Source organism: Esox lucius, chromosome 20 (genome assembly GCF_011004845.1).
Source record: "Esox lucius isolate fEsoLuc1 chromosome 20, fEsoLuc1.pri, whole genome shotgun sequence".
NCBI lineage: Eukaryota > Metazoa > Chordata > Actinopteri > Esociformes > Esocidae > Esox > Esox lucius.
In genome coordinates this window covers 39,809,577-39,881,665 of record NC_047588.1, presented here as the reverse complement: position 1 = coordinate 39,881,665, position 72,089 = coordinate 39,809,577, and the positions used below count along the sequence as shown (strand labels likewise).

The 72,089-nt window shown below is 41.5% G+C and overlaps 4 protein-coding genes across 4 annotated transcripts; all 4 read left to right on the top strand.

Moving 5' to 3' along the window:
- The first annotated feature begins 19,614 nt into the window (after positions 1-19,614).
- LOC117593494 (trace amine-associated receptor 1-like) lies at positions 19,615-20,481 on the top strand. The gene is made up of 2 exons (XM_034288888.1): positions 19,615-19,961; positions 20,349-20,481. The coding sequence occupies exons 1-2, from the start codon at positions 19,615-19,617 to the stop codon at positions 20,479-20,481; spliced, it is 480 nt and encodes a 159-aa protein (XP_034144779.1).
- Positions 20,482-25,585: 5,104 nt separating this feature from the next.
- On the top strand, positions 25,586-26,545 carry LOC109614766 (trace amine-associated receptor 13c-like). Its single transcript, XM_020040865.2, has one exon. The coding sequence runs from the start codon at positions 25,586-25,588 to the stop codon at positions 26,543-26,545; it is 960 nt and encodes a 319-aa protein (XP_019896424.2).
- Positions 26,546-43,799: 17,254 nt separating this feature from the next.
- LOC114829711 (trace amine-associated receptor 13c-like) lies at positions 43,800-44,759 on the top strand. Its single transcript, XM_029115521.2, has 2 exons — positions 43,800-44,241; positions 44,659-44,759. Exons 1-2 carry the CDS (start codon positions 43,800-43,802, stop codon positions 44,757-44,759), a joined length of 543 nt encoding a protein of 180 aa, XP_028971354.2.
- A 17,047-nt stretch (positions 44,760-61,806) lies between these two features.
- On the top strand, positions 61,807-63,929 carry LOC117593493 (trace amine-associated receptor 8c-like). Its single transcript, XM_034288887.1, has 3 exons — positions 61,807-61,825; positions 63,088-63,241; positions 63,791-63,929. The coding sequence occupies exons 1-3, from the start codon at positions 61,807-61,809 to the stop codon at positions 63,927-63,929; spliced, it is 312 nt and encodes a 103-aa protein (XP_034144778.1).
- The last annotated feature ends 8,160 nt before the right edge of the window (positions 63,930-72,089 follow it).

Below are 72,089 nucleotides of genomic sequence, written 5' to 3'. Positions count from 1 at the left end.
TTTGCAATAGCCAGCTACTAATCAGAGATCTAGTGTGGCAGTACACAGTGGCACTCCCAGAAATGTTTTACCCTCTTATGTATACATTATTTAGGTTTCTTACCTGTAACTAATTGTTCATGACACACATAAGCTAGTGACAAAGTTCAAAAATATGTTCATGTGGGCCTCTCTGATTGGCTTTTGCACCAATCAAAGCTCCACTACGAAAACCAAAGAAAGACAAATGTCAGTAAAAGGTTATTTGATGAGTAAATGATTTAAAAGGATAGTGAAATATAAAAAAAGTGTTTCATCATTTCTTTTGCCAACTATAAGCCAACAAAATAAATTCAACAATAATTGATTTTACTCTTCCATTTATCATTTATATTTTTCAACACCTCACTTTTACTATTTTCACAGGCCTAAAAGAGTTTTCAATTTTCCTCATGAGACATTTCCCATTTTCCTCATGTAAGTTATCCCATTTTCCTTATGTCATATTATAATTAGAAGGGTATCTAAAACCATGCATGGGATTGATTGTATCTAACCGTCAATCCTGAATACAGACTAGAGCAATCAAAACACGTTTTTATCAAGTCATATTCCAGTATCCAGCATTTGTACATTGTACATTAGTCAGACGTGTCTTAGGAAGAACCTACTAGAAAGTTTGCTACGTGTTTTAAAGTTAGGTACGTGTGTTCTAGTTGACACATAGCCTACAAAGCACCGGTTTATTTGATTAACTATTTGACATTTCACTTAAAAGCTATGCTCCTTAACGCTAGCAAAATTGGATGCATTTATTGTATAGCTAGCACATCGAAGTGGAACATTAAAGAATGATAGCGCAGGATAAAGTTTACCTGAACATTTCAGAGTGACACCGCGAAAACGTTGTTTATTTCCCATGCATGGGTTTTTAAACGGTGGTTATAAACGTTCATTTGAGTTGAATCTACAACTACTAGTCTGCTTTATGTAACAAGTTGCAGAGCAGCAGAAGACATTTGTAGAAGTCTAAGTTAGACTTTAGTCAAGACTCAGAACATACACGTAACTTTGAAATTGGAACACATTTATGTCCTTTGTTGGACATCTCCATATTTCTTATTCTCCCTCATGTAATTCTTAATTCTTGTATTAAAGACGCCCCCTGTTGTAGAACACCATTGCACTACACCCCCCCCCCCCTTTTTTTTACTAGTTAATCTATTTATTTTACCTTTAACCAAGCTGACACTAATTTTAAGTAAACATAATTTTCTGTTTTCTTTGTACATTTAACATTTTTACCCTTTCTCAACTTTTAATCTGTTGTTTTACATTATTTTCTTTCCATTACAATTATGTTTTAATTTCTCTAACTAAAAGACAGGCTAGAAAACCTGGTCCTTATGAGTCTGCTTAGGGGATTATTCTGCCCCATTTCTTGAAAGAAGCACTTTCAGCATATCCATAACATATTTACCATTCCATTCTATTTGGAGGTCTAGAAATCCTACAAAACCTGGTTACAGTCTCTCTGGCATTTTTCTTGGTTTCACCAGCGTTTGTCTGGGTCAGTACAGGGAGTAAAGTCAGCTGTGCTTCATCTCAAAGTCCCAAGGTCTGTCTGTACATTGTAGAATATTTGTGTTGATGAAGTTCCTTGAAGAGATCCTTTGGTTTGGGCTTTTCTGATCCATAATCTTTGTCCTGGTTCCAAGTGTGACAGATCTTTTGCCCTGTGTCTTGCATCAAACGTTTTCCTTTGTTTCTCAGTCATACAGTATTCTGGCCTCCAGACACTCTCTGTCCCTTTAATAAAAATTAGAATCTTTCTGCTTTCATCTTTTCGACGTAGTGGAAATCTGGCATGTGGCGTGGTAATGTCCTGTCATGTCTCCTGATAATGGTCCATCCTGGGGCACTGACATCACCTACAACCTTCCTCCTGTTTCCAGTGTGGCCTACTATTTTAACCTTGGATTGGCAAAAACATACTATTTTCTGTCTATTAAAATGCACAAGATTTGAGAACATGTTAAATGTCTGTCTGTAAGGCTGGGTGAATGCTTGACCAGACGTAACTGTCAGATACTATGTCCATCCAATCATTTCTTAGTTTGTGTCCTCCATTATGTGGGTTTGTGTGGAGCAAAACTCTAACAGGGGATTGGCTGTCAGAAAGATTCTAAGGGGGGATTGGAGTTAGGGATAAAAGCAGAATCAGAGCTCAGAGTATCTCAGAAGGCTGACCTGACAGGGTCACACACAGGACCTAGCAGGAGGAGGACCTCAGCATTTTACCCTTTATTACAAATGGAGGAACACGAAGATGCTCAATACTGTTTTCAAGACAGAAACTCTTCTTGCAAAATGGATTCACTGTCAACACCTATGTACATGTCACTGTACATCTTCTTCTCAATGATTTCAGTGGTTACAATATTTTTGAACCTACTGGTCATCATCTCCATCTCTCACTTCAAGCATCTCCACACTCCAACCAACCTGCTCATCCTCTCTCTGGCTGTGTCAGATCACCTGGTGGGACTCATTGTGATACCATCAATGACTGTAGCAATAATGGAATCATGCTGGGTTCCTGGGGAATATTTCTGTGTGTTGCTTCTCTATACCTTTTTGGTATGTACATCTTTATCTCTAGGTAATCTGATCTTGATATCCTTTGACCGTTATGTTGCGGTTTGTGATCCCTTACTGTATCACTCAAAAATAACAATACCAAGAATTAAGTTGTTCATATTTATTATCTGGTGTTGTTCTATCATATATAATGCTGTTTTTCTAAATCTCACTGTAAATGTTCACGTACCTAGTAGATGTTTTGAAGAATGCTATTTTTCCGAAGGATTTTTCTCAGGTATCATCGTGGACCTCTTCATTTCACTGGTTATCCCGTGTTCTATTATTTTAACACTTTATTTGAAAATATTTGTGGTGGCCAGATCACAGGCCAGAAAGGTATTTTCTAAAGGCCCTACCACTGTGTCTGGTGTTAAAAATGAACAGGCAATTAAGTCTGAGAGAAAAGCATCAAAAACTCTAGCTATTGTTGTTTTCAACTATCTAATGTGTTATATTCCAATTTATTTTTACCAATGTATTCATGTTGCAAGTGGAAATTCAACATCAGCTTTTGTATGTTTTTTGATACTTATTAATTCCTTAATTAATCCAATAATTTATGCTTTCTTTTATCCATGGTTCAAAGTGACAGCTAAACGTATTTTAACTCTGAATCTAAAGCGTTTGTAGATACTTTGTTTTTGTTTGTAAAATATTCAGGTATATTTTGAATGTAATTATGCTATATTGTATTCTTGTTGTTGTTGCTTCTTTCATAAAAGAACATTTTGATGTTGCGTAAAACTTCTTTATTATATTCACTGGTCAATGTCAATCTTGAAATACTAAATGCCAATCGGTTGATACAAAATCTTTTGTCTCAGTTGGATATTTCAATTTCGCTTGAATAGTTACAATATCAAAGTTTGTGAGGATAAAGTTGTATGTAGAAAAAGAAGACACTACATTTTTTTCTATAAACACTAATTCAGGTTTCAATTAATGACATATTCTTTGATTAAAAGTAATTATAATGAAGGGATTGTTTTGTTAACACTACTGCAAAAAATAATTGTTTCCTAGTTAATCGACATACATCACATTCATGAAAAGACTAATACATAGTGTTTATAGTATAGTTTACGTATGTCCCATTGTTTAGATTATTTAAATACTAAGACAGGTGGATGCACATCAATAGCACCTTTGCAGAGAATCTGCGGCGTAATGGCCCTCCTGAAGTGTTATGTGATATGTGATCTTCAGTGAATTTAATCAGAAGGTAATAGAGCATTATCATGTTTTATTTTAAAAGAAAACTAGAAAAAGGAAATTCCTGTATAAACTTTGGCCAAAATTGTTATAAGTGTAGCATATCAGAGCGACATCGTTAGCGCGAATAAGAGACAATACCAAAGCTAAAACTTTCATTAACAATGTGGTGGCTACTAAAAATATCTCTTTCATCACATTTCTAATTATAAAAAATAATAAAAAGGTAAGTCAACAAAACATTTGACTTTTAAACAAAACACTAACTCATTCATCCCCGGGAGAACAAGGTGAATGGTTACTAGGTACGTGGTTGTTATAAGTCGTGCATTCACCAGATGGGCATCTGATATAAATTCCTGACCAGTACAGTCAAGGGCCCTGAAGGCAGATCATCAGCCACCTGCTTGGCTGTCATGCAAACCAGGTGCTGTTTGCTATTGGCATGGCTGGTCAGGGACTGTTTGCAAAAGTTGTCAGTGCCTTTATAAAAAGACCCACAAACAGATGCCCAAGCCACCTCAGCTGACCCCTCTCGATGTGGAGGAGCAGCGGCTCTACTCTGAGCTCCTCCCGGGTGACCGAGCTTCTCACCCTATCTCTAAGGGATCGCCCAGCCACCCTGCGGAGAAAGCTCATTTTGGCCGCCTGTATCCGGGATCTTGTCCTTTCGGTCATGACCCAAAGCTCATGACCATAGGTGAGAGTAGGAACGTAGATTGACCGGTAAATTGAGAGCTTCGCCTTGCGGCACAGCTCTTTCTTCACCACGACAGACCGATACATCGACCGCATTACTGCAGAAGCTGCACCGATCCGTCTGTCAATCTCCCATTCCATCCTTCCCTCACTCGTGAACAAGACCCATAGATACTTAAACTCCACCAACCTGAAGTGGGCAAGCCACCCTTTTCCGACTGAGGACCATGGCCTCGGATTTGGAGGTACTGATTTTCATCCCCACCGCTTCACACTCGGCTGCAAACTGTCCAAGTGCATGCTGAAGGTCCTGGCTTGAAGGGGCCAACACGACAACATCATCCGCAAAGAACAGAGACAAAATCGTGTGGTCCCCAAACCTGACACCCTCTGTCCATAAAAATTACGAACAGAACCGGCGACAAAGGGCAGCCCTGCCGGAGTCCAACATGCACAGGGAACAAGTCTGACTTACTGCCGGCAATGCGGACCAAGCTCCTGCTTCGTTCCTACAGGGACCTGACAGCCCTTAGCAATGGACCCAGGACCCCATATTCCCGAAGCACCCTCCACAGGATGCCATGAGGGACACAGTCGAATGCCTTCTCCAAATCCACAAAACACATGTGGATTGGTTGGGCAAACTCCCATGAACCCTCCATCACCCTGTAGAGGGTATAGAGCTGGTCCAGTGTTCCACGGCCTGGACGAAAACCACGCTGTTCCTCCTGAATCCGAGGTTCTACTATCGGCCGTATTCTCCTCTCCAGAACCCTGGCATAGACTTTCCCGGGTAGGCTGAGAAGTGTGATCCCCCTATCGTTGGAACACACCCTCCTGTCCCCCTTTCTTAAAAAGAGGGACCACCACCCCGGTCTGCCATCCCAGAGGCACTGTCCCCGACTGCTACGCGATGTTGCACAGGCGTGTCAACCAAGACAGCCCCACAACATCCAGAGACTTGAGGTACTCAGGGCGGATCTCATCCACCCCCGGTGCCTTGCCACCGAGGAGTTTCTTGACCACCTCTTTGACTTCAGCCCGGGTGATGGACGAGTCCACCTCTGAGCCCTCATCCTCTGCTTCCTCAATAGAAGACGTGACGGCGGGATTGAGGAGATCCTCAAAGTACTCCTTCCGACGACATCCCCAGTTGAGGTCAACAGCTGCCCACCTCTAAGGGCACTTTTTCCCTCTCCTGAGGCGCCGGATGGTTTGCCAGAATCTCTTCGAGGCCAGCCGATAGTCCTTCTCCATGGCCTCATCGAACTCCTCCCAGCCCCGAGTTTTTGCCTCCACAACCACCCGGGCTGCAGTCCGCTTGGCCTGTCGGTACCCGTCAGCTACCTCAGGAGTCCCACAAGCCAACCAGGCCTGATAAGACTCCTTCTTCAGCTTGACGGCATCCCTTACTTCCGGTGTCCACCACTGGGTTCGGGGATTGCCGCCTCGACAGGCACCGGAGACCTTACGGCCACAGCTCAGAGCGGCCGCTTCGACAATAGCGGTGCAGAACATGGTCCACTCGGACTCAATATCTCCAGCCTCCCTCGGGATCCAGTCGAAGCTCTGCCGGAGGTGGGAGTTAAAGATCTCTCTGACAGGAGACTCGGCCAGACGTTCCCAGCAGACACTTACAGTACGCTTGGGCCTTCCGAGTCTGTCCAGCTTCCTCCCCCGCCATCGGATCCAACTCACCACCAGGTGGTGATCAGTTGACAGCTCCGCCCCTCTCTTCACCCGAGTGTCCAAGACATACGGCCGCAGGTCAGATGAAACAACAACAAAGTCGGTCATCGACCTGCGGCCTAGGGTGTCCTGGTGCCACGTGCACTGATGGACCGTTCCTCCCAATCACGCCCCTCCAGGTGTCACTGTCGTTGCCCACGTGGGCGTTGAAGTCCCCCAGTAGAACGATAGAGTCCCCAGTCGGAGCACTTTCCAGCACCCCTCCCAGAGACTCCAAGAAGGTTGGGTACTCTGCAGTGCCGTTCGGCCCGTAGGCACAAACAACAGTCAGAACCTCTCAACCTCACGCACAATCTCAGGCTCCTTCCCCGCCAGCGAGGTGACGTTCCACGTCCCTAGAGCTAATTTCCGTGTCCAGGGATCGGGTTGTCTAGGCTCCCGCCTTCGACTGCCGCCCGATCCTCTCCGCACCGGCCCCTTATGGTCCCTCCTGTGGGTGGTGAGCCCACGGGAAGGCGGCCCCATGTCGCTCGTTCGGGCTGAGCCCGGCCGGGCCCCATGGGGAAAGGCCCGGCCACCAGGCGCTTGCGAACGAGCCCCAACCCCGGGCCTGGCTCCTGGGTGGGGCCCCGGCTGCGCCATACCGGGCGACGTCACAGAACACAAAATGTTTTTCATCATTAAGGGGGTTTTGATCCGCTCTTAGTCTGACCCGTCGCCTAGGACCTGTTTGCCTTGGGAGACCCTACCAGGGGCATATAGCCCCAGACAACATAGCTCCTAGGGTCACTCGGGTACTCAAACCCCTCCACCACGTTAATGTGGCAGTTCAAGGAGGGGATTTCTGAACTCTTTCTATGTTTAAACATTAATATTTTGTTGTTGAAAAATTAATATGAATTTATATTCTTTGCATTATTTGAGGTCTGAAAACAATACATATTTTCTGGACAATTTTGACCAGTGTAATGAATGGTGGTGTTGCGGGAGCAAGGAACCAGGTGCAGGCAGGAGTAGTCTGTGTTGAATCTTTAATTAAAAGAACACCGAGCATAACAAAAACACAATGAAAAAAAAGGGCTGAGGGACCGGGCCGGTGGAGGGCGTTCTCAACCTGGTGTGAAGTGTGCATGTATGCATTCAAGGCATTGTCAGTTTTTATTTTTTATTTTAAATAATTATTCTGAGAAATTCTCCATTTCTTTTTTCATTTAACTATTGTTGGCTAGAATATATTATAAAAGTTGAAAATAGTCAGACATTATTTTGTGTCAAGTACTAGAACAAAGGTTGATAAACAATTAATGGCAGCGTGCAGACTTTGATTAGATTTTTAATTAGATTCAACTTTATTGTCATTACAGTACAAAGTGCAAATACAGTACAACGAAATGCAGTTTGCATCTAATCAGAAGAGCAAATAGAGGAGGGCAGGAAAATGTATTAAGCATGTGTATATTACCAGTGGAATGTATAGATGTGTCTGTCTGTCGTGGCACCATGCCCTAGGGAAAACACTTCCCTCGAGGGGATAAAGCAGAGGCAGCACTGCAGTCGTACTGGCCTCATGAACTTTCTACTTTCAAATTTTTTACATACTGGAAGACTGGCATGTGGCGTTGGTATATAGCCATCATGGCTCCTATTATAATCCAAAACTGGGACACTGACATCACCTACCAACATCCTATTTCCCATGTAGAACAGCCTTGGATTATTTGAAACATAATCTTTATTGTCTTAAATAAAATGCTCAGAATTTAAGAAATTGTAAAATGTCTGTCAGTACAGCTGGGTGGATACATGACCAGCCATTAGTGTCAGATTATGTACTATCCAATAATTTCTTCGTTTTTGTCATCCCTTGTTTGTGTGTGTGTGTGTGTGTCTGTGGAAATAGGGGGATTGGCTATCAGTCAGGGATAAAAAGAGAAACAGAGCTCAGAGTTTGTCAGAAGGCTGACCTGACAGGGTCACACACAGGACCAAGCAGGAGGACCTCAGCATTTTACCCTTTATTACAAATGGAGGAACCTAAAGATGCTCAATACTGTTTTCAAGACAGAAACTCTTCTTGCAGAAAGACTTCAATGTCAACATTTATTTACATAACACTGTACACCTTCTTCTCATTGATCTCAGTAGTTACAGTGTTTTTGAACCTACTGGTGATCATCTCCATCTCTCACTTCAAGCAGCTCCAGACTCCAACCAACCTGCTCATCCTCTCTCTGGCTGTGTCGGATCTCCTGGTGGGACTCATTGTGATACCAGCAAGTACTGTAGCAATACTGGAATCATGCTGGGTTCTTGGGGAATATTTCTGTGCGTTGCTTCTCTACGCCATTTTCTTATGTGCTTCTTCATCCCTTGGCAACTTGATCTTATTATCTTTCGACCGTTATGTTGCTGTGTGTGATCCACTATTTTACCACTTGAAAATAACAACTAGAAGAACTATGTGTTGTATTTCCATTACCTGGTGTTGTTGTATCATATATGATGCTACTCTCATAAATATATATGTAGATGCACAGGTACCCAGTATATGTTTTGAAGAATGCTATTTACTTGACGGACATTTCTGGGTTAATATAATGGACATTGTAATAACATTCGTTATCCCATGCTCTATTATTTTAACACTATATTTGAAAATATTTATGGTGGCCAGATCACAGGCCAGACAGGTATATTCAAAAAAGGCTGCCACTGTGTCTGGTGTTAAAACTATACAAGCAAGCAAGTCTGAGAGAAAAGCAACAAAAACACTTGGTATTGTTGTTTTCAATTATCTCGTTTTTTGGAATCCATTTTTTTTATCATCTTTTTTATTTTCATCAAATAACAATTTAGCATCATATTTTGTCACCTTTCTTCCTCTTGTTAATTCCTTGATTAATCCCATAATTTATGCTTTCTTTTATCCATGGTTCAAAGTGGCAACAAAACAAATATTAACTCTGCAGTTAAGGCATTTGTAGTTAATTTGCATTCTTATAAAGCCCTATATGCGTTATGTACCTTAACTCACCAGAGTGTAGAACTGAGAATAATGACTTCAAGTTGTTTTGTTGTCCAACAAATGGATTGTAGGCAGAAGTTGTTGATCTACATAAAAATCTTTAGCTCAATTTTGACCTTTGAGGATTACTCGAAAGTTAATGTACTCTGCCTTTGCATTGTCTGCAAAATAAAAAGGGGTCATGCCAAGGCAGAAGTTCCATTTGATCGCTCACTTGGTTGCTAATCACTTTATGAAATAAGTATATGATTATAATGATAACATCTACATAAAATCTAGTGATCATGGCACAATTAGGCCTATACATAATATAAACATAAAGTAATAGAGAATTCATTAATGTCTGTTTGAAGGTCACAAAGGTGCATTTCCAACTCACAAATCATTAGGACTTATTTTATAACCCATATATTGAGTGCAATGTTTACTAAAGCAATGAATAGTAAAGTATACAAGACTCTGGATTGAATTGGATGAATGCCAGAGTAGGATACTCAAAAACAACCCATGTTATGGACTTCAGCAAGTAATGCTCAAAACCCATGTTGTGGGTTTAACTTCTCAGGTTTTGTTTGCAATGGATTTATATCAGGTTACAAGAAAAGGTAGGCAATCTATTTAATTGTGACTGCTGAGCTCATCAGGCCCGGTGCCAAGACTAAAGTGACTGAAGGGGCAGTTTAAAATAGTGAGGGGGATAATTTGTTTTTATATCAAAACATTAGGTTATCATCCTGCTATGCAACAACAACACAAAACTACTATTTCTAAATCAAGTGATAAAAGAAACTCATTGATATCCATGATCACGCTCACATATAAGTGATTCCTTGCCAGTTGCCCCTCATTGACAATTGTGGAGACCTCAGCACCTGTGGCGGTACGAGCACAGTATTCCTTCCAGAGAGCACCGCATTTTAAATGTTCCTTGTTGGAGGCATCTCTTGCAAAACCTTTTGGTGCTTTCCGTCGGCAGATTTCCATTTAGAAAAGCCAGTGCTTTCCATCCGACATAGAAAGCAAAAGGCAGCATCACTACCTATTGAATATTCCAGCCTCTCCCATCCAGTAAACCAGCTTTTGCAAAATGCTCCAAAAGGAGCATTTTGGGGGTGGTTCTGATATCCTTCATCCTTATTCGGCTAAGTAATGGGATGACGAAACTTGAACTAGCAAACTAGCATGCAAGCTAGCTTAAGTGTTAAAAGTTTAAACCTTTTTTTTTTATATATTGTACAGCGTACCGTGAGGTTCAACTGTAATAAATGAATCTCTTGACAGCGCACAACAAACAGCTCTGTCCATGGATCTCAATCTGAAATAACAGCGCTGTGTTTCAGAACCATGTTTGAATAGTTTTTGCACAGTGGCAAAAGTTAACAATCCGATAACATGCTTAAAATATTTTATGTGAGAAGATATCTTGTCCAAGATATCGTGTTCAACGTTCAAAGGTTTATTTGTCATTTGCAATAAGTTACGACAATGAAATGCTTGATTTTCCTTCTTCCCGACAGTGCAGTTAAAAGTTGAAAAGTAACAGTAATTATAATAATAAAAAAAGGATAAGACGATAACCCAATCAATCAATAATAATAACTATACATCTAAACAACTGTAGTGCAATTTTTAAAGTGACAGGTGTGTCTGATATAAAGTGACAGGTTTCCCAAGTTGAGCAGCCTTACAGCCTGTGGAAAGCAGCTGTCCCGTAGCCTGTTTGTATTGGACTGATATGTGTGGACAAGATATTTGTCCAATATGTCCAATTTGTCCAATTTTCAACCCCAATTGAAGTTACGGTCTATTGCCTTTGCACGGCAGTATATTTACATTAAAAAAAAACACAGGTATAATATTGTCACAGTATGTACAGTGCTGTTCCTGTAATCTCAGTTACCTGTTGTCATAATAGGATGGACAAATTCTAAATGTACATGTCTATGTTGTTAAATATCATCTTATTTTGTTTTTGTAACGAGGACGCGTGTGGAGGACGCGCGCCATCCCCCCCGACGTGGTATTCGGCGCGCGTCGTCGCCGGTCTTCTAGCCACGCCGCTCCTCCTCCCACGGCACTGTCATGTCTTGTTATTGCACACACCTGGTGTCCATTTCCTCATTAGGTTGCCTATATTAGTTCCTGTGTTTCTGGGTGTCTTTGTGTGGTATTGTTCTAAGTCTTTCTATTGTGGAGAGAGGCACGTTCGTTTGAGCGTTTTGATCGCTGTGTGATAGCGTGCCTTTGTGTTTGATTTAATTAAGAATACAGTTTCGTTATCGCCTCCCTGCGTTTGGCTCCAAGTTCTTTCTACACACTCCACTGACAGAATACCACACCAGAATGGAGTCAGCGGGGAGTGACCTACTCCACCAACATGGCAACATGATTGCGTCCCTGGGGGAGGCCATGACCGAGATGGTCCAGGCTATGCGGCGGTTGGAGGCGAGGCTGCCACCAGAGCAGCAACCACCCATACTCAACCCGGCCGAAGTGCCCCTGCCATCGTCTCCACCGTCGCAGAGGAGGACCATTCAACTGAGCCTTCCTCAGGGATTCAGCGGAGACGCAGCCCAGTGCTCTGGGTTTTTGCTCCAGTTGGAGCTATATTTCGCCTCCCTCAGCCCTCACCCGGGGGATAGGGAGAAGGTCTCGACTCTTGTCTCCTGCCTGAGGGGCAAGGCGTTGGACTGGGCCAACTCCATTTGGTCCACCAACGGGCCGGAGTTGGCCCACTACGGGGCGTTCGTCGGCCTCTTCCGGGCCGTGTTCGATCACCCGCCCGACGGCAAGGAGGTCGGCAAGCGTCTCGTGCACCTGAGGCAGGGGACAAGGAGCGTACAGGCCTTCACCCTGGAGTTCAGGACCCTGGCGGCGGGGTCGGGCTGGAACGACAGGGCACTTATTGATCATTTCCGGTGCCACTTACGGTCTGACGTCCGTAGGGAGCTGGCATGCCGGGACGCCATGTTGACATTCGACCAGCTCGTCGACATGGTGATCCGGCTGGACAATCTGCTAGCCACCCGCGGACGCACCGGGAATGATCAGCCCCCTCCGGTACACCCCGTCGCCGGACCTGAACCCATGGAAGTGGGAGGCGCCGCACGAAGGGAGACAGTGCGGCCTAGGGAGTGTTCCTTTTGTGGGAGGAAGGGACATTCTGCCTCCTACTGTTTCCAGCGAGAGAGGGTCGAGTGGAGGAAGCCTGACACCCCTACACTGAGTCAGGTGAGTAGACCACACACACTGTCAGGGCTCTCTGCGAAGCACATGACACTTTTGGTGGCCTTCCGCTGGTGCCATTGTCTCAACCTAGGTCCATTACGGGCTTAGACAGCAAACCACTAGGCACTGGTCTCGTTGAGCACGTCACGGTCCCTATCACGATGACCGTACAGCACGCCCATACCGAACAGATTGAGTTTCATGTTATTCACTCTCCTGCTTTCCCTGTGGTGCTGGGTCTTCCATGGTTGTCGGGACACAACCCAACTATTTCCTGGTCGCAGAGAGTGTTGACAGGGTGGTCTCAGGGGTGTCAGGAGAGGTGTCTAGGTGTTTCCGTTGGTGCGACCTCAGTGGAAAGTCCAGACAATGTCTCTGCAGTGCACATTCCCCCGGAATATGCTGATTTAGCACTGGTCTTTTCGAAGACCATGGCTAGTCGTTTGTCGGTCTGGGGATTGTGCTATAAACCTAAAGGGAGATGCTGTGCCGCCTTATTGTCATGTGTATCCCCTGTCGCAGGCAGAAACCGCAGCGATGGAGACCTATGTGGCCGAATCCCTGCGGCAGGGGCAGATCCGCCGTTCCACCTCGCCTGCCTCCTCAAGTTTCTTTTTTGTGAGGAAGAAGGATGGGGGTTTGCGTCCGTGCATTGACTACAGGGCGTTAAAAAAACTGACGATCTGGTACTCATATCCTATCCCCCTGATTTCCCAATATATTGAGTCAATGCATGGGGCGCGCTTCCTCACGAAACTGGACCTCCGGAGTGCGTACAATTTGGTGAGAATCCGAGAGGGAGACGAGTGGAAAACGGCCTTCAGCACCACCACGGGTCAATACGAATACCTGGTGATGCCATATGGGTTGATGAATGCCCCGGCAGTGTTTCAGTCCTTTGTGAACGATGTGTTTAGGGACATGCTGGGGCGCGGAGTTGTGGTTTACATTGACGACATCCTCGTGTATTCCACTACGCGTGCTGAGCATGTGTCTCTCGTTCGCAGGGTGCTGAAGCGGCTGTTGGAGCATGGCCTGTACGCTAAAGCAGAGAAGTGCGCGTTCTTCCAGCGAGCCGTCTCCTTCCTCGGGTTTCGGATTTCCGCCGGTGGGGTGGAAATGGAGGTCGATCGCGTGTCAGCCGTGCATAATTGGCCCGTTCCCACCATGGTTAAGGCTGTGCAGCGATTTATTGGGTTTGCCAATTTCTACCGTAGGTTTATACCGGGCTTCGGCAAGGTGGCAGCTCCTATTACTTCCTTGTTGAAGGGTGGGCCGAGCCGGATCACCTGGACGACCGAGGCAGACGTCGCATTTCGCACCCTTAAGAGAATGTTCACCGCTGCCCCGGTTCTGGCTCACCCTGATCCGTCACTGCCATTCATAGTGGAGGTGGATGCCTCGGAGGTGGGGATAGGTGCTGTATTGTCCCAACTGTCGGGTACCCCTCCTAAGCGTCGCCCCTGCGCTTTTTACTCGCGAAAGCTCAGTGAGGCAGAGCGCAACTATGGCGTCGTGACAGGGAACTGTTGGCTGTGTTTAATGCCTTGACTGTTTGGAGACATTGGCTCGAGGGAGCGAGACATCCGTTTGTAGTCTGGACCGACCACCGTAACCTGGAGTACATCCGGGCGGCGAGGAGACTGAACCCTCGCCAGGGGGTTGTTTTTTTCCCGGTTCGATTTCACGCTTTCATACGTTCCGGGTACGAAAAACGCCAAGGCAGACGCGCTGTCACGGTTGTGCGACGCGGTTGAAAGGCGGGTAGATGAAACACCGATTCTGCCCGCCTCGTGCATTGTGGCGCCGGTTGCGTGGGACGTGGACGCGGACATTCAGCGAGCGTTGCGCAGCGATCCTGGGCCACCTCAGTGTCCTGCGGATCGTCAGTACGTCCCGCTGGATGTTCGTGACCGTCTCATCTACTGGGCCCACACGTCCCCTTCCACGGGTCACCCGGGCATAGACCGTACTGTGCGCTGCCTTACCGATAAGTACTCGTGGCCTGGTATGGCTAAGGATGTGAGGGCGTACGTGTCCTCCTGTTCGGTGTACGCTCAGTGTAAGGCACCAAGACACCTTCCGGCGGGTAAGTTACATCCTTTGCCCGTTCCACAATGACCATGGTCTCACTTGTCCATTGATTTTCTGACCGATCTCCCCCCCTCACTAGGCAATACCACGGTCCTGGTTGTTGTGGATCGGTTTTCAAAGTCCTGCCGGTTCCTTCCCCTCCCTGGTCTCCCGACGGCTCTGCAGACCGCAGAGGCTCTATTCACCCATGTCTTCCGGCACTACGGGGTGCCGGAGGACATTGTATCAGACCGGGGCCCTCAGTTCACGTCTCGGGTCTGGAAGGCCTTTATGGGCCGGTTGGGGGTCTCGGTCAGTCTCACCTCCGGGTTCCACCCCGAAGCTAATGGGCAGGTGGAGCGTGTGAACCAAGACCTGGGGAGGTTCCTGCGGTCCTATTGCCAGGACCGGCCGGGGGAGTGGTCGGAGTTCCTGCCCTGGGCAGAGTATGCTCAGAATTCACTCCGCCACTCCTCCACGTCCTTGACTCCCTTTCTGTGTGTCCTGGGGTACCAGCCGGTCTTGGTACCCTGGCAGAGCCAGCCCGAGACTGGGGTTCCGGCGGTGGACGACTGGTTCCGGCGCGCCGAGGACTCCTGGTCTGTAGCACATCGACACAGTCCACTGCTAACCGCCGGCGTAACGACACCCCGGTCTACGCTGTGGGCGACCGGGTCTGGCTCTCGACCCGGAACCTCCCTCTCCGCCTGCCCTGCCGGAAGCTGGGCCCGCGGTTTGTAGGGCCGTTCAAAGTCCTGGGGAGAGTGAACGAGGTAACCTATAAATTGCAACTTCCACCTGATTACAGGATTAATGCCTCGTTCCATGTGTCTCTCCTCAGGCCGGTGGTGGCTGGTCCCCTCCAGCAGTCTGAGGTGCGGGAGGTCCCTCCGCCCCCTCTGGACATCGAGGAGGGCCCGTTCCATCCTCGACTCGAGGCGCCGGGGGAGGGGCCTGCAGTACCTGGTGGAGTGGGAGGGGTACGGCCCGGAGGAGCGTTGCTGGGTGCCGGCGGTGGACATTCTTGATCCTGAGCTCCTCACCGACTTCCATCGTCGGCGCCCTGATCGTCCTGCGCGGCTTCCTCTGGGTCGGCCTCGGGGCCGGCGGGGGCCCGCTGCGGGAGCCGCGCGTCAAGGGGGGGGTACTGTAACGAGGTCTACCGTCGTCGCCGGTCTTCTAGCCACGCCGCTCCTCCTCCCACGGCACTGTCATGTCTTGTTATTGCACACACCTGGTGTCCATTCCCTCATTAGGTTGCCTATATTAGTTCCTGTGTTTCTGGGTGTCTTTGTGTGGTATTGTTCTATGTCTTTCTATTGTGGAGAGAGGCACGTTCGTTTGAGCGTTTTGATCGGCGTGTGATAGCGTGCCTTTGTGTTTGATTTAATTAAGAATACAGTTTCGTTATCGCCTCCCTGCGTTTGGCTCCAAGTTCTTTCTACACACTCCACAACACAGTGGCTGATGTACATTTGTTTCAGTAATTATGCTTTTTAAAGAACCAGTCACTCAAATGTCTTTCATGAAAAAAAAAATACATCTGCAGTTGTCTTTAAGTGCTTGTAGAGATACCAGCTCAAATCCAAATATCAAGCAAAAACAACACAACTGATAAATAAAATAAAAGTGAAGCCAGACTCTGAGGGGTGTCCCCTCCTCTTCTGGCTTATATTGGGTGGAGATTATAAGAACACAATGCCTTTTAAGGCCACATCAATATGTGTTTATTTCTACCAATCAGAGAGCTGGAAAAAATACCTGATGTTAAAAGATATAATTTGATTGGTCAAAAGACCAAATATTGGAAACATTTCTGAATTGGGCTGCCTTTGAAAATGCTGTGAATGCCTTTAACGTATAGCTACAGGAAAGGTTCGTTTGGAGGAACTTGTGTGGCCTGCACAGAGCCCGGACCTCAACCTTTGAACACCTTTGGGATGAATTGGAACAGTGATTGTGAGCCAGGCTTTCTCGTCCAACATCAGTGCCTGACCTCACAAGTGCTTGCTTGGCTGAATAGGCCGAAATTCACAGAGACTCCAGAATCTTGTGGAATGCCTTCCCAGAAGAGTGGCTGATGCTATAACTGCAAAGAGCGGGCCAACTCCATATTAATGACCATGGTTTTGGAATGGGATGTCCATCAAGCTCATATGTGTGTGATGGTTGGGTGTCCGCATACTTTTGATCATATGGTGTATATGTAAGTTTACAAATAAAAAAAGTCAATAATCAGTTGTACTGAACCTTAAACGTACGCAATTACTATCTCTCATGTTAAGGATGACGAGAAACAGACGTATGATGAGTGATATAATTATTTATGTTCAGTTTACTTCATGATCAGTTCTGGGCCGTTTGGGCTAACAATTTATTTATAGATACCATTTAGAGGACAGGTCATTATGTACTTCCTTATCTGTCACACTCTCCTAAAAGGTTTTATATACGTCAACCATATACCTCAGAACGAAGGGAATTCAACAAGATTGCATTACACTCTGTAACACTGTCTTCTGCCTGAGCTCAGAAAAAAATAATCATTGAATTCAGAAACACGCCTTAATTCTTTAAAGTAGAAATATTCATGACAAACATCATCTTTTGATTAAAAATGATGCACTGTGGCTGAATTTCTATTTTTTGCCGGACCGCGTAAGCAGAGCCGGCCAAGAAGAGTGAATTTCTCTTACTGAGTGAATGCTATTTAACAAGGGGTAGACAGTCACTCAAAGTGGTTAGAGAAGCGGACTGGTGAACTATAGGTCCTGAGTATGTATATCCTCGCAGGCGAAGCAAAGTATGTGTTATGCTGGCTTAACATACAGTAGTATTGCTCAATTCTTATGATTATTCCTAGGAAGTAAGCAGATTCTAGTAATCCTATTACTGGCTAATAAGCTGTTAAAACGGCCAATGGCAAAAGCAATACAGTTAATAGACGCTACGGTGGAGGTAAACTTAATAAGAAACGTTAGTCAGTTTAACACAATCCTCAATGGAGTCTAGCGATTGCTGAAACGTGTAATGCCGTGGCGTAGTGGTTAAAGAGGTGCCGGACTGTTACAGGTGTCCCATCCTCTTCTGGCATGTGCTGGGTGGAGATTATAAGAGCATGTGTCCGTTAATGGCCACATCAGTATAATGGGTTTTGTTTTTATCAGTCAGAGAGCTGGACAAAATAACTGATTTTAAAAGATATAACGTGTTTGGTCAAAAGGACAGAATTGGGCTGCCTGTGAAAATGCAGTGAATGACTTTAACGTTAAACTACATGAAAGCAGATTGTCAACCAAACCAGCCTTAAACTCCAGAATGTTTGTCGTATGGAGCCAGCTACATCCAGTGCCTCTCAATCTTTACGTTATAACTGTCACATTTAAAAAAAATAGGTCCATCCTGACCTAATACCTGTCACCTTTTAAAAATGTCCATCCTGAATTTTCACCGGTCAATTCTTAAAAATGTCCATACTGACATTATATCTGTCACCTTTTAAAAATCTCAATTCTAACTTTTTACCTGTCACATTATAAATATTTATATTCTCACTTTCTGCTACAGACATCATATTTGATAAGATAAAATGTATATATGTAACCTTCCAATTGAAATAAATACTGAAACAGTTGTACATCAAATTTACAAAAATGCATACTATGAGATAACATAGCAAAATGCAAAATACAATATTATGCAAAAACTGGAAATATAAAATTATGTTTGGTAATAAATGCTTTATAGGGCATTTATAGTTTGCATTTCATGTATTAATCAACACTGTTGTGTGTTTATAATATTAATAGTCGCCTTGACAGGTCATGTGCTCTCATATTCATTACCCAGCAAATGTCAGAAGAGATCTGACCACCTCTCAGAGTCTGGCGCCTCTATAGTCTTTCATAGGCATCAACTGATGTTTTTACTACCTCATTGGGGTTTCTGGGTCTCTATAAGCACTTTGTGACATTTGCTAATGTAAGAAGTAAAACACATTTGATTGATTAAGAACAATGTGTATTTATTTGCATCAAGCTCTAGGTTTGCCACAAGCCTAGCATTGCACAACATCCTAAAAACTCCATCTCTACTGTGAAGCATTGTGGTGGCAACACCATGCTTTGGGGATGGTTGCCTGAATCAGGGACTGGACAATTTCTGTCTGCAGAAGACCTGGGACTTGGGAAAAATGTATCTCATGGTGGGACAATGACCCAAAAACATACAGCCAAAACCATACTGGAGTGACCAAAAGGGAAATAACAATGAATATCTACAATACATCTAAGGTCAATAAATCGCTTGCAGTAATATTTGGACTGTCTCTCTGTGCACTCTCTCAGTCTGGGAGAGAAGGGGCAAGCTTCCTCATGAAAGTGTTTTCAAACTTACATTGTCAAATAACAGAACATTTGAAGTTGGAATTGGGTCCTACTTAAGGAAAGCTACCATGTAGCGTGGCATCATGATGTGAATATCGCTCCAACATCCTCCAACACCATCAACCTATTTCTCATTAAAAAAATTATTATGACCTGAACAGTCATTAATATTCTCCATGTAAAATAGACTTGGATGAAAACAGCTGCCTTACTATTGTTCCCATTAAAATAGTCAGGATTTGAGAAATTCTATTCATCTGTCAGTGTATCATAAGGCTGAATCAGAGGCTAGCAGGATCCAATCAAATCATCCAGTCATGTCATGTATTACATCAAGTCTTTTGCAAAGGATTTGTTCACTGGTGTTCTCCCGTGTCCTTGTGGTGTGTATGTTTTGGTGTGTGTGTGTGTGTGTGTATGTGTGTGTTGACACTAGCTATGTGCATTCAGAAAGACTCTGAGAATGTGAATGTGTTTTTTTCAGTCAGGAATAAAACAGCAGCAGAGCTCAGAGTTTGTCAGAAGGTTGACCTGACAGGGTCACACACAGGACCAAGCAGGAGGACCTCTGCATTTTACCTTTTATTACAAATGGAGGAACATGAAGATGTTCAATACTGTATTCAAGATGGAAACTCTTCTTGCAGAAAGACTTCGATATCATTATATATGTATACAACAATGTACATTTTATTTTCATTAATTTCAATTGTGACAGTATTTTTGAACCTAATTGTGATCATCTCCATCTCTCACTTCAAGCAGCTCCAGACTCCAACCAACCTGCTCATCCTCTCTCTGGCTGTGTCAGATCTCCTGGTGGGACTCATTGTGATACCAGCAAATACTGTAGCTATAATAGAATCTTGCTGGGTACTTGGTGAATATTTCTGTGCATTGCTTATGTATACCACTTCTTTAAGTGAAAGTTCCTCTCTCGGTAATTTGATCTTATTATCAATTGACCGTTATGTTGCTGTGTGTGATCCACTGTTGTACCACTTGAAAATAACAACTAGAAGAACTATGTGTTGTATTTCCATCACCTGGTGTTGTTGTATCATATATGATGCTACTCTCATAAATTTATATGTAGATGTACAGGTACCAAGTAGATGTTTTGAAGAATGCTATTTACTTGATGGACATTTCTGGGTTAATATAATGGACATTGTAGTAACATTCGTTGTCCCGTGCTCTATTATATTAACACTATATTTGAAAATATTTCTGGTGGCCAGATCACAAGCCAGACAGGTATATTCCAAAAAGGTTGCCACTGTGTCTGGTGTTAAAACTATACAAGCAAACAAGTCTCAGAGAAAAGCAACAAAAACACTTGGTATTGTTGTTTTCAATTATCTACTCTTTTGGAATCCATTTTTTTTAACTTTTTTATTTTCATCAAATAACAGTTTAGCATCATATTTTGTCACATTTCTTCCACTTGTTAATTCCTTTATTAATCCCATAATTTATGCTTTCTTTTATCCATGGTTCAAAGTGGCAACAAAACAAATATTAACTCTGCAGTTAAGGCATTTGTAGTTAATTTACATTCCTATACAGCCCTATATGCGTTATGTACCTTAACTCGCCAGTGTAGAACTGAGAAAAAAGACTTCAAGTTGCTTTGTTGTTATTTCATAACCCATTTATTGAGTGCAATGTTTACTAACGCAATGAGAAGTTAAGAATACAAGACTCATGTTTTGGATTTAATTGAATGAATGCCAGAGTAGGATACTCAAAAATGACCCATGTTATGGACTTCAGCGAGTAATGCTCAAAACCCATGTTGTGGATTTAACTTCTCAGGTGTTGTTGGCAATGGATTTAAATCAGGTTACAAGAAAAGGTAGGCAATCTATGTAATTGTGTTTTGACTGCTGAGCTCATCAGGCCCGGTGCCAAGACTAAAGTGTCTGAAGGGGCAGTTTAAAATAGTGAGGGGGATAATCTTTTTATTTCAAAACATTAGGTTATCATCCTGCTATGTAACAACAACACAAAACTACTATTTCTAAATCAAATCATGAATGGAACTTATTGACATCCACAATCACGCTCACATATAAGTGATTCCTTGCCAGTTGCCCCTCATTGACAGTTGTGGAGACCTGAGGGCCTGTGGAACTATGAGTACAGTATTCCTTCCAGAGAGCACTGCATTTCAAATGTTCCTTGCTGGATGCATGTCTTGCAAAACCTTTGGTGCTTTCCGTCGGCAGATTTCCAGTTAGAGAAGCCGGTGACGCTGCCTTTTGCTTTCTACTGAATATTCCAGCCACTCCCTTCCATTAAACCAGCTTTGATATAAAGTGACAGGTGTGCATGGGCTATGGATACAAGGGAGGAGGGTTTCCCAAGTTGAGCAGCCTTACAGCCTGTGGAAAGCAGATGTCCCGTAGCCTGTTTGTATTGGACTGATATGTGTGGACAAGATAGTTTGTCCAATATATTATGTTCCAAAAATTACTAAGTTATCGGCTTTTGACTTTGCACGGCAGAACATTTTCATTCAAAACAAACAAAGGTATAATATGTACATTGCTGTAATTGCTTCTTTCATGTAACAATGCTCTGACATTTCATATCTCAGTTAACTGTTGTCATCATAGGATGAACAAATTCTAAATGTACATGAGTGTCTATGTTGTAAAATATCACCATCTTTTGTTTGAAATGGAAACACAGTGGCTGATTTTAATTTTTTTCAGAAATTATGCTTTTTAAAGAATCAGTCAGTAAAATGTATTTCATGAAAAAAATAATACATCTGCAGTTGTCTTTAAGTGCTTGTAGAGATACCAGCTTGAATCCAAAAATCAAGCAAAGGGAACACACCTGATAAATAAAATAAAAGTGGAGCCAGACTCTGAGGGGTGTCCCGTCCTCTTCTGGCTTGTGTTGGGTGGAGATTAAAAGAACACAATACATTTTAAGGCCACATCAATATAATGTGTTTATTTTCCCCAATCAGAAAGCTGGAGAAAATTCCTGATGTTGAAAGATATAATGTGATTTGTCAAAAGACCAAATATTAGAAACATATCTGATTTGGGGTGCCTTTGAAAATGCTGTGGATGCCATTTTACGTCTAGCTACAGGAAAGGTTTGTTTGGAGGAACTCGTGTGGCCTGCACACAGCCCGGACATCAACATTTGAACACCTTTGGGATGAATTGGAACGGCAATTGCGAGCCAAGGCCTTCTAGCCCAACATCAGTGCCTGACCTCACAAATGCTTGTTTGGCTGAAAAGGCCGAAATTCACAGAGACTCCAGAATCTTGTGGAAAGCCTTTCCAGAAGAGTGGCTGATGCTATAACTGCAAAGAGCGGGCCAACTCCATATTAATGACCATGGTTTTGGAATGGGATGTCCATCAAGCTCATATGGGTGTGATGGTTGGGTGTCCGCATACTTTTGATCATATAGTGTATATGTAAGCTTACAAATAAAAAAAGTCTATAATCAGTTGTACTTAACCTAACTTTAAACATATGCAATTACTATCTCTCATGTTAAGGAAGACGAGAAACAGACGTATGATACAATTGTAATATAATTATGTATGTTCAGTTTACTTCATGATCAGTCCCGGCCGTTTGGGCTAACAATTCATTTATAGATACCATTTAGAGTATCTATAATATAGACTGTCCTAAAAGAGTCTATATACGTCAAACATATACCTCAGAACGAAGGGAATTCAACAAGGTTGCATTACACAGTGTAACACTGTCTTCTGCCTGAGCTCAGAAAAAATAATCATTGAATTCAGAAACACACCTTAATTCTTTGAAGTAGAAATATTCATGACTAACGTCATCTTTTGATAGAAATTGCACTGGGGCTAAATTTCTGTTTTTGAGCCGGCCAAGAAGAGTGAATGTCTCTTACTGAGTGAGTGAATGAGTGACTGACTACCCCTTGTTAAATAGCGAAGTGGTTAGAGAAGCAGACTTGTGAACTATTGGTCCTGAGTATGTATATCCTCGCAGGCGAAGTAAAGTATGCGTTATGCTGGCTTAACATACAGTAGTACCGTTATAGTAAGATGAAACTGTTTACGGTTATATTGCGACTGTTTCTGGCATGGAAAAGTTAATCTTCAGTCTCGCTAGCAGTTGCTCAATTCTTTTGATTATTCCTAGGAAGTTAGTTGATACTAGTAATCCTATTACTGGCTAACAAGCTGTTAAAATGGCCAATGGCAAAAGCAATACAGTTCATAGACGCTATGATGGAGGTAAACTTAAGCTTTTCACGCGTGAGTTTCAAAAATGCCTTAACGGCCCCCCAGCATGAGTTCAGCTCTCACTCAGAGTTCCAGAATTTGATTGTGACGTCACAATACATTTAATCTGCAGCTTCCCAAAAACACCACGCTGCATCCTAGTTATGCATCAATTTTTTTATTTCAATTATATTAGCAAGCCTAATATAGTTACTCACCTTTCTTTATCTTTGGTTGATAAAAAGCATAGCAGTGCCCTCAACGGGTAACGTAACTTCTAGAAACGTTTTACACAATGATTTTGACCAGTTGTCAGCTCTTTCAGGAAATGGTTAGATGCTCTATAGTAGTCGCTAATATCATTCGTTTTTGTGTATTATGTTTATTGTAGAAAATATAACGGCTAGTGTTGGCTGCCTGTTGGTTCATAATTAACCCTTTTTTAATGCTTGCTACCTGGTTAATATCATAGTGTGGTCTTGAAACAATTACAGTCAGGAAATAAAGTTATAAACGCTGTTTGAGCTAAATGTGAGCAAATAACAGCGCGGTCTGACCAGCCATTGTTACGTCACTCGTGCCTAGGCGTTCTAACGGTGCGTTCCACAAGCTATAATGGCCACATCAGTATAATGGGTTTGGTTTTTATCAGTCAGAGAGCTGGAAAAAAGTACTGATTTTAAAAGATATAGCGTGATAGGTCAAAAGGACGTATTGAAAAACGTCAGAACTGTGAAAATGCAGCGAATGCCTTTAACTCCAGAATGTTTTTGTCGTATGGAGCCAGCTACATCCAGTGCCTCTCAATCTTTACGTTATAACTGTCACATTTTAAAAATCTCCATCCTGACCTAATACCTGTAACGTTTTAAAAATATCTATCCTGACTTTACACCTGTCAAGTCTTAAAAATCTCCATCTTGACTTTATATCTGTCACTTAAAAAAATCTCTGTTCTAACTTTATACCTGTCACATTATGAATATCTACATTTTCACTTTCTGCTACAAACATAATATTTGATAAGATAAAGTGTATATATGTAACCTTCCAAATAAAATTAATACTTAAACAGTTGTAGATCAAATTTGTAAAACTGCATACTAAAAGACAAAAAAACAAAATGCTATATTATTCAAAAACTGGAAATATAAAATTATGTTTGGTAATAAATGCTTTATAGGGCATTTAGAGTTTGCATTTCATGTATTAATCAACACTGTTGTGTGTTTATAATATTAATAGTCGCCTTGACAGGTCATGTGCTCTCATATTCATTACACAGCAAATGTCAGAAGAGATCTGACCACCTCTCAGAGTCTGGCCCCTCTATAGTCTTTCATAGGCATCAACTGATGTTTTTACTACCTCATTGGGGTTTCTGTGTCTCTATAAGCACTTTGTGACATTTGCTAATGTAAGAAGTAAAACACATTTGATTGATTTAGAACAATATATATTTCTTTGCATCAAGCTCTAGTTTTGCCACAAGCCTAGCACTGCACAACATCCTAAAAACACCATCCCAACCGTGAAACATGGTGGTGGCAACACCATGCTTTGGGGATGGTTGCCTGAATCAGGGCCTGGAAAATTTCTGTCTGCAGAAGACCTGGGACTTGGGAAAAATGTGTCTCATGGTGGGAAAATGACCCAAAAACATACAGCCAAAGCAATATTGGAGTGACCAAAAGGGAAATAACAATGAATATCTACAATATATCTAAGGTCAATAAATCGCTTGCAGTAATTTTTGTCTCTCTGTGCACTCTCTCAGTCTGGGAGAGAAGGGGCAAGCTTCCCCACGAAAGTGTTTTCAAACTTACATTGTCAAATAACAGAAAATTGGAAGTTGGAATTGTATCCTACTTAAAGAAAGCTACCATGTATCGTGACATAATGATATGAATATTGGTCCAACATCATCCAACACCATCATCCTATTTCCCATTAAAATGTTTATCATGACCTGAACAGTCATTAATATTCTCCATGTAAAATAGACTTGGATGAAAACAGCTGCCTTACTATTGTTCCCATTAAAATAGTCTGGATTTGAGAAATTCTATTCATCTGTCAGTGTATCATAAAGGTGAATCACAGACTGGGAGGATCCAATAAAATCATCCAGTCATGTCATGTATTACATCATGTTTTTTACTAATGATTTGTTTATCTGACTCTCTGTTCACTAGTGTGCATGTCCTTGTGGTGTGTATGTTTTGGTGTGTGTGTGTGTGTGTGTAGAAGTTGATCCTAGCTGTGTGCATTCAGAAAGACTGTGAATGTGTTTTCAGTCATTCAGGGATAAATAAAGAGGCAGAGCTCGGAGTTTGTAAGAAAGGCTGACCTGACAGGGTCACACACAGGACCAAGCAGGAGAACCTCAGCATTTTACCCATTATTACAAATGGAGGAACATGAAGATGACCAATACTGTTTTCAAGACAGAAACTCTTCTTGCAGAAAGACTTCAATGTCAACATTTATTTACATAACACTGTACACCTTCTTCTCATTAATCTCAGTTGTGACAGTATTTTTAAACCTACTGGTGATCATCTCCATCTCTCACTTCAAGCAGCTCCACACTCCAACCAACCTGCTCATCCTCTCTCTAGCTGTGTCAGATCTGCTGGTGGGACTCATTGTGATACCAGCAATGACTGTAGCAATATTGGAACCATGCTGGGTTCTTGGGGAATATTTCTGTGTGTTGTTTCTCTTTGCCAGTTTTTCATGTACATCTTTATCCCTTGGTAATTTAATTTTGATATCTATTGACCGTTATGTTGCTGTGTGTGATCCCTTAATGTACCACTCAAAAATAACAACTTCAAGAATTAGGTGTTGTATAGCCCTTACCTGGTGTTGTTGTATCATATATAATGTTGTTCTTATGAAAGTGCTTGTTAATGTACAGGTACCCAGTAGATGTTTTGAAGAATGTTATTTTTCTGAAGGATTTATCTCAGGCATCATTATGGACCTTGTTATTTCATTGGTTGCCCCATGTTCCATTATCATAACACTATATTTGAAAATATTTGTGGTGGCCAGATCACATGCCAGAAAGTTATATTCAAACGAGGCTGCCAGTGGTGTTAAAACAGTACAGGCAAATAAGTCGGAGAGAAAAGCAACAAAAACTCTAGTCATTATTGTTTTCAACTATCTAATTTGCTGGATTCCCATGTATTTTTTACAGTTAATTTATGATGCAAGTAATGACTCTTCCTCAGCTTTCATATGTTTTCCGCTACTTTTCAATTCTCTTGTAAATCCAATAATCTATGCTCTCTTTTATCCGTGGTTCAAGGTGACAGCTAAACGTATTTTAACTTTGAAGTTGAGGCTTTATACTCCCTAACTTAGAGTAACATAGGCTTGCCATTTATATTTTAATTAGTCGTTGTGGGAATTGCTTCTATTGTGCAACAATACCCTTCCTGTACATTATTTACATCAGTTACCTGTCATCATAATTACATGTGATGTTGTTCTAAGAACATACGTTGATCCAAAATGATTTGGCTGGATTTCTTTTGATTGACTTGGAGAAGGAATTATTAGGCATCCATTGTTTTATATAAAATAAATATTAATCTTAGAGTTGCACATTTGAAATACTACAATCTTTGGTTCTACCATGTAATTTACTTACGCATAGCATGGACACAATTGGGACAGAAAGCCTTCAACAAGTGTTGTGAAGTGGAAATGTATAATACTACATATCATGTAACACTCAATGGTGTATTCTTTAAGTTTTATATTGTTAATAATCTGGTTACAATTACATATATTCTATAGAATATTTGTAGCTAAAAGGTTCCGAAAATGAGGGTCATTGTTTTGTTTTTCAATGTGTTTTTTTATGTATTTTTCAACTCATCTTCAACGATTAGTTGAGTTTCTTTAGATCTCTGAGCTGTGCTACTAAGGAATTAGAACCAGCACATTTGCTGTTGTTTTGTTTGCTTAGTCATTACCGATATCACACTATGACTGTTGTTATTCATGCAATCCAAAAAAAGCTTACTATAAATCCTAACTTGTTCTATTGCCAACAGCAGTTATTTGAGTTATAAATTGCAATGGTACAGTGTTAAATATTTAGGTATTAAGTGAATTAATGGTATTAGGATTATTCAAGGAATCTTACAACTCTTACCACTATGTTATGTGCTACAGTATACTGTTCTCTGGTCATAATTAATAAATTGGTAATAACATTCTGACTAAACTTTATTGCCTATTGCAAAACATATGTAAAGCCATTGGTTTAATACCATCGGTCACTAAATGTCTCTGTTTCCAAAAGCATTGTTGGAACTTGTTCATTTACATAGATAACAACATTTAGCACTTTTGCACAGGCTATTAAACATGGGTGCAGTAAAGGTCATCTGTCTTGCTCAGGGTCAGAGCAGCAGGGTTTTTCACCTTGTTAGCTTGGGCCCCTTTTCCTCACGGGTTTACTAAAACCCGTCACATTTATGGCTTGATTTAGAACCTGCTTAAAACACAAGGTTGAAGTTGCGTTTCAGTCCTCCTGGACTGGAGTTAACATCATATTATTCCAAACACACACTTTGGACTTCAGGTGCAGAGTCAGACTTCTGGTTCAGGGAGGTGAACAAGTAGGATCAGTGCCCATGCCCTTGTTGCCCGTTCTGTTCACAGTGCCCCGTTTAGTGGTTCAACCTCCCACATCTGTCCGTCGATTAGGGTCATCCGGGTGAAGTGCAAATCAACCAGCACAACTTCTCCTTTGTCTGTTTCTCTTGCGGCATTAATTCGGAGGAGGACCTTGTTTTTTTTTAATTTAGGACACATTCCCCTCAAAATGTTGTTGTGATTTTAGTGTATCTTCCCAACTATGATAAGATAGTGGCCACCCCTATCAGCACTACTGGATTGGAATTTCCTGCTGTATTGTGATTACTGCCCCACACACCTACATCTTGTCTGATAGAGGAATCATTCTTCTGGTGGGTTTCTTGTAAAAAGAGGGTTGCCAGCTCCAAGGTCCAGTTCCGACTGCATTCCAGGTGCCTTGGATGGTGGACAGTCGATATCACAGGCTCCCTGTCCAATCTGCAGCAAACCCATACTCAGCAGGGTGTGATGCACTGTGTGTTGTGACACATTTCTCCCGTAACCAACATTTTCTGTGACTTCTGTGACAAAGTAAACCTTCTGTGGGTTCAGACCCGACAGGATAGCCTTCATTGCCCTCGCTCATCAATGTGCCTTGGGCACCCAACACCCCCACCAGTTTGTGGTTTGTCCCTCCTCGGTCCTCGATAGGTACTCACCACTGTTGACCTGGAGCACCCCACCTGCCCTGCCATGGGGATGTAAAACAGAGTAGGTTGTGGAAAAGGTGTTGTCTTGCTTTTTGCCCAGCCTCTCTACATGCATCCTCAAATCTCTATCGCAACCTCTAATCTCGGAAGATCTGCAATCTTTGATACTTGTCATGCCATTGTATACTCTCTTTACCTTTAAAATTAATCTGTTACATTAACTTGGTAATCATCGATAAACCGGGTCAAAATCCAGTTCCACCACCCTCATACCAGACAAAATTATCAATCAAGTTGGACAATTAAATTGCATCTGCTGCCGGTAAGCAGAGACATTTCAAACAAGGCAAAAAAGGAAAAAAATGCACAGTAGGGCAGCACTGGTGAGAAGAGGACAACCGGTGTGAAAAATGCCTGTGCCTCGGGATGTGACTGAATTGGTCTTCAAACCCTGGGCATGCATTTGAGCGCTCTCTTCTTGCGCTGTGCTGAGTGGCTCACAGAAACACAACCTCAAAAAGGGGGACCTCTGCAACATTCAGACCAGGGGAGAATCTTGTTTGCTTTGTGTTCATGAAAATGGATGCCACCGAGGCTCGACCTAGGATGGACCCAGCCTGACTACTTGGCACTGTGGGTGTGGTCCAAGAACGGAGGCTATGCAAGGAGAACACCACGAACAGAGCATTTTACTTTGGAGGAGCTATTCTCGTGCACAGCCTTAACCATTGGTTGTCTCTCTAGGTCAGCATAGTTTTCCTCATGTAAGTCGACACGATATGAAGTGTATTCAGGCAAAGTTTTGAGGACAGAGATTTGCCGGCAGTGTGAAAGAGATGATGGTATTATTAAAAATGCATAATGAATTCATAATAAATATTTGCAGGGAGAGAAGCAAGAATACAACTTGTTGTTTAGTACTGACAGCACAAATTAGTAAACCAACTTAGACACATGGACCGGCTTCCCAGACACGGACTAAGCCTGGTCTAGTACAAACAAATCTAGTTTGATAGAAAACTCCATTGAGTTTTTACATTTTTTATCCTACACTAGGCTTTAACTGTGCCTGCGAAAGTGGCCTTGTGTCATGGGACGCTCACCTTTGATATCGTCATAGATATTTTGAAGGGGTACACTTTCCTGACAGATACTCCCCACCACTACTGTGATTCTAAAGGACATTTCCCCCTCAGAGTGCATTGGACTACAATGAGAGGTGACATATGATGTCTGGTCCTGCTCCATGTATAAATAGGATTGGGGGAAAAAGCAACAAAAATAACACTGTAAAAAAAGCAACAAAACGAATCTCACACTAGCACCTCAAAAAGTCTGGTATCATCAGTAACCGCTGTTGTTTGATGGAGTGCGCCATGTTAATTAAGAGATAAAGGAATATGATGTCAAACGTGCTGTTACTAACAGTATCACTTCCTTCCTTACAGTTTGCCTCCCTGGGAGAACTCAGGTTCTCTTCTTGAAAACGTGCCAAACATTTGAGCTATACACAAAGTACCAATTATATAGCTTGATCGATGACATTTCGAGCTAACTGTGGAATGAGATTTCGTCTTAAAGACGTCCACTCACCCCTTCTAAACTCATTACGCAGCAAGCTACTCTGGCTACACTTGATTTGAGCTCAGCTTACGATGTGGGTCATGGCACCAGTAAAACTGAAGTCAAACATACTGTTGCTAACAGGGCTTTCCTCCCTGACAGGATCCACACTGGGCGCAAACTCAAGTCCTCTGCTATGTGATTGCTTTCTTTGACAACTTTTCAACCGCTTCATCTATACAATTTCATAGCCCAATCAGCGACGATTCAAGCTAGCTTTGGAGAGAGCGTTCTTAAAACAGTCAGTGATTTAATACTCCTTCCAGGACAATCTAAAACACTGCGCATGGACGTATTGAGCATTACGACATACAGTTGTGGTCAAAATGTTATGGCTTTGAGGGAAGGAGAAGCAGGAGAACGAGGCGATGCAAATTTGTAGTGTTTAATTGAAGAGACAGCAGGGAAACTCAACAGTACTCTTGCATAAAGAGAGACAATAACACACAAAGACAGGGGAAGCAGAGGGAACATATATACTGGGGGGATTGATGAGGATGAGAACCAGGTGCGCTAAACAAGACACAGGTGAAATGCATAATGAGATGGGCGGTGGTGTCAGAAGGCCGGTGACGTCGAACGCTGGAGCCTGTCTGCTGCAGGGGGACGTGAGGCAGCAGACGACGTAGTTGTCACACAAAAGTTGACATACACTTGTAAAGGACATGTATGTCATGGGAGTTTGAGTTTCCAATAATTACTACATCTCTTACAGTGAGGGAAAAAAGTATTTGAACCCCTGCTGATTTTGTACGTTTGCCCACTGACAAAAAAATGATCAGTCAATATTTTTAATTGTAGGTTTATTTGACCAGTGAGAGAAAGAATAACAACAAAACAAATCCGAGCTGAGATTAAGAGCACGCTCTTAAAGGAAGTGCACCTAATCTCAGCTACCTGTATAACAGACACCAGGGAGCCAGAAATCTTTTGGATTGAGAGGGGATCAAATACTTATTTCCCTCATTAAAATGCAAATAAATGTATACAGGCCCATCTGAAGTTTGCCAACGAATGATTCAGTCGAGAACTGGGTGAAAATGTTGTGGTCAGATGAGAACAAAATCGATCTCTTTGGCAGAGGAGGAATGGTGCCTATGACCCCAAGAACACCACCCCACCGTCAAACATGGAGGTGGAAACATTATGCTTTGGGGGTGTTTTTCTGCTAAGGAGAGAGGACAATTTCACCGCATCAAAGGGACGATGGTTGGGGCTATGTACCGTCAAGTCTTGGGTGAGATCCTCCTTCCCTCAGCTAGGGCACTGAAAATGGGTCGTGGATGTGTATTCCACCATGACAATGACCCAAAACACATGACCAAGGCAACAAAGGAGTGGCTCAAGAAGAAGCACATTAAGGCCTTGAAGTGGCCTAACCAGTCTCCAGACCTAAATCTGTGGAGGGAGCTGAAGGTTCCCCACCAGGGGTATGGGTTGTTCAAGTCAGCCTCGAACCCTTAACCATCCATGGTCGACGTCCGCGATTTCGCGGACAGTGCTCATTTGCATAAATATTTCGAAAAATTGATTCGCCATAATCGTCCGATTCCAATGGTATATTATTTGTAGCCACTTTCCTGAAGCGTTCCGTGTATAATTGGGGTTTTCCGTGTATAATATGGGTTGTATAGTTGTATAGTTTGGGTTGCTATGAGAACTTCTCACCAGGCAACGACATTGCCTATTCATCTTAGAAAGGCTCATTTGTACATCAGAATAAATATTACAAGCGTGTACATCACTATATATGATGTTTTGAACCATAATACATCATTTGTATTATATATAAGATATAAAAATTTATATTTAGTCAAAATAGTATGGGGATGTTCTTGAGTTTTTAAAGAACTTGGTAATTTTTCTGAGTTTATAAAATATATAAGTCCAAACGTAACTAGCGATCTAGTGCTTTCTAGGTTGAAGAACCACATTTTTTGGGGGTGCCTATATTTTTTACCTTCTATTATATAATTATTTCATTATTGTCAACCCAATTACAGTGTAATTTGATAGTAAAGGCATGAAAGTATGAGGAAATACCATTGACACAAAATCTCATAATGCTTTAAAAAAAAAAAATCTTGATGCTGGATGGCAGAAATGTTTTCCGAAAACAATTTTTTTGCCTTTCAAACAGATGAGTTTTATGAATAGTGACCCAGAAGTCTGTTTTTATGTGTTTTTATTGTAGCCAGAGGGGTTGCTATTACCAGGATACATCATAATAGGTTGTATCTGTTACAGAAATGAATCTAGGACCCAAAATGTCCCAGTAGTGAAATCCGGCCGAAAGCCCCATAGGCTACCAAGGGTTAATGACTTGGAGAAGATCTGCAAAGAAGAGCGGGACAAAATCCCTACTGAGATGTGTGCAAACCTGGTGGCCAACTACAAGAAAGGTCTTACCTCTGTGATTGCCAACAAGGGTCAAATACTTATTTCACTCATTAAAATGCAAAGCAATTTATAAAAATCTTGACATGCGTTTTTATGGATTTTTTGTTGTTATTCTGTCTCTCACTGTTCATATAAACCTACCTTTAAAATTATAGACTGATAATTTCTTTGTCAGTGGACAAATGTACAAAATCAGCAGGGGATCAAATACTTTTTCCCTCATTGTATTTATCTTTGATGGAATCATTGGAGCACACACTTCTTTGTCACAAAAAACATGCATGAAATCTGGTTTTCTTATGACTTTATTATGTTTCTTCTGAAAATCTGACCAAATCCACTGGGTCAAAATATGCATACAGCAATGTTAATATAAAGAGACCACTGCACCTTTTTCTTTCCTTTCCAAAAAAGTAGAAATGGAAGGTTTTGAGTGAGGAACAGAATGGTTAAAATTAAGAGACCACTGCAAATTGAACGCTTCTGTTCCTCACTCAAAACTTTCCTTTTCAACTTTTTTGGAAAGGAACGAAAATGGTGCAGTGGTCTATTATTTTTTTCTGGGGCTGTATATATTGTCTTAGGATGAAAGAGTAGCTACATTTACTAAGGACTACCCGCATATTATGGTCATATATGATCACTTTTCATGGATAAAACCTAGGCCAGAGACCAAACCCTCTCCTACATTTTATCATCACCAATGAAATGCTCAGAATTTAAGGAAATGTAACATCTCTAAATATCAGTATGGCTAAAGGAGTTGCTATGTGCACTCTGGAACATCCATTCCGATCATACATGACATCATGTTTTTACAAATGATTTGTATGTGTGCTCCCTTGTGCGTGATATGTGTGTACTGTATGTTTTGGTGGTGGTGGTGTGTGTGTTTGTATGTAAATAGGGAAGTAGGGAAGATGCTGCCAGTCGGTCAAAGATAAAAGGGAGGCAGAGCTCAGAGTTCGTCAGAAGAATGAACTGACAGGGTCACACACAGGACCAAGCAGGAGAACCTCAGCATTTAACCCTTTATTACAAATGGAGGAACATGAAGATGACCAATACTGTTTTCAGGATGGAAACTCTTCTTGCAGAAAGTATACATTATCAACATCTATTTACATAACACTGTATATCTTTTTCTCATTGATTTCAGCGGTTACAGTATTTTTAAACCTACTGGTGATCATCTCCATCTCACAAATCAGGCAGGTCCAAACTCCAACTAACCTGCTCATCCTCTCTCTGGCTTTGTCAGATCTCCTGGTGGGACTCATTGTGATACCAGCAAATACTGTAGCAATAATGGAGCCATGCTGGGTTCTTGGGAAATATTTCTGTGCATTGCTTATGTTCACTTCTTTTATTTGTACTTCTTTGTCTCTTGGCAATTTGGTATTGATGTCTATTGACCGTTATGTTGCTGTGTGTGATCCATTAATGTACCACTTGAAAATAACAGTAACAACAACTATGTGTTGTTTAGCCATCACCTGGTGTTGTTCTATAATATACAATGCAGCTCTTATAAAAATGTCTGTAAATGTACAAGTACCCAGTGGGTGTTTTGAAGAATGTTATTTTGTTGAAGGATTTGTCTGGGTTAATATCATTGACCTTGTAATTTCAAATGTTGTCCCGTGTTCTGCTATAATACCACTTAATTTGAAGATATTTGTTGTTGCCAGATCACAGGCCCGAAAGGTATTTTCTGCCACTGTGTCTGGTGATAAGACTGTACAGGCAAGTAGATCTGAGAAAAAAGCAACAAAAACTATCGGTATTATTGTGTTTAATTATATACTTTTTTGGAATCCATTTACTTATATATTTTGTATGTTTTCAAATTACAAATTTGCATCATTTATCAGCTTCCTTCCTTTTATCAATTCCTTTATTAATCCAATTATTTATGCTTTCTTTTATCCATGGTTCAAAGAGACAGCTAAACGTATTTTAAAGCTTAAGCAAAGTAATAGTTAACTCACACTTTCATGTTTTCATTCAACTAACGGAGATTTACCATAGCTGTACTATTCTATATTGTTTTTGGAACAGTTTATTTATATTACACAAACAGTGAACTTACTGTAATTTGTTCTGTGTCTGCTAAATTACTTTGTACAGAATAACTGTTCGATTGGAATTAATAGGATTCTTTTTGTAATAAAAGTCAGTATTTATTCTTGTTTGTATATTCTAAATACCTATGTCTGTGAAATCTCCATATTGTGTAAAGGAAAATAGGATACAGATATTCTAGAATCACATCTTGTTTACCATCGCTCCCTAGTGGCTCAATAAAGGACATGTGACTACGTTTAGATAAGCAAACCAATTTTGTTTCTCTTTTTGGGGGTTTTGTCCAATCAGATCAAAAGAGTCAAATAAATATATCAAATAAAAGAATGAGATATATATTGGGGGCTACTTGTCAAAGCTGGCAATATCATTAAAATCTAGTTACAATACAGTAGATTTCCCATCCAAACTTCCACAAATCCCAGCCTTTCAACATGTCCCATTATGTACCATCTTAAGTTTCTGTATTTTCCACTGAACCAATGTACAGATTTACCCATGATGCATCATCCTTTAGGAATAGTAAAATTAGTAAAAAATGTATTGACATGCCTTTAGAATTCTCAAACACTCGTTAAAAATGTGGCATTCAAATTAATAGGCTAAATGGCTCATACGGCTAAAACACCTATATACTTAGCTCATATTTTACATTTATTTCGTGGAAATTGGTCAAAATAATTCTAATATCTAAATATTCTAATGTCAGTGCTCCAAGAGAAGATATTGTGAAAAAGTATTGTGTAAATATTTACATCAAATCCACTTCTGTGAGAATGACTCAGCTAATCTGACTCATCTCTAGCCGTTCTTATTTATCACCATGTCCTTCACCATGTCGTTGTTGTCTTTGTAAATTGTGGAGACATGGACAAGTGGATCAGTACAGGGGAAACTGTCCAGGGAGGGTGCCAGTGCACACTGCAGCCGGTTCAAGCAAACAACCAAAAATGAGGCATGGAACTGTGATCCCAATACTCAGAAAGGATAGATTATCAAAGTATTACTTCTAACATCTCAAATAATTTCACGTAGCACTGAAATGCAACACTACTGTTGTTTGCTCCTTGGGGTTTAAGGCTGAGTGTCTCTGTAAAGCACTTTGTGACAACTGCTGTTGTAAAAAGGGCTTTATAAATAAATGTGATTGATTGATTGCATAGAGGGCAGAGCTTGGAAAATGACATGGATAGTGGGTGCAATGCCTGAAGGCATTTTATTAACAAAGGCATCTACGAAATCCCCCAAAAACAAACAAAACAAATGCAAACCAGAGACTGTCATGACTTGGCCATGGCCATGTCCATGGCCTTGGCCATGTCCCACAACCCTGGCCAAGCCCGCAGAGCAAATAAAGTTGAAAAGATGTCTGCCTGGTTGAAATGACATTGAATATATGTTCAATAGATGTCTTTCAAAGGATTTTGATCAGTGGCTTGTTCTTTGTTATGCTACCTCCTGTGTCTTGGCCGTCCCCATGGGTTCTGCTTAGCCCAGTCGAAGCTCTTCCATCCCAATGGGTTCTGTTTAGCCCAGTCGAAGCTCTTCCGTCCTGGCTCATCAACGACATAACCAATTTCGGAAACTTGGACAGTTCGGTTTACTTGGACAGTCAATCTGCAGATGTGTAGAGACTCGACAGACTATCACTAATACTTTACCTGTTAGCTTAACATTAATAAACCTCATCTTATACTTAACCCTTTCGCTAACTGTACGTTAACCCTAACTCTAAACCTAACCCTAAAGTTAACCTTAGCAAGCATTTGACAAAAATCCCCCCCAAAAAATGAAAGGGCTGAGTGCTTGTAACTAAAACAGGGCGTAACTACAATAGTGCGTAAAAAGGACCATACCAAGTGACAATAAGCGAAAAGGGGTACAGAGGGATACACACGATGGTTATGGGAATGAAAACTTGATGTGGGTTATGAAGAGACATTGGGTTGGATGAGGACGAGAGTTGGATGAAGACGAGGCATTGGGTCGGTGGAAGCTAGTAGACTTGCGAGCGCCAGTGTAGCCTAACACGTTTCATGTAGCCTAACATCAGATAAAAAAAGCAATGTTATTCGATAGCGAAAATGCTCACATGGGAAAATCCTGTATGCCACTATATAAATGTGAAGAAAGGTGCATGTGAAAGAGATGTAAAACGTGCTGTTGCTAACAGTATAGACCTGACAGCATTGCGCAGACAGTCCTCTGCTTCACATCATGCATGAAAGCCTTTCTTGACAACGTTCCAACCGTTTGCGGTACACAACCGTTCAAAGGATTTGGGTTACATAGTCAGTGTTTTCCATTAAAAGAACCTATATAAAATGAGTATGGACATATGAGAGATATTAATAGGAACAGGTACAGCAAAAATGATGGGAAATACAGCATTTGACAAGGTTAGAAATAAGCCTTGCAGACATTCCACAAGTGTAGATTGGCTTGATGGGCACATCTTACATACCATAAATCCCACAACAGCTCAACCGGGTTTAGAGCAGGGGTGTCAAACCGGTTCCACGGAGGGCCGAGTGTCTGCAGGTTTTAGTTTTTCCTATAAATTGGTTCCCAGTTCACACCTAAACAACCAGGTGAGGGTGGAAACTAAACAATTAGTGACCTAATTAATCAGTCAAGGACAAGGTGAGAGCGAAAACATGCAGATACTCTGCCCTCCTTGGAACCGGTTTGACACCTCTGGTTTAGACGGACTGTGCTGATCACTCAATTACAGACAGAATGCCAGCTGACTTCTTCTTCCATAAGTAGTTCTTGCATAGTTTAGAGTGTTGCAACAGTGCAACTTTACTGTTGACATTGAGACTGGTATTTTATGGGTAGTATTTAAGTTAATGAAGCTGCCAGCTGAGGACTTGTGAAGCCTCTGTTTCTCAAACTAGACACTAAGGCATTTATCCTCCTGCTCAGTTGTGCACCATGGCCTCTCACTCCTTTTACTATTCTGGTTAAAGACAGTTTGTGCTGTCCTGTGAATGGAGTAGTACACAGTGTTGTACGAGATCTTCAGCTTCTTGGCAATTTCTCGCATGGAACAGCCTTAATATCTCAGAACAAGAATAGATTGACATGTTTCAGGAGAAAGTTTGTTGTTTCTGGCCATTTTGAGCCTGTAATTGAACCCACTATTGCTGATGCTCCAGATTCTGAACTAATCTATACACTCGCCTAAAGAATTATTAGGAACACCTGTTCAATTTCTCATTAATGCAATCATCTAATCAACCAATCACATGGCAGTTGCTTCAATGCATTTAGGGGTGTGGTCCTGGTCAAGACAATCTCCAAACTGAATGTCAGAATGGGAAAGAAAGGTGATGTAAGCAATTTTGAACGTGGCATGGTTGTTGGTGCCAGAAGGGGCGGTCTGAGTATTTCACAATCTGCCCAGTTACTGGGATTTTCATGCACAACCATTTCTAAGGTTTACAAAGAATGGTGTGAATAGGAAAAAACATCCAGTATGGGGCAGTCCTGTGGGCGAAAATGCCTTGATGATGCTAGAGGTCAGAGGAGAATGGGCCGACTGATTCAAGCTGATAGAAGAGCAACTTTGACTGAAATAACCACTTGTTACAACTGAGGTATGCAGCAAAGCATTTGTGAAGCCACAACACGCACAACCTTGAGGCGGATGGGCTACGACAGCAGAAGACCCCACCGGGTACCACTAATCTCCACTACAAATAGGAAAAAAAGAGGCTACAATTTGCACGAGCTCACCAAAATTAGACAGTTGAAGACTGGAAGAATGTTGCCTGGTCTGATGAGTCTCGATTTCTGTTGAGACATTCAGATGGTAGAGTCAGAATTTGGCGTAAACAGAATGAGAACCAATGTGCAGGCTGGTGGTGGTGTAATGGTATGGGGGATGTTTTCTTTGCACACTTTAGGCCCCTTAGTGCCAATTGGGCATCGTTTAAATGCCACGGCCTACCTGAGCATTGTTTCTGACCATGTCCATCCCTTTATGACCACCATCTACCCATCCTCTGATGGCTACGTCCAGCAGGATAATGCACCATGTCACAAAGCTCGAATCATTTCAAATTGGTTTCTTGAACATGACAATGAGTTCACTGTACTGAAATGGCCCACACAGTCACCAGATCTCAACCCAATAGAGCATCTTTGGGATGTGGTGGAACGGGAGCTTCGTGCCCTGGATGTGCATCCCACAGATCTCCATCAACTGCAAGATGCTATCCTATCAATATGGGCCAACATTTCTAAAGAATGCTTTCAGCACCTTTTTGAATCAATGCCACGTAGAATTAAGGCAGTTCTGAAGGTGAAACGGGGTCAAACCCAGTATTAGTATGGTGTTCCTAATAATCCTTTAGTTTATATTCCCTTAACAATCAGTCATTTCTAGCTACAATAGTAATTTAAAACATTAACATTGTCTACAATATATTTCTGATCAATTTGAGGTTGTTTTAATGGAGAAAAAAATTGCTTATCTTTTGAAAACAATACAATTCTAACGTTTTAAGGAACCTTTTGTAGTGTATACAAAAGGTTCCAAATGCATAGCCACATTGGTGACATTTCAAGCAAGCTGTGGGGAGAGCTTATGTCATGTTTCTAACTCCATTACAGACACCCCTTTTAAACTCCCTAAACAGCAAGCTACCTCAGTCGTCAAGCTGAGCTCAACTTACAATCCGGATCAATGCACTAGTGAAACAGACACCAAACGTGTTGTTGTTAACAGTATACATTCTCAGAAAGTTGTTTGCATTGCTAATTAGCCGTAGCCATGGAGTCAACATTGGGGAGAACCAAATCAGCCGGGGGTCTGGGGGTCTTTTTTTATGTTTTGACCGTCAGTAGTCACACAATCTGATATCACCGTGTTGGTGTTGTTGTTCCTACAACATCAGAATTAATGTTGCTCCAGGACCAGTATTACAACTGACCTATAGTAAGTTGGTTACCCCAGTCCAAAAACAGAATATTCCCCTGCCCCCCACCCTTTGACATAACCCTAAACTCAAAGACTCAAACAAAATAAATAATAATAAAATAAAAAACTTCCCAGGGACACACAAAACAGGTTGAACAGGGACTAAACAACTGACTAGGCAAAACACCAAACAAAACACCACAGCAATACATACTCACATGAAACAGGACAGAGTGAGATGTATGCGCCAAAACTAAGTGATGTATGAATGAACAAAGAGTCTGCCAATCAAAAGGGTATGTGTCCATGTCCACTTGTGTGGGATAAAGCGTAAGAGACTCCATGGGAGAACCAGCTGACTGGGTTTTTAAACCAGGGATGTGTGATGTAATTGGTTAAAGGATAAAAGGAACAGGTGGTGCAATTAGGAGGACTGTCCACTGATTGCTCCACCTCAGCAGTCAGGCAATGCACCCATGACTGCCAGGTGGGAAACACCAACGAGCACAATCAAGAACATAAAGAACACCTGGGGAGATGTCAGGAGGGGAAAAACACAAATGGGTACCTGCATGCGTAACACTCCCACACTTAAAAGAGCAAACCTACTATGGTATGCGACTCAAGACATGAAAAGAATATAGAATACTATTCAACGTGCAAAGGCATCCACACAGGATAGAAAATAAATGTTATGTCACTAAACACGAGACAAAGCATCTGCCAGTACCTTTTCAGAACCCTCTTTGTAACAAATTATAGTTTTGCCCAATGCATAAGGCGTTGGTTCTGGTTGTACATACGGTGGAGAAAAACTAAGGGGTTTTAAGGTCTGTAAACACTATCACTGGCAGAGCACTGGAACCAACATAGACTTCGAAGTACTGCAGAGCAACAACAAAGCAAGAGCTTCTTGTTCAATGGTTGAATAGTTGGTCTGACACTGGATACATTTCAGAGAAAAATAACACAGGATGGTCCACTCCAATTTGGTCTGCCGGAAGAAGAACAGTACCAGCACCTCTGGCACTAGCATCTACCTCTTGTTTGAAAGGTTGCTCGAAATCCGGAGCAGCTAGAACAGGGTTACTACACAGCAGTGCTTTGGCAGTGTTGAAAGCAGCTTGACAATCTGTAGACCAGACAAATGTTCTCGCTGGACTGAGTAAATCCATCAGCGGAGCGACTACTGCAGAGAAGTTCTGACAGAAACGACGGTAGTAGCCAACCATTCCGAAAAAACGGCGTAGCTCTCGTCTGGTAGCCAACCATTCCTAAAGAACGGCGTAGCTCTCATCTGTTATTAGTCAACCATTCCTAAAGAACAGCATAGTTATCGTCTGCTAGTAGGTGCAGGGAAGGTAGTAATAGCTGAGACCTTGGTTTCAACAGGGCACACCTGACCCTGGCCAACTTGTTTGCCATGATACGTAACGGTGGCTTTCACAAACTCACACTTTGCCAAGTTCAGGTAAGAGAAGCAGCTGGTAGACGTTCACACACTATCTTTAGTGTACGGACATGATCTGTCCACTCGGTTGAACAGACCATCAGGTCATCAATGTAGGCACTACAGTTAGGGACTCCAGGTAATACCTTCTGTTGGAAGGTGGCTGGTGCGTTTCGCATTCCAAAGCCATGACATTTTATTGTATTCCAGGAAGTTGTCCGGGGTCACAAAGGCTGAGATGTCAGAGGCACGTGGGGTTAACGGCACCTGCCAGTAACCTTTTAGGAGATCTAACTTTGTTACATGAGTAGCAGCACCCACAGTGTCAATACAGTCGTCCAGTCTGGGCAACGGGTACGAGTCAGGCACTGTGACAGCATTGACCTTTCGATAATCCGTACATAACCTGGATGTGCCATCAAGTTTGGGAACCAGAATGCACAGAGAACTCAGTGGACTTAAACTTGGCACAGCCAGGTCATTCTCCAGCAAGTAATTTACTTCTTCCTTCATTATCTTCCGTTTGGAAGCATTGACCCAATAGGCATGTTGCTTGGTAGGTGCAGCATTTTCAACATTTATGCTCTAACATGTTTGTGCATTTAGGAACATCACTAAAAAGCCAAGGATAGCCTTGTAACAGCTTCACAATGTTATCTGCCTGTCCCTCGGTTAAATGACCTAGACTAGATGGAAGAGACAGCAACATTTCTGAGTTGGTGGTTCATGTCATGGTAATTCCATTGATCGACACTCTTAAAGGAGTAAGAAACAGAGACAATATTCTCTGGGCACAATTAACAGTTTTTATTTGCAAATAAGAGAGACGCGTCAACCGCTTACAAACATAATCGTTCGAGGAGTCTCTGACTCCACACATGCACAATCCGTATTTATTACAGTAAAGAGGGGTGTGGTAAGATGCTGTCCAGCAGTCCTATGTCAATAAAACACATTCCCTTTGTTATGTTACTACCTGAGCTTCACACAAAGGACAAGCTCTCCTTCCCCACATAGGTAACTTCTTCAATTCTAAGAGTTCTTACAGCATCTGGACAGACAATAGATGCCCCCTATGCAAATACCAGATCCTCCACATTCCTTTTCTAATTTGAATAAGGGGCTCTCAGTCCTTTAATCAGTGAGAATACATTGGTTAGAAACATTTCCACAACACGCACAGCTGCTTAGTATTGCCCAACTCCAAACCTTCTTTGCCAGCTTCATTAATATGCACGTCCACTATACCAGCAGTAGCAATAGAGGAGACGGCAGTTTCTGCCGCCAACTCTGGACTGTCTATTTGGGTGATGGGTATGGTGTGGTACGTCTTTAACATGTTAATGTGGCACACACGGGATTGACGTTTTCTATCAGGAGTTTGTATCATGTAATCAGTTTTACTTAGTTTCTTTTCAATCATATAAAGACCCGAGATATGGGCTGACAATAATGCTCCTGGTACAGGCAACAACACAAGAACCTGGTCACCCGGCTGCAGAGGACGAGAAACAGCATGTTTATCATAATGACGTTTCTTACATCTCTGCGAGGAAGACAGGGCTTCCTTTGCCAGTGCACAGACACCATGTAGGCACTCACGAAAGCGACTCACGTAGTCTAATACATTGTCCTTTGCACACAATCCTTCTGATAACAAACTGATCCTTAAGGACTTTCATAGGTCCTCTGACTGTGTGTCCAAACACCAGTTCAGCCGGGCTGAACCCTAGGGATTCCTGTTCCGTCTCACGGACAGCAAACAAAACTAGAGTAATGCCCTCCCAATCCTTCTCGGATTCCAAACCTTATTCATGGAGCATAGATTTCAGCGTCTAATGCCACCATTCAAGCGCACTCTGAGACTCTGGGTGATATGCGCTTGACACAGGATGCGTTATTGACAAGGGCTTTAACAAATGTTTGAAAACCATAGAAAGAAAATGTGTACTTTTTCAGTTTGTACCTCCTTAGGTAACCCAAATGTTGAAAATAATTTAATCAAGGCTTTGCTCATCACCGGAGCAGTAATCCTTCAGAATGGCCTCTGGGTATCATGTGGCCACACACATAATCATCAACAGAAACTGGTTACCAGCTTTTGTTTTCGGTAATTGTCCAACACAATCCATTACCACCTGTTCGAACAGTTCGCCTATGGCAGGTTTGGGACAAAGAGGAGCGGGAGGAATAACTAGTCTTTTTTTGTTTACTCTGTCTTAGTATTTCACATTCATATTTAATCATTTATGTATCAATATATTGGGGGGGGGGACATTTCGAGCATATTTGAATATAGGGGGGGATGTGTGTCCCCCAATATATATTGTAGTTACGGCCTTGCTGTAGCTATTGCAGTTACTGTTAACGTTAGCTAGCCAGGTAAAGTTAGCTAACCAGCTACAGCCGCTAACATTTCCTGGTTTCTAGCTTGATCATTAAGTTGCTAGCTTTACCTGATGATTAGCTATACCGTTAATAAGTTAATAATACTGTTATTGTATGCTGTCTTTTACATCCATCTAAACCTGTCATAAATTACATAATTTTTCCAGAAAGTATTTTTTTTTATTGTTTGTTGTGAATTAGAATTTCCACAACAATGGTCAATTATTTTTATTGTATTTTTTGCTTGAGTGATGCATATGTTTCTGCTGTGTGTGTGTGTGTGCGCGCATTTGTATATTCAGACTCAGAGGGAGGAGTGGGTGTCATTCAGTAAAGGATAAAAGAGAGGCAAAGCTCAGGGTTGGTCGGAAGGCTGACCTGACAAGGTCACGCACAGGACCAAGGAAGAAAACCTCTGAATTTTTCACTGTTATTACAAATGGAGGAACATGGAGATGACCAATACTGTTTTCAAGATGGAAACTCTTCTTGCAGAAAGGATTCACTGTCAACATATATTTACATAACACTATACATCTTCTTCTCATTGATTTCAGTTGTTACAGTATTTTTAAACCTACTGGTGATCATCTCTATCTCTCACTTCAAGCATCTCCACACTCCAACCAACCTGCTCATCCTCTCTCTGGCTGTGTCAGATCTCCTGGTGGGACTCATCGTGATACCTGCAATTACTGTCGCAATATTGGAGCCATGCTGGGTTCTTGGAGAATATTTTTGTGCATTGCTTATTTATGTAACTTATACATGTACTTCAATATCTCTTGGCAATTTGGTCTTAATATCTATCGACCGCTATGTTGCTGTGTGTGATCCATTAATGTACTTCTCAAGAATAACAACAAACAGAATGAGTTACTGTATAGTCATTACCTGGTGTAGTTCTATCATATATAATGCTGTTCTAATTAAAATATCTGTAAATGTACAGGTACCCAGTAGATGTTTTGTAGAATGTTATTTTGTTGAAGGATTTGTTTGGAGTATGATATTTGACTTTGTTTTCACAATGGTTCTCCCATGCTCTATTATTATAACACTTTATTTAAAAATATTTTTTGTGGCCAGATCACAGGCCAGAAAGGTTTTTTCTAAAGGGGCTGCCACTGTATCTGGTGCTACAACAGTACAGGCAAGTAAGTCTGAGAGAAAAGCAACAAAAACTCTAGCTGTTGTGATTTTTCACTATCTCATGTGTTGGATTCCAGTGTATTTTATCCAATATGTTTACTTACAAAGTGGTGATACTTCATTAGCTTTCATACTGTTTCTGCTAGTTTTTAATTCTTTTATTAATCCAATAATTTATGCTTTATTTTATCCATGGTTCAAAGTGACAGCAAAACGTATTTTAACCCTGAACTTAGGTCATGGATAGTTCCAATGTTTTATTCCTAAATTTTACAAACTGATTGAATCAGATTGATATAAAGGAATCACACAAGCTTGTTATATGAATGGCAGTATTGATTTTAGACTGTTCTTGATATTCCAAACACCAAATTCTGTGGTTGTTCCATGTTTTTAATTAATATTTGAGTATTCTAATAGTCAAGAACCTTTGAATCTAGTGGCTCAATTAGGACACACTGCTTTCAGCAAGTATAACATAATAGAATGGGGCTGATATCAGATATGTTGGGTCTTAATACCAATGCTACACATAGAAGTTATCCGCTGAGTCTCTAGAACAAGAAAAAACAAACAGTAACTGTAAAATGCAAGCAAGAGATCTTTACATTTACGAATACATTTCATTTGTGTGTTATTTAAATAATTAATAAGGTTTCTAAGACGCATACATTTAATTCTAATAATAATTACTGGACCAGCTAAGAGAATGGAAAAACCTCTAGGAATAGTGCACACTGTGATTTTGATGATGTGTTCTAGAGTGATTTTGAGACAATATTTGCAATTGTACTGTTTGTCCAAATAAATTGTACTTGCTGTTGATTTATTTATTATATACAATTATAATCCAACCACCTGCAATAGGATTGTGATTTTTTTAAGATGCATTGCATAAAATCCTGCTTTTACCTTTTCAAGACTGAATTTTAAACAGGGGTGTGACTTGTCTCCTCATTCCTTTCCGAACAAGACTAGTATTAACTAGTCCAAGGTGGTTTAGGAGAGCAGAGATAGTACTGTGAGTGTGAAACTACACAATGAATGCAAACTGATAGATATATTGAGAATATGTCTGCCACCCAAAAAAAAGTCTTAGAGCAGTTTGTTGAAAAACATATTCCACACATTAGCTAAATCTGTTATCTGTAGTAAATGACGATGGCTTCTATTACTTTTGGGATTTATTACCGTGGTTGGCAGGACAGTCAAAGTTTTTGACAGGCAGAACTACCTGTATGATGTATGATAAGGCGATATGATAGGTTGGGACTTCCGTAATGACCAGGCAGAACCAGGAAGACCTACCTGTTTGATGTATGATAAGGCGATATGATAGGTTGGGACTTCCGTAATGACCAGGCAGAACCAGGCAGACCTACCTGTATGATGTATGATAAGGCGATATGATAGGTTGGGACTTCCGTAATGACCAGGCAGAACCAGGCAGACCTACTTGTATGATGTATGATAAGGCGATATGATAGGTTGGGACTTCCGTAATGACCAGGCAGAACCAGGCAGACCTACTTGTATGATGTATGATAAGGCGATATGATAGGTTGGGACTTCTGTTATGACTTGGGCATGTCCACTGAATGATTTAAGATGGGTTTGTAGAAATATGACATTCAGTGCAAACTGATAGAAAGCCGTTTCAATTGATCAAACTCATTTTACACAAATACACATTTTAGTGCCCAGGAAATTTCTCAAAATAGGTTCCAACCAAAGTTAATGATTAATAAAATCACCTTTGCTAGGTGCATTTAAGTAATTAAAACAATATTTCAACTTTATTACAAAATCACAACCATTTCTGTTTTTCAGCTTTGCTGATTAAGTTTTGATTGTAAAGCCTTTGAAATTAAAAACATGTAATACAATATTACATTTAGAATGTTGTTCAGTAAACTTTCTAAAAACACTACAAGCATTCTTTGAAACTAAATGGGAAAAAAATTATTTTGAACTGGTCAATTTAAAAACTGACATTGATCACTGCCTTGAATACTAACCCGATTCCAAAAAAGTTGGGACACTGTACAAATTGTACTGCATCACATACAGGAATGATACTGTAATGGAAATCACAACAAGGGCTCAGGAATACTTCCAGAAAACATTGTCTGTGAACACCATCCACCGTGCCATTCACCGTTGCCGGCTAAAACTCTATAGGTAAGAAAATAAGCCGTATCAAAACAGGATCCAGAAGCACAGGCGTTTTCTCTGGGCCAAAGATCATTTAAAATAGACTGTGGCAAAGTGGAAAAGTGTTCTGTGGTCAGACGAATCAAAATTTGAAGTTTATTTTGAAAAACTGGGATGCCATGTCATCTGGACTGAAGAGGACAAGGACAACCCAAGTTATCAGCACTCAGTTCAGAAGCCTGCATCTCTGATGGTATGGGGCTGCATGAGTGCGTGTGGCAAGGGCAGCCTACACATCTGGAAAGGCACCATCAATGCTGACAGTTATATCCAAGTTCTAGAACAACATATGCTCCCATCCAGACGTCGTCTCTTTCAGGGAAGACCTTGCATTTTCCAACATGACAATGCCGGACCACATACTGCATCAATTACAATGTCATGGCTGCATAGAAGAAGGATCCGGGTAGTGAAATGGCCGGCCTACAGTCCAGATCTTTCACCCATAGAAAACATTTGGAGCATCATAAATCATCATATGCCACACAATGGTAAACATGGCCATGTCCCAACTTTTTTGAGATGTGTTGATGCCGTGAAATTTAAAATCAACTTATGTTTCCCTTAAATTGATACATTTTCTCAGTTTAAACATCATCTATGTTGTATTCTGAATAAAGTATTGACATTTGAAACTTCCACATCATTGCATTCTGTTTTTATTCACAATTGTACAGTGTCCCAAATTTTTTGGAATTGGGTTTGTACTTAAATGACCCATCAACATCCTCTTTTGCTTTAACATCCGGGAAAGTTTAAAAGATCCATCTTAATTCTTCCAGTCTCTCATTGGTGGAGGGAATGATCATCTGTTAGGCCTCGCCAATGAATATCTAAACACTGTGTTTCGTGGGCATAGGGGAAATCCTCACGAACATGCCTGGGTTTCACATAGACTACACCACTGCCTAAAGACCTAGACCATTGCTGATCATTAACTAATAACATTTCTTCATGGATATATACAAAATCCAATTTGAGATCTGATCCATTATTCAACTGAGTCGGATAATGGTGGCCACGGATCTCGGATTGGTGTGCTAATATCTGAAATACTAGTGTATTATTATACACAGACCGAGACCAAGGTCTCCTTTACAGCTGGGCCCTGTGTTTACATGTTTACACATGTCTTGTCTGGTTTATGCTTCTACTGAGCTTGCAACATTGTTTCCTTTGGCTACAATATATTATTTGCAGTTGCAATGGATATTACATACACTGCTGACTTTGTGTGAGGTGACGGAAAAATTACTTTCAGAAGCATAGCAGCTCTGGAAGCAAGTTAATGTAATTATTCTAGCCTACTATAAGACATCTCACATGTACCTTTATAGACCTATATGTGCAGAGGCCTGGGGCCCAGGGGTTGAAAATCTGATCTGAAGTTTGGAGGGGACACTTTTCACAAGGGCAATTCTTGAGTGGGACATCAAAAGTAGTGCCGTAATACACTAATGTTTAGTTTGCCCACTACTGTAGCGCTGCAAATTCAGATATTGTATGTGAACCCTACCAACACAAAACAAACGTATTGGATTAACCTCACGCATTGAGAGTCTTTCAGACAGTAGACATGAACACTGTCACCTTGCGAGCTAAGAAACACTACATAAATAGCATTTAAAGCTTCTATCATTGACTCAAATTCAAACATCTGCAATGTTTGATGTTACTGTACCTTGCTAGCAAATGTCAGCTAACCGCTAGCGAAGATAAAGTCTGACCTGTAAGTCAATGCAGCGAAAATGAAGGCTGGTGACGGTTAGAAACATGTTTTATTGAATTGAGTGGTATTTTTGAAACTTAAAACCACGCTATTAAGTGTCTACAATCAGCACAAGTGTGTTAATTGCGTCTTCCCAATATTATTAAAATGAAATAGTTATATTTACAGTGATATATTGGGGGGGGGGGGGGGGGGGGGATCATAGTTTTCCCCAGGACAGGGTGTGTGTCCCCGTCCCAACCGAGATTTCCGCCTATAAGGTATATGCTCAAGCAATTGTCTATTTAACAAATGAATGGAAGCTTGTGAATTAGCAGGAGAGAGTGTATTTTGGAGAGAGAGATCCATAGTGCATTCTTACAACACAAGACCACTTGTCTGAACATTATAGTTTAGAGAGAACTTTCTGAAAAAATTTAACTGTATTGCATAAACCTTGACACATGGAAGTAAAAGCAATTTGATGGGTTTATGTGGGATTAGAACAGTCATTTTTTGTCTTTCAGATAAATTTGTGTCTCATGTATTTCGACACAATTTACATCTGATTAATCCTCATCTCTGGTATATTTGAGGATCGGAAATGGCCGACCTCGGATTCCACTCTCGTTGGCAATAAATGGCAGTTAAATTCACACTAAAAACTAAAGATTATGGCAAAAATCACCTCACTTGTGAATTGATCCAAGCAGAGTTCATGTTCTCTTCATGACCCACACATTGTGAGGATGTCCAACATCAATCATATAAGACATCACCTTAATGTGGGTCATCTGGGACACAATGCAATCAATGTGGTCAGCCAGGTGGTGGCTGGGACAACCTGCCAAGGCCTCCAGGCCTGGAGTAGGGTCTGGGACAGGTGGTGGATGGCCTCTGAAGTCCTCCAGACCAGCTAGGGGAGCCAGGACAGCAGGGGACACCAGGACAGCAGAGTGCGCCACCACAGGAGGGGGCAGCAGATAGAGGCTCCTTCCCCCGAGGCAGGACGGGGCATCACAGCAGAGGACGGGCCACGGAACAGAGCTTAGAGCAGCGGCAGCAATAGAACAGGCCAGGCAGGACTCTGGGCAGCGGCAGGCCACAGAGCAGGCCTTGGGTGCTTCCCTGCAACTTCCATATTTTCAAGGATGGTCACAATATTTCCTATTGACTTAGGACGACCATAATATCACACGCCCTATATTGTCCTATATTAAATTACTCAGAATCTGCAAAGAGATGTATTTCCATATCTATCTGTCTGTGAGGATGAGGGACAGACAAAGCGGACACAGCAACATCCAATCCTGTCGTACATTGCATCACATCTTCACAGATTATTTGTTTGTCCTTTGTTGTTGTTGGTGTGCTCCCTTGTGAGTGTTTGTGTGTAGGGATACTCTGAGGAGGGAGTGAAACTCAGGGATAAAAAGAGAGGAAGAGTTCTGAGTTTGTCAGAAGGCTGAGCTGACAGGGTCACACACAGGAACAAGCAGGAGGAGGAGCTCAGCATTTTACCCTTTATTACAAATGGAGGAACATGAAGATGACCCGTACTGTTATCAAGATGGAAACTCTTCTTGCAGAAAGGATTTACTGTCAATGTCTACCTACATGACACTGTACATATTTTTCTCATTGATTTCAGCGGTTACAGTATTTTTGAACCTACTGGTGATCATCTCTATTTCTCAAATCAAGCAGCTCCAAACTCCAACCAACCTGCTCATCCTCTCTCTGGCTGTGTCAGATCTCCTGGTGGGACTCATTGTGATACCAGCAATGACTGTAGCAACACTAGAACCATGCTGGGTTCTTGGGGAATATTTCTGTGCATTGCTTATTTACACTAATTATTTGTGTACTTCTTTATCTCTCGGCAGTTTAGTCTTAATATCTATTGACCGCTACGTTGCTGTGTGTGATCCATTAATGTACCACTCAAAAATAACAACCACAAGAACTAAATGCTGTATAGCCATTACCTGGTGTTGCTGTATCATATATAATGCTGTTCTAATTAAAGTATCTGTAAATGTACAGGTACCTAGTAAATGTTTTGAAGAATGTTATTTTGTTCAAGGATTTGTCAGGAGTATGGTAATTGACCTTGTTATTTCATTCATTATCCCATGCTCTATTATCATTACACTTTATTTGAAAATACTTTTCGTGGCCAGATCTCAGGCCAGGAAAATATTATCAAATGGGCCTTGTACTCTGTCTAGTGTTACAGCTGTACAGGCAAATTCATCTGAGAAAAAAGCAGCAAAAACTCTAGCCATTGTGATTTTTCATTATCCTGTTTGTTGGATTCCCCTTTATTTCATCCAATATGTTTACATAGCGAGTGGGGATTCATCGGTAGCATTCATGTTATTTCTTGTACTTGTTAATTCTTTTATAAATCCAATAATTTATGCTTTCTTTTATCCATGGTTCAAAGTGACAGCTAAACGTATTTTAACTCTGACCTTTAGGCATGTGTAGTTGCAATGTATTTATTCCTGAATTTGAAAAACATAGGTTTGATATACATATTTAGATTACTCTGTATTCTTGTATCTGCTTTCATGTAACAATATACTGACATTACTTATTTCAGTTACATGTTGTCTTCATAGATGAGGTGTTGATACACAATTATTTGACTAGATTGGAACATATTCACATGAACTAACTGAAAAAGGGCATAGTGTTTTTGTGTGAAAGTCAGTATTCATTTAAGATTGTATGTTCCAAGCACCAAAGTATATTGTAGTTCATGCTATGTAATGACGACATACAAATTCAATCAAGTAAAGTAGGCGTTGATTACCTCACAAATCGTTCTACATTCACCTAAAGGATTATTAAGAACACCATACTAATACTGTGTTTGACCCCCTTTTGCCTTCAGAACTGCCTTAATTCTACGTGGCATTGATTCAACAAGGTGCTAAAAGCTTGAATCAGTCTGCCCATTCTCCTCTGACCTCTAGCATCAACAAGGCATTTTCGCCCACAGGACTGCCGCATACTGGATGTTTTTCCCTTTTCACACCATTCTTTGTAAACCCTAGAAATGGTTGTGCGTGAAAATCCCAGTAACTGAGCATATTGTGAAATACTCAGACCGGCCCGTCTGGCACCAACAACCATGCCACTCTCAAAATTGCTTAAATCACCTTTCTTTCCCATTCCGTTTGGAATTCAGGAGATTGTCTTGAGCAAGACCACACCCCTAAATGCACTGAAGCAACTGCCATGTGATTGGTTGATTTGTTCATTGCATTAATGAGAAATTGAACAGGTGTTCCTAATAATCCTTTAGGAGAGTGATATGTTAATGTCATGCTCTAAGTGCTCAGTTAGGACACATTGTTTTCAGGAAGCATAGAATGTAGAATGGTGCTACACTTATGGAACAATCAAGAATCTATGCTGTGTACATGTTTCTGTTAAACTCACTTCTAACTACATGTCATCAAACATTCAAAAGAAATGTAGGCAATTATAGATCATTTTATGTGAAGGGAGATGAGAAACTCATGGTCTGTACGCAATTGAATTATCAGAACAGTTTATTTACAGTTGTCTGAGGTTTACATACAGCTAAGCCAAATACATTTATACTTAGTTGTTCACAATTCCTGACATTTAATCATAATAAAAATTCCCTGTCTTAAGTCAGTTAGGATCACCACTTTATTTTTAGAATGAGAAATGTCAGAATAATAGTAGAGAGAATGATTGATTTCAGCTTTTATTTCTTTTATCACATTCCCAATGGGTCAGAAGTGTACATACATTCAAATAGTACTTGGTAGCATTGCCTTTAAATTGTTTAACTTGCGTCAAACGTTATGGGTTGCCTTCCACAAGCTTCCCACAATAAGTTGGGTTATTTTTGGCCTATTCCTCCTGACAGAACTGGTGTAACCGAGTCAGGTTTGTAGGCCTCCTTGCTTGCACACGCTTTTTTTTTCTCCAAAAGGATTGAGGTCAGGGCTTTGAGGTGGCCACTCCAATACCTTGAGTTAAGATGAACACGTAACGAGTAGTTATGGGACGCCTGAAGCGACGCATCGCTACGTGCTTTGAGATTTTCTAGCGAGACAGATTTCCCCCTCTCAGATTTCAAAAGAAAACGCCCCTTAGAAGACGCATGAAGCTTCGTCTCTGTGCTGTTGTAATGGTCCCTTCCTGAAGGGGCCATTCCGCTTCGTGTTTTCTGTGTTTCCTTGTCTTGTCCTTGTATGGTCTTTCCTGTTCTTGTTTCTGTTCAACGGTATATTCAGTTCACCTGTGTTTTAGCCCCCACCTGTGTTTTAGGTCCCTACTCCTGTCCCGCGGCCTGCCCCGGTCCCTACTCCTGTCCCGCGGCCTGCCCCGGGCCCTACTCCGGTCCCTACTCCTGTCCCGCGGCCTGCCCCGGTCCCTACTCCTGTCCCGCGGCCTGCCCCGGTCCCTACTCCGGTCCCTACTCCTGTCCCGCGGCCTGCCCCGGTCCCTACTCCTGTCCCGCGGCCTGCCCCGGCCCCTACTCCGGTCTCGCGGCCTGCCCCGGTCCCTACTCCTGTCCCGCGGCCTGCCCCGGTCCCTACTCCGGTCCCTACTCCTGTCCCGCGGCCTGCCCCGGTCCCTACTCCTGTCCCGCGGCCTGCCCCGGCCCCTACTCCGGTCTCGCGGCCTGCCCCGGTCCCTACTCCTGTCCCGCGGCCTGCCCCGGCCCCTACTCCTGTCCCGCGGCCTGCCCCGGCCCCTACTCCTGTCCCGCGGCCTGCCCCGGCCCCTACTCCTGTCCCGCGGCCTGCCCCGGCCCCTACTCCTGTCCCGCGGCCTGCCCCGGCCCCTACTCCTGTCCCGCGGCCTGCCCCGGACCCTACTCCTGTCCCGCGGCCTGCCCCGGACCCTACTCCGGTCCCGCGGCCTGCCCCGGTCCCTGTTCCAGTTCCGCTACCGGTCCCAGCCCCTGCTGCCCTGGAGAGGCAGCCAGCGCCCCCTGCTGCCCTGGAGAGGCAGCCAGCGCCCCCTGCTGCCCTGGAGAGGCAGCCAGCGCCCCCTGCTGCCCAGTGTCCGCCAGCTCCCCCTGCTGCCCAGTGTCCGCCAGCTCCCCCTGCTGCCCAGGGTCCGCCAGCTCCCCCTGCTGCCCAGGGTCCGCCAGCTCCCCCTGCTGCCCAGGGTCCGCCAGCTACCCCTGCTTCCCAGTGTCCGCCAGCTACCCCTGCTTCCCAGTGTCCGCCAGCTCCCCCTGCTTCCCAGTGTCCGCCAGCTCCCCCTGCTTCCCAGTGTCCGCCAGCTCCCCCTGCTTCCCAGTGTCCGCCAGCTCCCCCTGCTGCCCAGGGTCCGCCCGAGCCGCCCCAGGAGGATTGGTGGCCCGAGCCGCCCCAGGAGGATTGGTGGCCCGAGCCGCCCCAGGAGGATTGGTGGCCCGAGCCGCCCCTGGAGGATTGGTGGCCCGAGCCGCCCCTGGAGGATTGGTGGACCGAGCCGCCCCTGGAGGATTGGTGGCCCGAGCCGCCCCAGGAGGATTTGTCGCCTGAGCCCGCCGGTGACTGGCGGCATCGCCCCGCGGCGCCCTCTCCAGCCCTGGAGCCGCCACCTCCTCCCGCGGCACCCTCTCCTGCCCGGACACCGCCGCCTCGTCCCGCGGCGCCCTCTCCTGCCCAGGCGTCGCCGCCTCGTCCCGCGGCGCCCTCTCCTGCCCAGGCGTCGCCGCCTCGTCGGCTCCTGAACCTCCGCCGGCCTCCCCGGCTCCTGAACCTCCGCCGGACACCCCGGCTCCTGAACCTCCGCCGGTCACCCCGGCTCCTGAACCTCCGCCGGCCTCCCCGGCTCCTGAACCTCCGCCGGCCTCCCCGGCTCCTGAACCTCCGCCGGCCTCCCCGGCTCCTGAACCTCCGCCGGACACCCCGGTTCCTGAACCTCCGCCGGTCACCCCGGCTCCCGGAACTCCGCCCGCCTCCCCGGCTCCCGGAACTCCGCCCGCCTCCCCGGCTCCCGGAACCCCGCCGGTCCCCCCGGCTCCCGACGCCCCGCATGGTCCCGGCCCGCCTCCGACCCTCCCTGGACCCGGCGCTCCCTGCTCCCGCCTGTCCCGGCTGGGGCTCCTGGGTCCTTGGGGCCGCCGGATCGGGGCTCTGCTGGGGGTCTCCCTTGTGTTCCGGTCCCTGGTCCCCGTCCTGGGGCCGTGTCTCCGCCTTGGTGCCCTGCCCGTCCCCCCCTTTGGGCGTTTGGGCGCGTCCGGGGGTCCGCGCCTTTGGGGGGGGGGGTACTGTAATGGTCCCTTCCTGAAGGGGCCATTCCGCTTCGTGTTTTCTGTGTTTCCTTGTCTTGTCCTTGTATGGTCTTTCCTGTTCTTGTTTCTGTTCAACGGTATATTCAGTTCACCTGTGTTTTAGCCCCCACCTGTTTCTGTTCTCCTCGTTTTCTCAGTGTATTTAGTTCAGCCCTTTTCTCCTTGTCATTGTGGGTCATTGTGTGTGTATATGTTGTGTACACCTCCTGTGCTCCTGTGCTCCTGTGCTCCTGTGCTCCTGTGCCCCATTGGACTTTTTGTAGTGCCCGGCACTCAGTTTAGTTATTCATTCTTTTTTTGTTTAATAAAAGGGGGAAACCCTTCGAACTTCTGCATTTGCCTCCGTCTCCTTATCAACCAGCGTGACAGCTGTATCATCTGATTTGCTCGCTTTTGAGTCCAGTTTGAGTAGGCTATATAAGGAAGTTAAATGCTGTTCATTTTCGAGAGTGGGCAAAAATTGTTTGATGACTAAATAGATATTGTTAATTGTGAAATTTTTGGAATGGACCCATCTAGAAAAAAAATTGTGTTCCTCATTAAAAATGTACAAGATATACATTTCCCTTTTACAAAAGCACTGTTCTTCCCTCACTGTCCAATTAGAAAGCTCAGTTGCCAGTTTAAAACACATGTAACAGCCCACACAAAATGTAATCTCCATTTCTTTACTCACTGATTAAACATGCGCTTTTACATTCAGTATTTACATATTATTTATGCAAATAAAAACAAACGTTTAGAAAAAAATAAGAATACATAAACAGGCTGAACAGGCTTTTGTAAAAAACAAAACATTTTACACAATACAGTTTATATTGCTTAAAGTTATAGCTTATTCACTATATTGAATTTGCATTGCGAGTGATGTGACTGATGTGAGTCCTTCTGTTGCGCCAATGCAACGTCATCACGCTAATCATTATTTGACCTGCTAATAATGATTTCAACTAGTAGGTGTCCTCAATTTACATTATGTCTTTTTGTCATTTAGCAGACGACTTACAGTTAATGCAGTCTTTTAAAAATGGTTAGGTTGGACAACAACACAGCTCCCTAAAAGTCAATAAAAGCATTAACCAACATGTTGCTAATTTGATAATGATTCACATAGCCCTTTCAGCCAGTAAACCCGAGTGGTAATTGGTCAGCAGCGCATCAGAAGATATCCTATCACCAGGTCAGATGGCACATCTCTACTTAAGTCAGGTTACTCAGTCGTATATTGATGGCTGTACTAGCATGCATGTTCCGGGGTCATTTTTGCTGCTATCCGTGATTCGCATGGGCTGAACGTGCTGTCTTTGTTGGGTACGGGGATATTCCTCCCAGTGCCGGTGATCTTTGGGTCGTGGTGCCTGGTGGTAGCGTGGCCATTGGCATCTGTCACAAAGGGTTCTTCGATTTCCTGCTGGAGGCTGAGTCGGTTCGGTGCGGCGTGCAGTGACTTCCCCCAGTCTTGCTTGGAGCTCTCTGGAGCGCTTCTGTCCTACGGAAACGGAGAGTGACGCACTTGATAGCAGGGAGGAAGTGCAGAGTCCCTGGCCCAATCCCACATGTCCACACTCACAGACTTTTAGGGGGGAAATTGGGATTGGGCCCCTGTGTACTTTGGGTGACGCCGTGTTTGTAGTTGTAGTAGAAAATGTGGCGCATCCCTGGTGCGAATTGCGGTGTTGTTATTTCAAACATGGTGGAAAAATTCGCATTTGGATCTTGCGTGCTTCACTTACGGGCATGCATGTGGCTGTCTTGTCCGTGGGGTTGGTATCCGTGTCAGGTGTTGGCGTTGGCTAGTTTGGGTAGCTGGAGGTGGTACGATGTCAACAGATGAGCAAGTAAGTATTGTGGCACTGAGGTAGTAAAGGACAGGGGTTAGCGGATGTAATTGACCTTATTCACCGCGCCTCCATCTTGAAATCCAAAACGAGGCTAGGGGGTACACTCTAAACCGGAAGTTCATTGACAGAGCGCAGCAGCGGGCGTCTGTCATCATGGCGATACCTGTGTGGACATCAAATCTTTCATGTCTTCCCGAAATAACAGTGGACTATGTCGAAAAATGGGCCAATAAGGACTGCATGATTCCCCGGGCTGCTTTCTGAAAGGATACAGCAACTGGATCGAGGGATATATGCACAACGTGGAAGGTAATGCACGGACGATCACTGCTTTTTTTCAGAAATCAACATTAGTTAACGTTATACTTTTAAAGTTAGCTTGTTAGCTAGATAAAACAACAGGACGTGACAACATTACTAGCTGATGCTAAGCATTGTTAAGATATATTAACCACACCAGGCTGACTGTTATTTTGAGTGTTAACAATAAATTATTTTACCGACAGTCAAGAGGAGCGAGACAGTCAGTGTGAGAGCTAAGTCTTTTCGCTCAATGCGAAAAAACGAGGCACCTTACAACATTCAGGTATCATGATTGTGGATAAACTGCTCAGTTTGAGGAGTGGTGCCACTGCTAGAACAAATACGCTTGCTAAACGTTCAAATGTTCATCTTGATCGTTCATATCAACAGTTCATCTTGATTGTTCATATCAACAGTTCATCTTTCCCTGCTAGACTAAAAATAACATGTTATGTGCAGTTGATGTGATCTTTAGCTAAAAGTGTATTGGAACCATCAGTCAAAATAGCTTGTTTCCAAAGTGTTCCTAAGTATAAGTTAATTTGTTTGCAGGCATGGGTTGCTCAGTTCACATAGCGATGTTACGTAGGGTTGGGGAAGGTACTATTCAGGTCTCACAGATGCTAAAAACGAATCAGTAATGTCGTCTACTGGGATGCACAAACCCAGTAAAATTGATGTTTTTTAAACGTAGTTGTGTGCTTAACATGGTCTAGATTAGCAATGGTTATTATCATAAACAGGCACAGATCACCTCTTGTTTATATTTTGCTGTAAGACACGGCTACCCACGGCAGGACGTTAGCTGACCAGGCTAGTAAAAAGAGCTTAAAGTTACCCCCGAATCAGCCCTTCGCTTGTTATAACTTAAAAAGGATGGGTGCGTGGCTAATCAAGTCATGTCTATTTAGCCGGAAGGTTTAGCTAGCTATCTCCATGACAGTTAACGTAAATATGGCTAACGTTAGCATTGTAAACTAATTTTAATATCTTACCTTGAAATGGTGACCAGGATCTCTTCTTATTTTATGAATCAATTCACGGCAAAGTACAGGATATTTGGGGAAACGATGGAAGGTTTGACCTGTATAGGATTTCTTTCTCTTTGAAGACATTTGGGAACACAACAATGCGGCGGCATTGTAGGTAACGTTATGACAGATGGGCAGGCCAACGTTACTTCCGTACCCCACAGCCTCGTTTTGGTTTAAAGGAAGTGCCGTAGGTGAATAAGGCGAATTCCTCTTGCTGGTGTGGTGTGGTAGCGCAAATATTCTGCAACTACCGGCCATATAGGTTGCTAGTCCTGTATGGAGCGCGGCTCGTAGTATTATCAGACAGTCACGTTGTGTCTTCTGGCTGCGGTTCAGTGCTATCGGCGTGCTCACATAATAACAGCAGTGAGTTGTGTATTATGGCTTGACAATAACTTGCTAGTTAGCTGGAAAACCAGCTAGCTAGAACTAGGTGGCTAGTCAGCGAACGTAGCTAGTCTCTTCACTGTAAATGGAAAAAAAAAAATCTGCCTATTCCTGCCATTGCACATTATAACTGCTATTTATGTGCCCTTATGTTGTCAGGACACGCACAGTGAAGGTATTCTGTATGAAATACACCTGGAAGAGTATGAGGAATTAATCCAAATATATATATATATATATATTGGAAGAAAAAAAAATGTGGAAGATGGAAAATGTTCTCAAATTATTACAATAAAAACTTCTCAGAGTCAGGTATGACAGTTGATTATTTCATGACAGATTGTTCTGATTATGTATTTCAAGTTTCAAGCTTATATCCTCCTCCAACAGTATTCATCACTGCCCCTGAACACAAGACACTGGCCTTATAAGTTGGAGACAGAGAGACTAGCTTGTCAGCATATGTGTAATTGATCAAACATACAGAGTACAAACCCTTAAAATAATGAATAAATAAGAATGCCAAGAAATACATTTTCTACATGCATAAGCTAAAACACACACCAAAAAACTAAATGTTTTACATTTCAAAAAAAAATTCATGGACAGGCTGAAACTCAAATATAGATCTTTACTGCTATAAACACATTGTTTCCCAAATGTTAACATTATCACAAAAAATGGGGATTGATAAGTGCTAGATCTGGGCTGGTATTTAAGTAAGTGGTGTCAACAGCCATTTCCAAGTGTCCCTCAACCTCAAGTCTGCAAATTACATCATTCCATTGTTTGATGTACATCTATAATGTTTTTAATACTATTTGTTTAGTATATAAAAATACATTTTCTACAATAAAAACACAAACATTCTGATCCCTATGGCTTTCCATGGGACCTTAGACCTTGTTTAGTATTGTGCAATGTGGATCCATATAGAGGCTCTCCCCGCCTAGGAAATCTACATATCATTGAAAGGCGAATCTAACTGGCTACTAGACTTGTCAATCCAACCCACCTGCAATGCTTTTTGAGGCTTTCTACCTAACCTTAACCCATAGTCAGTAATAAAGGTCAGTCCAGCTCCTCCAGGATGGCACATCAATACATGCTGTTGCAAGAAGGTTTGCTGGGTCTCCCAGTACAGTCTCAAGAGATACCAGGAGACCGGTACCATTACACAAGGAGAACTGGAAAGGGCCATCGAAGGGCATTAACCCAGCAGCAGGACCGATATCCTCTCCTTTGAGCGAGGAGGAAGAGGAGGAGCACTGCCTGAGCCCTACAAAATGACATCCATCAGGCTACTGGTGTGCATGTTTCTGACCAAATTGTCAGGAGCATGCCCGAATCTCATCAGGAGCATGCCCAGACGTTGTCGGGAGTGCATACAGGCACATGGAGTTGCTGTGATGAAATTCAAGGAAGTTTGAACATTTTAATTGTTTACTTTGATGAGTCTAAATCCAGCCTTCAGTCAGTTGGTGATTTTGGTTTCCACTGCCCGTTGTTATGTCATGATGTTCTCAACAAATGACACAATGTACCGTAAATATTTTGAATTTATTATTTTGTTCATCAAGACCCGATGTGTGATTTAAGTGTTTCCTGCATTTTTTGGAGAAGTGTATTTTTAAATATAAGTAAGGCTGAAGGACAAGCAAGGTGTACACAAATAAATCCAATCTAATCATGAGTTACATCACACAGTGTGTTCACAAATGGTATGTGTGTCCGACCTTTTCTAAAATCGTGATCTCCCTTGTGCTTGGATGGTGAGAATGTTTTGATGGTGTGTGTGCGCACCTGTGTGTGTGTGCACAAGAGCAAGCATTTTACAGAAACTCATAGATTGAAAGTGGCTGTCAGTCAGGCAGAGATAAAAAGAAAGGAAGAGCTCAGAGTTTGTCAGAAGGCTGACCTGACAGGGTCACACACAGGACCAAGCAGGAGGACCTCAGCATTTTACTATTTTTTACTCATGGAGGAACATGAAGATGCTCAATACTGTTTTCAGGACAGAAACTCTTCTTGCAGAAAGGATTCAATATCATCATCTACTTACATAACACTATATGTCTTCTTTGCGCTTATTTCAATGGTTACCATATTTTTGAACCTGTTGGTGATCATCTCAATTTCTCACTTCAAGCATCTCCACACTCCAACCAACCTGCTCATCCTCTCTCTGGCTGTGTCAGATCTCCTGGTGGGACTCATTGTGATACCAGCAAATACTGTAGCAATATTGGAACCATGCTAGTTTCTCGAGGGACTATTTCTGTGCACTGCTAATGTACACAACTTTTTTATGCACCTCTTTATCTATTGGTAATTTGGTCATGATATCTATTGACCGTTATGTTGCTGTGTGTGATCCACTTTTATATCATTCGAAAATAACAATAACAAGAATTACGATTTGTATAGCCTTTACCTGGTGTTGTTGTATCATATATGATGCTGTTCTTATAAATATCTCAGTAAATGTACAGGTACCCAGTAGGTGTTTTGAAGAATGTTATTTTGTTGAAGGATTTATCTGGAGTATGATCATTGACCTTGTAATTTCAATGGTTTTCCCATGCTCTATTATTGTTACACTTTATTTGAAAATATTTGTGGTGGCCAGATCACAGGCCAGACAGGTATATTCTAAAGGAGCTGCCACTGTGTCTGTTGTTAAAACTGTACAGGCAAATAAGTCTGAAAGAAAAGCAGCAAAAACACTGGGCATTGTGGTGTTTAACTATCTAATTTATTGGATTCCAATTTACTTCATCCAATTTATTTTTTCAGCAAGCCACAATTCGTCATCTGCTTTCTTATGTTTTCTGCCACTTCTAAATTCATTTGTTAATCCAGTAATTTATGCTTTCTTCTATCCATGGTTCAAAGTGACAGCTAAACATATTTTAACTCTGAAGTTAAGTCATGTGTAATTCCTAAATCTGACAAACATAGGTATGATACGTTTAGGTTTTACTGTATTGTTGTTGTAATGTTTTCTTTTATGAAACAAATTATCTTTTTAAATAATAAATACAGTATTTATTTTTAGTCTTATATAACAAATAATATTTGTTCTTGTTCCATGCTATTTAATGTAAGTGTTTCAACAGTAAAGTGCATCTTGAGGATCTTATGAACGCTTCTATGTGTAGGTTAATATCACCATTTTTGTCTAACTGGTACATTTTCCTTTCAACTAGTGTGGCAAATGTTAAAGTACTGTATAAAAGGGCATGATATCAGATATGGTCTAGGTCTCAGGTCCAGGTCTAATACATATCATTCCGGGTAAGTCTTTATAATAACGTTCAGTATTGAATGTGATGTTGTGCCGTTAAAATACGGGCACAAGTGCAGAAATACACAGCAAAAGGTGCTTTTTATAAAGCTTCTCAAGGTTTCTTGGGAAATAAAAGAAGGGTATGTTTTGGTGGTACGAAAAACGCACAAACAAACCATAATTGAAAATAACCCCTAACAGACAGCAGAAAATGGGTGCCTAATACAATGACATAATGAGCAAACTGAAATCAGGTGCGTTTAAGTATTCAATGACACTGACAGGTAGAAAACCGGTGATGTGGATCACTGGAGGGGTGGTGTGGCTCAGGGGCTGGTGGAGACATTACACTGAACGATTTGTAGGGCATATACCAATGTTTTCTCATCATTCCTTTTTACACCCACCTTGTAAGTATTTTCACATTCAAATGCATAATATCATTGGCAGGATGATTAATAAAGGTTCTTATAAACCAGTCCTTTCATGTGGCCTGCCAGGATCTTTACTTTAGTTTCTGCCGTTGCGCAACACGTTTGTAATGAACATAAATATGTCTACAATACTCCCAGATTCTGTTCTGATCGGTGACGTGTTCGCTGGTCCATGTGATCCATGTGATGTGACCTCCCTATTAAATGCAACAGTTAAACTTGAATATATGTGCTAAAGGTACATATACTACGAAGTGATGTCATCTCATCAAACTTTCCACTGATTGGCCAGCTGTCATGTGGAATATTGTCACCTGAGTTTGTGGATGATGATCCATGTGGTGCAGGGAAATCTTCCAAAATTCCAATCTGCATTATAACAATGTTTGTTTGACCAAGACATCACCAACATTTCCGGAACAAAAATTCTCAGCATTTAATCTAAAATGACCTCTCCTCCCTGACTATGGGTCTAACAAAAAGGCAGAAGGACAGAGAAGCAAGGTGGACAAAGCATCATCCAAACCAGTCATAATCACATGTTTGTGTGTTGTTTGTGTACAGACTCAGATAATGGGAAATGTTGCTATTCTATCAGTGTTAAAATAGAGGCAGAACTGAATGTGTGTTTACAGCAACAACCAATCCAGTTAAAAATGACATCATGATTTCACATATGATTTGTTTTTTAACTACACTTTGGAGTCATTGGGGTGACCTCAAAGTGCATGTGGCGTGTGTATGGTATGTTGATTTGTGTGTGTGTTATATGTGTGTGATTTGTAGGTCTAGTTTGTGTGCATGTAAGTGTGCATGTTTCTTTGTAGCGAGACTCCTAAGAGGGGAGTGACAATATGGGATAAATAAAGAGGCAGAGCTCAGAGTTTGTCAGAAGACTGACCTGACAGGGTCACACACAGGACCAAGCAGGAGGAGGACCTCAGCATTTATCCCTTTATTACCAATGGAAGAAAATGAAGATGCTCAATATTGTTTTCAAGATGGAAACTCTTCTTGTGTTAAATCTTCTTTGTCAAAATATTTTTACATAACACTGTACATCTTCTTCTCACTCATTTCAGCGGTTACAGTATTTTTGAACCTACTGGTGATCATCTCCATCTCTCAATTGAAGCAGCTCCACACTCCAACCAACCTGCTCATCCTCTCTCTGGCTGTGTCAGATCTCCTCGTGGGACTTTTTGTGATTCCATCCATGACTGCAGCAATAATGGAGCCATGCTGGGTGCTTGGAGAATATTTCTGTGCTTTGCTTCTTTGCACCACTTTCTTATGTTCTAATTCATCTCTTGGAAATTTGGTCTTAATATCTATTGACCGTTATGTTGCTGTGTGTGATCCTTTAATGTACCACCTGAAAATAACAGCAAAAAAAACGGTGTGTCGTATTTCAATTTTTTGGTGTTTTTGTATCCTATGTGATGCTGTTGTTATAAAAATAACTGTAAATGTACAGGTACCCAGTAGATGTTTTGAAGAATGTTTTTTTGTAATTGGAAATATCTGGGTTGAAATATTAGCCCTTTTCATTTCAATGATTGTTCCATGTTCTATTATTATTACACTTTATTTGAAGATATTTGTGGTGGCCAGATCACAGGCCAGAAAGGTCAATTCAAATAAGGCTGTCACTGTACTTGGTGTCAAAACTGCACAGGCAAATAAGTCAGAGAGAAAAGCAGCTAAAACGCTAAGTATTGTGGTTTTTAATTATCTTATTTGTTGGATTCCAATTTACTTTGTCAAATATATTTATTTTGCAAGTGGCAATTCATTATCAACTTTCATATGCTTTCTGCCACTTATTAATTCCTTTATTAATCCAATCATTTATGCTTTCTTCTATCCATGGTTCAAAGTTACAGCTAAACATATTTTAACTATGAAGTTGTGGCATTTGTAGGACTTTTCTTTATGCTGAAATGTGATTAACAGGTTTGATATAGTTATTGCATAATGTATTGCTGTTCTATTAGCTTATGTTTTGTACCAGAACTCTGACATTGTCATCATAGATATACAAGGTGTTGATCATTATTTGACCAGATGTAATGAGTTGCAGAAGGCGTACGCTTATTTGGAAATATGTATTCAAGTCCTTTTAGGTTGATCAAGTCTATTGTTTTTCTAAAATATATTTTGAGGACTAAATGAATGTCTACCATATACATTGTGTAACAGCCCACTCTAGTGGCTTGTTTGGGATACAATGCCTTCAACAAGGGTAGTGAAGTGTATTAATGTATGGGAAAAATCTGATATATTATGAAGTCCAAAAATAAACCATTTATTCACTGGGGGCGAACAGTTTGGAATTATGTACAGATTTAGCTGTTTTGGAAGGAAATTAGTGCTTTTATTCACCCAAGTGGAATTCTACTGATCACAAAGTATACTTAGGACATTAATGATGTAAAAAACAGAAGCATCACTATTTGAATTATTATTATTTTTAATCAAATCTAGACAGTCCCCATTTCCAGCAGCCATCACTCCAATACCTTATCCTTCAGTAATCATGCTAAATTACTCAATTGGTACTAGAAAATCACTTCCCATTATATAAAACACAGCTAAACCTATATTGTCAGTGCACAGTTCTAAAGCCAGCATCTGTGATGGTTAGAGGGGTACATTAGTGCACATGGCATGGATGACTTGCACATCTTTGAAGGCACCATTAATGATGAACAATATATACAGTTTTTGGAGCCACTTATGCTGCCATTCAAAAGTATTTTCAAGGGAAGGCCTTGCTTACAATAGCGTAAAATCAGTGCCATGAGACAAAGCTCTCGTCCTTGCAAAAAGTATTTGTGTACTTGCAAAAAATATTTGCAAACCTGTAGAAAAATATGTGTGTCTCTGTACAAGAAGGTGGGACCAGCTCTGCCAAAACCACCACAGCCAATTAAATCAAATGAAGCCCATCACAGGCATTTCTGTGTCCAGTATCATTGGCCATTTTCGTCTGTCCATCACACAAAGAATGACAGCAAAGAAGAAGGTGAAGAATACCAGACTGCTGTTCAATTGCTATTAATTTAGTAAGCAGTTCCCTAACTATTCTTCAAGTTAACATGATGCCGTTGTTAATGTTAACCATCTGAACACTCAACTTTTTACTAATGTGTTAGGAATGGATAACGAGAGATCCTCCAGTGTGTGTGATGTTTGGTGAATAAGCGCATGGTCGTTCGTTACTGTGGTAACCGTGGAGATGTTTTGTTACTGTAAACATTAAACAGGTTTTTATTTCTTCATAGAAAGACAGTAATATGTTGTTGAACTTACAATATAGTAGTCAAAAGAGAACTTTCTTTTGCTTATTTATTCAAAGCATTGCATCTGGAAAATGATAAACACATTGAAGGTAGAATTAAGGAAATGAACCTGTGCACCATTGTGATAAAACTCTTTGTCTTTCCACACCAGGTTTGTCCTTCTAGTAGTTCTTCAACTTGACCACTGTCGGGGAAGAAGTCAGCATGACAACACCTGTGCAAAACTCGGTATGTATTGGACTCTGTCTTTCTGTGGATGTTTGGCTAAAACTCGGTATGTATTAGACACTGTCTTTCTGTGGATGTTTGGCTAAAACTCGGTATGTATTGGACACTGTGGTTTTCTGTGGATGTTTGGCTGGCCTTTGTCTACAGTCAGTTTCAAAGGAATGGTTGTCACACCAAAGGGTGTGATGACTTCCTGCAAAAGATGTAAGTAAGGGTCTACATGTGATCGGATTGGTAGTTCTCACAAGTTTGCATTCCAACCGTTGATGGTTGGTACAATGAGAAAGGTACACCATTGTTCTCTTTCTGGTCTTTTGGCAGTGCTCTGTGCTTACTGCAGATTAGGCACTAACCTACTCTTGAATGTTCAGCTTGTACTTGCAAGCAAGCAAGCAAGTTTATTTATATAGCACAATTCATACATCGAAGCGATTCAATGTGCTTTACAAAGAAAAAATATATGAAAACAATAACATAAAAACAAATACTCGAATGAAAACATCAAAGCAAATGAATACATCATAATAATAAAAAAAATACCATGAGAAAAACATTGTACTTGGTACTTTAGGGGTTTTAATATTGGCAGTGTAGCCAAAACTTTGCCTCTTGCTGAAGGTAGAAGGTAAACTGAACTGTCTATTAATAATAACAAAATATGTAAAAATCTGAATGATCTGATTCTTTACATTACTTTGGAATATTCCGGGTGCAATGGTACTTTTATGGCAGCCTAAGCTGATTGCGCTGATATTTTAAAAATATTTTTGATTTATGTATTTTTTGTGCTCTTTTTCTGGAATAATATTTTAGTTATAAGGTGTTAGAGTACTGATCAGATGTATGTCAAAAACAAAATACAGTTGGGAGAACAAGTATTTGATACACTGCCGACAAAAATCCAGAACATCACATTGTATGATTTTTAAATAATTAATTAGCATTTTATTGCATGACATAAGTATTTGATCAACTACCAACCAGTAAGAATTCCGGCTCTCACAGACCTGCTAGTTTTTCTTTAAGAATCCATCCTGTTCTCCACTCATTACCTGTATTAACTGCACCTGTTTGAACTCTTTACCTGTATAAAAGACACCTGTCCACACACTCAATCAAACAGACTCCAACCTCTCCACAATGGCCAAGACCAGAGAGCTGTGTAAGGACATCAGGGATAAAATTGTAGACCCGCACAAGGCTGGGATGGGCTACAGGACAATAGGCAAGCAGCTTGGTGAGAAGGCAACAACTGTTGGCGAAATTATTAGAAAATGGAAGAAGTTCAAGATGACGGTCAATCTCCCTTGGTCTGGGGTTCCATGCAAGATCTGGGTTCTTGGGGATTATTACTGTGCGTTGCTAATATACATAACTTGTTTATGTACTTCTATATCCGTTGCTCATTTGGTCTTGATATCTATCGACCGTTATGTAGCTGTGTGTTATCCATTAATGTACCACACAACAATAACAATGACAAGAAGTTATTGTTGTATGTCCATTACATGGTGTTGTTGTGTAATAGTAGCTACTGTAAGTTTCATTGTACATGTGAAGGTAGTCTGTAGGTGTTTTCAATAATGTTATTTGGTGAAGGGAGATACCTTGATTAGTTTTGTAGGCCTTGTAATTACAATGGGTATCCCATGTTCTATTATTATAACACTTCATTTGAAAATATTTATGCTGGCCAGATCACAGACCAGAAAGATCATTTCTAAAGGGGCTGCCACTGTGTCTGGTTTTAAATCTGTACAGGCAAATATGCCTGAGAGAAAAGCAGCAAAAACTCTTGTTATTATTGTTTTTAACTACCTAATTTGTTGGATTCCAATTTAACCTAGCATTTTTTGGGGGGAATGTTGCCAGTGGTAATTTATTATCTGCTTTCATATGTTTTATGCCACTCGTAAATTCCTTAATAAATCCAATAATTTATGCTTTCTTTTATCCATGGTTCAAATTGACAGCAAAAGGTATTTTAACTTGGATATTACCATGTTTATATTTACTATATTTTTTCAATCCTGATCCTGAAAAACACAAGTTTGATATAGTTTGTTATATGGTGTTGTTGATGTAATGGCTTCTTTCTCGTAACAACTCTCTGACTTACATTTTCTCAGTTTCCTCTTATAGATACACGTGGAGTTGATACTGAATTCTTTGATTGAGTTGGAAAGTAATAATTTAGGGCATACATTAACTATATTCAAAGTTATTGTAGTTATTCTATGTTGTATAATGGTAAAATATTCATTTTGTTTCAAAAAATCTATGGTGATTGTCATGATGAATCATTCTTGCTCAGAACAAGTTAAATTGGGGAACAATGGCTTCAGCTGTTTTAAAGTAGCAATTTTCAATGTAATACTGAATGATTACCAGGTCTATAATGTACAGTTTGAGAATATGATTGTCCAATATTAGAACATAGATTTCTCAAATGGATTTCTCAAACCATTTATTCCAAGATCAAGTCTAACTGTTGGAAGGTACTGAATAAACAAAAATATAAACACAACATATAACATGTTGGCCCATGTTTCTTGAGCTTACATGAAAGATTCCAGAATTTTTCCATACACACAAAAACCTTTATTTCTGCAATGTTGCATTTATATTTTTTGTTTACTGTATAAACATATTCTAAACATGTTAACATTTGTCTGATTTGTCTACCAAACACAGCTTTTAGCATTTCATTGACAAGGTAAGCAAACCAAAATCTTAATATAAAATGTTGCTCAACATTATATTTAAGGGTCACTAACCTTAATTTACAATAAGGGTAAGTTGTCCAAAGATTTATTACTTCTTCAGATGAGTTGAATGTAAAGACATTTATCTGAACTTCGTTTTCTCCTTATTACAGTAATTCACGAGAATCAATGTCATTGTGCGCTTACAACCACACTTTCTGACTGAATTTAATGTCTGTCCCATGGTTTTAAACGCAGATGTGTCACCCATCTGTATATTAGGAGTCTTTTAAATGATAAGGCAGACATTAGAATGCCTGCATATTAGCCTAATTAGCCTGCATGGTGTGAACCATCCCCAGAAAGAGTGCATTTTCCTTGGCGATGGCCAGTCAAGAACGTTATGCTTTTTGGCAATGAGACAAAAGAATACTGGGAAGAATACTTGGGTATGCATTCACATCTTATCTTATCACTAGGAGGACTCCTAAACTACTAGAACTCTGACAACATTACTCCCAAGTTTCACACAACAATATTGTTATTAAATAGAGTATTTTTAGAAAATATCAATTGGTCAAAATTACAAATAAAAGATGCATTGTTTTCAGACCTCAAATTATGCAAAGAAAACAAATTCTTATTCATTTTTCAATAACAAAGTACTAATATTTTTACTTAGGAAAAGTTCAGAAATCAATATTTGGTGTAATAAACCTGCATTTTGATCACAGCTTTCATGTGTCTTGGCGTGATCTCCACCAATCTGTCACATTGCTGTTAGGTGACTTTATGCCACTCCTGGCACAAAAAGGTGAAGTAGCTCAGCTTTGTTTGATGGCTCATGACCATCCATTTTCCTCTTGATCAAATTCCAGAACTTTTCAATGGTTTTCAGGTCTGGATATTGGGTTGGCTCATTGACCTGCTTGTGTAGCATGGAGCATTGTCCTGCTGGAAAAAACAATTCTCAGAGTTGGGGAACATTGTCAGAGCAGAAGGAAGCATGAGTTCTTCCAGGAGACCCTTGCACTTGGCTTGATTCATGCATCCTTCACAAAGACAAATCTGCCAGATTCTAGCTTTGCTGAAGCATCCCCAGATCAACAACGATCCACCAACAACTTTCACAGTGGGTGCGAGACACTGTGGCTTGTAGAAACCCTTATTTTCCTCACTCAAACCTTTGATGTACTACTTGCACAGCTTTTTCTATCCAGCTGGTCCTGTTGCAAGAGCATAGTGATGAACACAGCAGTGGTTTTTATACTTTTCCTCATAAAATTAGGTTTGGTTTCATGTAATCACATAATCAGTACCTCATTAAGTAAAATGAGGTGTGCCTGTGTTGGAATTTAACAGGCACTGGAATAGAATGGCTACCATACATGTAGAGATGCTGATTTAAGAAAAAAATAGCAGTGTTCTCTTCATTTTGTCCAGTGCTATATATCATCCATGTCAAAAGCTCATTCACAAAATAATCCAAGGAGGGAAGCCTGCCTTGCAGAAAGCAATTGGCTGAAAGGGCTGCCTTGCAGAAGGTGATTGGCTGGAATTGGATTGTTGGAACATAATTGTCAGGAAAGTAGCAGCACGCTCCAAAAATTGTAAATTGGCATTCTACTGGCACTGAATTGTCTATGTTGCTAAAAAAAAAAACTCTTAGAGGGCCTCATTGGCTTATACAGCATGAATATAGGGGACAAGACCAGAGTTGGGGAGTAATGAATTACAAGTAACGGATTACAAAAGAATGGTAACGGTAATCTATTACGTTAACAACTAAAATATTGTAATCAGATTACAGATACTATTGGAAAAAACTGTGTTGCTATTTTCGGGTCTGACGGTGGATTTTTTACTTACAATGATCCGTCTTCTACTGATTTATTATCTTGATGGTCCCAGAGATATAGCCAAGCATTTTTTTGTTTGATAAAATCAGTTTTTATAATGTTCTTCACAGCGTTGTAGAACGAAATCCAACTTGATCAACTCTGAGCAAAACTATTCATGATATTCAAAATTCCTATTCCCTTCTACTCTTTTCCTATCTACTCCTGCCAACTGTTTGCTTACCAATGAAACAAGACAGTACAGAAAGACATGGCTGTGGGACTTGGAATCATTACGACAATCTAAATCTAAATAGTACATTTTGTAAATGTTAATGGTGTTTAAATACAGTGGATATAAAAAAGTCTATACACCCCTGTTAAAATACCAGGTTTTTGTGATATAAAAGAATGAGACAAAAATAAATCTTTACAGAACTTTTTCCACTTATTTTTGTGACCTAAATTGTGAGCAATTCAATTGAAAAACAAACTGAAATCTTCAAGTGGGAAAAATAAAAATCTTACAGTAACCTGGTTGCATAAGTGTGCACACCCTTAAACTAATACTTTGTTGAAGCACCTTTTCATTTTACTACAGCACTCAGTCTTTTTGGGTAGGAGTCAATTAGCATGGCACATCTTGAAGTGGCAATATTTGCCACTCAAAGATTTCAGTGTGTTTTTCAATTGAATTGTTCACGTTATAGGTCACATAAAAGGTGGAAAAAGTTCTGACATGATTCATCCTTGTCTCATTCTTTTACATCACAAGAACCTGGGATTTTAACAGGGGTGTATAGACTTTTTATATTCACTGTAGTATTGCTTACACTTTGTGGTGTTTGCACATATGATGTTAGATCAGTTTTGGTTGCTAACTTGGCCCTTATTGTAAAAAGTTAATCTATGTGTAAGGAGGCATTGGATCCGCCTACTTGTCGCGCTTCCTGTTAGTACCTTTATGAAGGGAAGCAAATTTTACATAATGTATAACATTCCTGGGAGTGTGTAACCTTTGCAATGCTGTATGTTTTGTGTAGGAATGAAAATGCGTCCAATGTGTCCAATTTGTCACAAAGTGCCATTCTTTAACCCTTTGACGCGTACAGTCACACCAGTGTGATCAGACTGGAGTGGTCCCTGAAGCGTACGATCACACTGGTGTGATTAGAATGTCATGTTTAGAACTCACCATTAGCATGCCTAGCTACAAGTAACGTAACAATGGCTGGTCAGACTGCATTGTTATTTACTCACATTTTGCTCAAACAGTGTTTAAAACTTTATTTCCTGATTGTAATTGTTTCAAGACCATACTATGATATTAACCAGGTAGAAAGCATTCAAATCGGGACAAGAAGTGTTACTTACGTACCAACAGACAGCCAACACTAATACACAAAAACAAATTATATAAACGACTACTACCGATCAAAACCATTGCAAAAACTTTCTAGAAGTTACCTTACCCGTTGTATGCATTTTATATAGTTTATTCATTTTCATTGCACTGAATTACTGGTCACGATTTGTTAGCTAGCGGGCAGCTGACGTTTGCTAGCGGTTAGCTGACGTTTTCTAGCTAGCTACAGTTATAAATCAACCAACTTTTGCAGCTCTTAGAATTAGAGTCAACGAGAGAAGCTTGCAATGCAATGCATGTCGTGTTCCTTACCTAGCAAGGAGACTGTTCAAATGCTGGCGTGAGTTCAAATGCTGCAGAGTACTGAAGTCACGTGTAAAAAAACTCACGCTGGGGGGTCGGTAAGGAATATTTGAAACTCACGCGTGAAAAGGTTAAATGACAACTTGGCCTTGCTTTACCAATGAATAAGTAGATCACTGAATTTTATATCAAATGGCCTGAAACTTTACCCAGACCCTGCTGACATCTAGTGGATCAAGTGGAACATGCCTCCAGATTCCTACTCCATGTTTGGCTTTCCCCACTGCAATTCAAACATGATGAGGATTTTTTTATACAGAAATATATTGTGTTATACTT

Coding starts and splice junctions, on each gene's coding strand:
- LOC117593494 (XM_034288888.1), top strand. CDS start 19,615: ATGTACATTTTATTTTCATTAATTTCAATTGTGACAGTATTTTTGAAC. Junction 19,962..20,348: donor ATAACAACTAGAAGAACTAT/GTGTTGTATTTC, acceptor ATCAAATAACAG/TTTAGCATCATATTTTGTCA.
- LOC109614766 (XM_020040865.2), top strand. CDS start 25,586: ATGGAGGAACATGAAGATGACCAATACTGTTTTCAAGACAGAAACTCT.
- LOC114829711 (XM_029115521.2), top strand. CDS start 43,800: ATGGAGGAACATGGAGATGACCAATACTGTTTTCAAGATGGAAACTCT. Junction 44,242..44,658: donor AACAAACAGAATGAGTTACT/GTATAGTCATTA, acceptor TGTTTCTGCTAG/TTTTTAATTCTTTTATTAAT.
- LOC117593493 (XM_034288887.1), top strand. Junction 63,242..63,790: donor ATGACTGCAGCAATAATGGA/GCCATGCTGGGT, acceptor TTATTTTGCAAG/TGGCAATTCATTATCAACTT.